This window comes from Xyrauchen texanus, chromosome 37 (genome assembly GCF_025860055.1).
Source record: "Xyrauchen texanus isolate HMW12.3.18 chromosome 37, RBS_HiC_50CHRs, whole genome shotgun sequence".
NCBI lineage: Eukaryota > Metazoa > Chordata > Actinopteri > Cypriniformes > Catostomidae > Xyrauchen > Xyrauchen texanus.
In genome coordinates, this window is record NC_068312.1 from 3,386,655 (window position 1) to 3,458,743 (window position 72,089).

Genomic DNA, 72,089 nt, shown 5'->3' on the forward strand with positions numbered 1-72,089 from the left:
ACTGATGAGACTTGTGGCTTTCAATCCTTTACGTAATTGGATTCCTCCAGGTCTATTTTTATATATTTGTACATGAAATAATAAAACATTTTTTGAAGTTCACATTACTTATGAGGCACTTCAACTTTTATAACTTTTTATTTGTTTGAGCATTATCAACTCTGATTTGTTGTTAGTAGAGTGCCAAGTGTCTTCTTTCCAAAGAGACCTTAATTGTGCCTGTGGTACACTGTTCTCAGGAGCTATATTTATTTTAATTCAGGTATGTCATTTTCAGCTGTGAGCCCCTGAGTGGGGGTGCAGGTTAACAGGTTAAGGCGAGTGGCTATTTTCTTGTAGCCATTGCCTGACTTATGAAGGTCGACACACATCTGCCTTACTTGAATGGTGTGTTCTTTTGTCTTTGCCATGTTGACAAATGGGTAAGAGAATTAGGCCTCTGTGTCACGTCATATTTATACCCCAGGGAAACAGGAAGTCATGAATTACTATTTAAACGTTCCTAGATACCCTGACCAACTTTAGCAACTACAGAAAAATATATTTATATAAAAAAAAATCAATTACATTTTTTCAATTGTTAGGGGTGCCAATAATTGTGGGACACATGATTTCAAGTTTTTTTTTTCTAAATGTGTGATTTTTTTTTTTACCACCAAAGTAATGTACTTAAATAAAAGGTTGGATTTTTCTCTTTTTTTGCATTTGGGTTCTATGTTGTTTAAAAAAAAAAAAAAAGTCCTCGACCACATCTTAAACAGGGGTGCCAATAATTGTGGGGGTCACTGTATGTATGCACAAGTGCTTGAAAGCAGCCTCCAGACAGTGTGGTTACCAGTCTGAATCAGCGTTTGCAAAAAAGAGTTGTGGAATTGTGCTCATCGCTATTCCTACAACTGATCTCCATATAAGGTGTAAAAGTTCACAAATTATCCACTAAAGACCTTCCATTAACAAGACTAACTTGATCTTGTTGTATAATATTGGGTAGCAGGCTCACTAATCTCATTGCAAGTATTTTCCCATCAACATTATTGAGTAAAATGGGTCTATAGTTGCCACAGTGCTGAGGACCTTTCCCTTTTTTATTATACTAGGTCTTATACGGTCTATGAGTCTACCTTTTTCCAGAGCATTCTGAAATACCAATCCCCTTGAGATGTATTTAAAACCTGGTAAAAAAAAAAAAAAAAAACTTATTAATTGCCATTCCCCTTGTGATTAATTAATTTGTGTCATTGAAAATTATCTTAATATCCTAATGAGATGCATGTATGATGATCCCTGATTTTCTCAACAGCTGTTGTATAATAATATTTTTTTTTTTACAAAATATAAAAGGCTTACTTCAACAATTAGAAAAAATTGAAATTACATAAGCTGTATGCTGCCATATGTTTCTGCGATGTGTGTACAGGGCATTTGTAGACAGGCTTAGATCTCAGGCTGAGAGTTAATCAGCTCTTCATCTAAAGATGCTGCTAATAAACAAGCTTTCATTTAATCAGCTAATGCACAGTCTCTTACAAATGCACAGTCTCTCACACCATATATCATTTGTTGGTTGAAAAGCTCAAGAATATTAACTATGATTACAGGGACTTTTAATTTGTTTGGCACATCCCTATAATTAATCAAAGCAATACACAAGCAAATTAAATTAAAGCAGAACATTTTATTCATTAAAACAAACAGACAACAGAACATATTAATCATGTCAAATGCAAATAATTAATAAGAGAATAACAATTCAAGTGAAAACATCAATACTTTTTTTAAAATATTTTTTGCCATTACTTTAAGAGAAAAACTGTGCCATTAAACAACCTTTAGACCCTTGTTAGAAGCTCTTGAGAGTGATATTTTACAGGTCTGAAAAGAGCTTGTGTGGAAGGGCTGTGTATAATTATGAAGGTGACACCATGTTGCTCCTGCTGATAGTTGAGACTGTCGTCTCTTCTGATTCCACTGGCTCAGCAGCCCACGGGTTTCTGCCACAGAGCAGGAACGGCACAGCTCGTTCTCTGAACTGATGTAAACAGTGAGAGAGAGTTAGTTCTGCATAATTTGACTGGATTCCTCCTTTGTGTTGGTCATATTACATTTTTTGTAATAATTATCAGGCTGGGGAGCCCCCAGGATGACGTATACCCCCTCCCCCCTCTTTCCCTGGGGGAGGGCATGCCCTAAGCCCCGTCTGCTGGCAGGTCATCCCCATCCACCTGGATGAGGGAGGGGACAAGGGGAGGGAAACAGAAATAATAAAAATGGGGGGGGGGGTACTTCCTGTAACAGTGTAGTACCCCCCAAAAAAACACTGTAAAATTTAAAGGAGAGGGAAAAGGCCAACGCGGAGCGGCAGTGAGAGGGAGAGAGGAGAGAGAGAGATGAAAAAAAAACACTTTCTCGCCAGTTCTCCGATACGCCGTAGCTTGTACTCTACTATGGCGTATCCCTCCTCCTTCCCGGATTTCGGCACCAGTGTAACGCAGTTCAATGGAAAGGAGGAGGCGATAACCGGCTTGGCAATATAAATAATATTTTAATGACTAACTTAAACAAAAGACAAACACATACACACATGACGGGCATGTCCGTAAACGATCTCTCTCTCCCGCAACACCGTCCGTAATCGGCCTTTATCCCTCTCGGAGGCTTAATTAGCCTGATAAGGGACCAGGTGTGTATAATCACAACCCGGCGCCACCCTCCGCCCTGCCACATATTCATATGTATTTTATTAAATTATTATAAATCATTACTAAACTAATCTTTGGGGAGTAAACAATTAAGGAATAGTTCACCAAAAAAAAAATATGCTATCTTATGCTATCTCAGATGTATATGATTATTTTCTTCTTCTGAACACAAATTAAGATTTTTAGAAGAATATTTCAGCTCTGTAGGTCCTCACAATGCAAGTCAGTAGGGGCCAATAGGGGCTTTGAAGCTCCAAAAAGCACATAAAGGCAGCATAAAAGTTAAATCATTGGTTAAATTCATGTCTTTAGAAGCGATATGATAGGTGTGAGTGAGAAACAGATCAATATTTAACTTTTTACTGTGAATATTGACATCAGTAGTCTTCTTGGCAATCATGATTTCAAACTCGATTATACTTCCCTGCGCCATTTAGCACTCTGCAAAATGCTCTAGTAAGTGTTTTTGAGCTTGAAACCATGATCGTTCCTGTAGACTGCAATTGCAAGATGTAGAGTTACATTTTGGTCAGCTCTCACCCAAAACAGATTAGATAATTTAAGAAGACAGGGATTAAACCACTGGAGTCTTATGGATGACTTTTATGCTGCCTTTGTGTGCTTTTTAGAGCTTCAAAGTTTCAGAACCCAGTCACTTGCATTGTATGGACCTACAGAGCTGAAATATTCTTCTGAAAATCTTCATTTGTGTTCAGCTGAGGAAAGAAAGTCATATACATCTGGGATGGCATAAGAGTAAATGATAACATTTACATTTACGTTTCTGCATTTGGCAGATGCTTTTATCCAAAGCGACTTACAGTGCACTTACAGGGACAATCCCCCCGGAGCAACCTGGAGTTAAGTGCCTTGCTCAAGGACACAATGGTGGTGGCCGTGGGGATCGAACCAGCGACCTTCTGATTAACATTATGTGCTTTAGCCGACTACGCCACCACCACTGATAACAAATCTTTGTGTCAACTATCCCTTTATCTTTTTGAGGTTAAAATTTATGATTTTACTTAGGTATGTGTGGCAGAACTAATTTCATGACCACTGGTGGGAAAAGTAATGGTAAAAAAAAATTAAAGAAATTTGAGGTAAATCCAGTTATGCTTATAAACAAGTAAAATTACTTAATGTTATGATGTGAAAGTGTAGAAGAAAATATAAAAATGTATTTCAAAAATATATATTTTCTAGAGAATAATTTTTCCTCTGTCCAACTTTACCAGAAGGCCCTTAAACACATCTGGGATTTGGTCAAAACATGATCTTCAAAAGTTCTACTTCCCAGTATTAACTATTTCTTAATTTTTGCTTTTGACTAAGTTTAAAGACATTCTAAGCTTTCTTCAAAGGAATAATGTTAGGTTTTGTGTTGTTTGGATCATAATTCAAAGTGTTAAGAAAATAAATTGTCCAAAATTGTCCCACTTTGCCCCTTTTCACCATATTATGTAAAAAACTAAAACTAAATAAATTTGAGATTTCTTCATTTTATTTTAGTTAGTTTTGGTGTTATAAAAGTCAATGTACATTTGTAATGCCCTCACATGGCAAAGCATGTGGGGCCTTATGACCTCATCTGACTCAAGGGAGGAGGAGAGAATGCTTGCAAGGTAAATACCTGTGCTCTGAAGGGAGTGGCCAGCACTTTGGGCACATAACTTTCTCTTGGCAAAAGAATGGCTTTTGACAAGCCCGTCCAAACTCTAAGCAAGAATCGTTGACCGACAAGGAATGAAGGTCCCCAGCACATTCAAATGAAGCCAAAACGAGTAGCAGCATGGTTTCAAAGGACAGTTTGTGTAATCTTACAGCCTCTAGTGGCTCAAACAGGGAACCTCTAAGTGCATTCAACACTAGACTGGGATGGTAGCGGGGCGAGAAGTTCTCTTCATGCATCATGTAGAAACTCACTGTCCACATAGAAAACCCACATAGACAACACACCTAAAGGGTTGTGGCCAGTTGCTATGGCAGCGACATACACTTTAAACGTGGATAGAGAAAGTCCTGCATCCAAATGCTCTTGCAAATATAGGAATACATTCTACACAGGGCAATGCACTGGGTCCTCACCCTGGGAGGAACACCAGTCAGCGAAAATTCAGCACTTTAAGGCATACAGCCACTTTGTTGAGGGGGCAATGGCCTGAAGTATAGTGTCAAGCACTGGCTGCAACAACACATGTGTGTCAGACAAGCCTCGTTTAGGGTCCAAACATGAAGTTTCCATAGCTCCGGCTGGGGAAACCAGATCATGCCTTAAGCTTGGAAGAGCAGATCCCTCCTCAAGGGAATTTCCCACGGGAGAACATCCAACAGCTTTACCAGCTCTGGGAACCAAGGGCAGTTGAGCCTCTCTGGAGCAATCAACAGCACAGTTTCCATGTCTTCTCAAATCTTGCACAACACTTGGTGTAGCAAACGTACAGAGGGAACGCATATTTGCATTTCTCTGGCCATTTATGAGCCAGGGTGTTGTTGCCTAGAGGAGTCTGTTTGTCTAACATGACAACTCTGCATCTGGCCACATGGTGATCTCCAAATTGCGAGCATGGCGTGTCACAAGGAGACTTGAATGACAGCATTGCGGAATAAAACAAGGTTCTCTTGAGTTGCCCATCACTGGAGTGGCTGTGACGAGGGTCTACTTTGTACATGAAGTACACGTCTTTCAGGTCTACATATATAAATCATTCCAATGGACTGAAATTAAAGTCCAGTATGGGCCACAGCCTGCCGTCCTTGCAACGGAAAAATCTGTCTATCACTTTTTTACCTTGTACAGTCTCTACAAGTTATGTCAGTCATGTATTACATAGCAGGCTTCTGGCATTCAACAAATGGCAATACAACATTTGCAAGACTGGAGTTGTCATCTGCTTGCCAGCAATCAATGGCAGGGAAAGCGATGATGCTGTCCAGGGAATGCAAAAGAAACTGCTCCACAAGGTTTATCCAGCATGCAGGCCTCACGCATATGCCATAAGGTGATTATTACCATGCATCAAAATGACCTGGGATACACCACAACTCATTCTTTGCCTGTGACTGTGGAGAGGGCTGACCATAAAATCACAGAGTCATTAACTGGACATTCTTGAGGCTGAAAGAAAGCACTGCATACTCTTAAAATCCCCATGTTGCATATCAGTGTTCTGACACATCACAACAACTGAAATACAGTCACTGAAATTACCTTTTCCTTGTTCGTGACAGCAGAGAAAGCAAGAGCGCTTCATTAGGGATGGAGAGGTTAGTTTTTCTTTCCCCGACCAAACAAACACTGCATATGTCTTAAATAACCTTGTGGAGCAGATTCAACATGGCAGTTTTCTGGCATGTTGCTAACAACAGTAAAAGTAATCAGCATCAAATTATCCTAAAACTCTCCATGCTCTGTATCCCATCCTCACTGGAGAAATGCAGGAGAGGGGACCGACATCAGCTTTCTGAGAAAGCAAGTCGAGAGTGAAGCATTTTGAGTTTCATGCGCTTGCAACAAACACAATAAATTACACAAATGCTGTGTGAGTGAGGGCTCAGCCAAGGCAATAAACAGTGCTTATACTGAATGGGGTGAAGCCGCTTGATATGAAGAAGAGGAGGCACACAAAATCTCCACGCTCTATATCATGCCCGTCGTTCAATCTCTCAGGAGTAGCAGGAGTATAGAGTGCAGAAGTTTTGGCCTTCAGAACGAAAGTGAGCCTAGAGAAAACTTTCTTGAGATTCATGTGCTCAAAGTGAATGCAATCAGTCTCAACGAACACCACATTCATCACCACTTCCATGTGGGCTTGCCCATGCAGGTACATAAGCGCATATGCCAGTCAGACAGAGGGAATCTTAGGTTCCCCTTCTGTCGCTCTCTCCACGTTGTGTCGGAGAAGCGACACTAGGGGTCTCTCTTGAGCACCGAATATACCTCTGATCTATGAAAAAAGGCCAATGAGAAGTTGGCAGTCAGTATTTGCATACCCCGCCCCCAGACATACGGGTATAAAGGCGAGGCAAATACTAGAGTTCATTCAGAAATTTTCTTTGGAGCCGATGGTTGTGCATGCTGTTCGCGTGAGATTACACCAGTTCCAGTATTCCTCTGACGCTCTGCATGCTGTTGGATTGATGGCGCATTACAGCGCAATTGCCCCTGGGCGCTTCGACAGTGCAGAGGACCTCCTCCTCAGTCACTAACGCGATAGAGCCTGTCCCTCCAACCGAAATGAAGAAGATTTTCTACAGCCCTTACTTCATTGTACCCAAGAAAGGCAGCGGCTTATGACCAATCTTGGACCTGCGAGTTTTCAACCGAGTGCTGCTCAAACTCCCATTCAAAATGCTCACGCACAAGGGTATCTTGACATGCGTCCAGCACCTAGATTGGTTCGCAGCGGTAGACCTGAAGGATGCGTACTTCCACGTCTCAATTTTGCCGTGACACCGACCTTTCCTATGGTTCGCGTTCGACGGCCTGGCATTCCAGTACAAAGTCCTCCCCTTCGGCATGTCTCTGTCCCCTCGCGTCTTCACGAAAGTCGCAGAGGCATCTCTTGCCCTGCTCCGAGAAGCCGGCATCCGCATACTCAATTACCTCGACGACTGGCTCATACTGGCCCACTCCCGAGAGTTACTATGCGTTCACAGAGACCAGGTGCTCAGGCACCTCAGCCGCATGGGGCTTCAGGTCAACCGAGAAAATAGCAAGCTCACCCCGGTTCAGAGCATCTCCTTTCTCGGCATGGAGTTAGACTCAGTCTCAATGTCCACACGTTTCACCAACGAGCGTGCGCAGTCGGTGCTGAGATGCCTCGCCAAATTTAGGCCAGGCACAACGGTCCCTCTAAAACTCTTCCAGAGACTCCTGGGGCATATAGCATCCTCCGCCGCAACCACGCCGCTGGGGTTGATGCATATGAGACCGCTTCAGCACTGGCTTCAGACTCGAGTCCCGAGACGAGCATGTCATGACTCGCCCGTTGTCTCCTCCTTTGGAGCCAGCAGGTTGCTGCGTGCCACTCACATTCTCGGCAAGCTCAATGTGATAGCAGAGGCACTGTCACGACAATGCTTACCAAGCGGAGAGTGGAGGCTCCACCCCCAGTCGGTCCAGCTAATTTGGGAACGGTTCGGCTGAGCCCATGTAGACCTGCTTTCCTCCCGAGAGACCTCCCACTGCCCGCTCTGGTACGGCCGAACAGAGGCTCCCCTTGGGGCAGACGCACTGGCACACAACTGGCCCGCGGGTCTACGCAAGTATGCATTGCCCCCAGTGAGCCTTCTTGCACAGGTGCTGTGCAAGGTCAGGGAGGACAAGGAACAAGTTACACTAGTGGCTACCTATTGGCCCAACCGGGCCTGGTTCTCGGACCTCGTGCTCCTCACGACAGCCCCTCCCTGGAAAATTCCCCTGAGGAAGGACCTTCTTTCTCAGGAACAGGGCAAGCTCTGGCATCCGCATCCAGACCTCTGGAAACTTCACATCTGGTCCCTGGATGGGACGCGGAAGATCTAGCTGGTCTACCACCTACCATCGTAGACACGATCAACCAAGCCAGAGCCCCTTCTACCAGGCAGCTCTACGCCCAGAAGTGGCGCTTGTTCGCAGATTGGTGTTCTTCCAGGGCTGAAGACCCACAGAGGTACGCAGTTAGGTCAGTGCTCTTACTCCTGCAAGAGAGGCTTGAGGGGAGGCTGTCCCCTTCCACCCTAAAGGTGTATGTCGCTGCTATCGCGGCTACCACAACGCAGTAGACGGCAAGTCCCTTGGTAAGCACGACTTAATCATCAGATTCCTAAGAGGTGCCCAGAGGCCAAATCTCTCCCGGCCAAGCCTGTTCCCCTCCTGGGATCTCTCTGTAGTCCTCTCTCTGTTTGGAGACAGCGTTCCCTTTCCGCTGTCCACCAAAGCAGACAAAGAGCTGCTGAGAGTGTCTAAAGCTCTGCGTGTGATCCAAATAGGTGCACAAAGCACGCACCGGACACATCAACGCTAATGCTGGGTCTGCCTCCTCCCGGGGCAGGCCTTGCAGGTTCACTACCTGATCCCTGAAAGGGGTCATAGGAACCTTGGGCACGTAGCCCGGTCGGGGTCTCAGGATGACGTGAGAGTCTGCCGGACCGAACTCCAGGCAAGTGTTGCTGACAGAGAACGCTTGCAGGTCCCCAACCCTCTTGATGGAAGTGAGCACAATCAGGAGGGCCATCTTCAAGGAGAGGGCCTTTAGTTCAACTGACTGTAGCGGCTCAATCGGGACTCCCCGAAAGCCCGAGAGGACCACGGAGAGATCCCATGAGGGGAACAGGCATGGCCTAGGAGGGTCAGCTCTCTGAGTCCCCAGCTGCCTTAACTTCTGAGCCCTTAGAGGCCCTAGCTGCCCTGACCTCTGAGCCTTCTGAGTCCCCAGTTGTCATGACCTGGGGTGGGTGGGGTGTAATATTCTGTAGTGTTCTTTGATTTTATTATGGCTTTTATTTTGAATTCTTGTATAGCACTCTTGTTTTTGTTTTGCGTTTACGATGATTGCTCCCTGGTGTGTCTTGTTTACCTCGTTAGAGCTTGTGTATTTATTGCCCTCATGTTCTCTGTGTCTTTGTTGGTTCTTGTCCGTTCACAGCTGTTGTGTTTGTTTTCTAGTGTACTTTTCTTCCCAGTGCTTCTAGTGTTTGTTATTTTATTTTTTTATATAAAAGCCTGCATTTAGATTAATCAGATTACTCTCGTCTCATCACTCTGCAGACATTATTCACAGAAGGTTATTTTAATACAACATCTTAACTCAATGCACAAGCTGAAGTGATGGTAAAGAGCGGTTCATTAATCATTTGAATAATTGTTAAATTAGTCGATTAACAAAATAATAATTTGTTGCAGCACTAATCAGGACATGGACAAGAATGATGGCTGAAAGAAATGACAAATCCCTGTGTTGGTGTCAACATTATGTATTTTTGTTCATGTTTTCATGTCTTTTATTTTGAAGTTTACTTCATTGCGTCCTGTTTTATGTCATGTCATTTTCCTGGTTGTGTTATGTGACTCTCGTGTTTCACCATGGCTGTGTCTCGTTTGGAAGGCTGCATCCTCCGGTGATCGCATTTGACGACCGCATTTGTCGGCCGCATACGTAATCGAAGGCTGTCTCGAGTAGGACACTTCGAATGCAGCCTTCGAATTCGACCTTCTTTCACAGCATTTGCAGGATGCATGAGCCTTTGTGGGCACTCACAACCCACAATTCTTTGCTTCAACTGAAATGTCTAAAAACAATTATGCCAATTTGCCAGTAAATATGATGTTCAAACGCAAGTAATGTTAATTCCCAAGTTGAAGTACCTCAGTAGATGGATGAAGAGTATATAATATGTATAATTAGATTAATATAAAATTAAAATAAAGTATTAGACTAAAAGTACACCTGTAAAATATATTTTCGTTCTCTTTACATCATTATAACTCTCCTAAAATCCTCATACATTCCCTTCCAAAGGGACTTTGTTACCTTTTCACTCAAAGCTCTTGCACAAGTTAAAGAGTGGCGTGCTGTCATAGCAACCATGTTACATTCCGTTTCCATTTGTCCTATGATGGCCATCTCATTTAAACGAGGCTTGTTTAATGGAGGATGCTCGGTATACTGCAGCCTTCAAAAGGACACATCCTACCTTGCACGCAGCCTTCGAAATGAGACACAGCCCATGTTTATTTGTTCTGTCTATTCATTTGTGCTTGTTTCAATGTCTTGGTTATCTTGTTATCAGTTCTTGTTTGTTATTGGTTCCATGGTTTATTAGGGCCCGAGCACTGAAAGTGCGAAGGATTCTTATTATTATTATTACGCTTTTTTTCAAGGTTTTCAGTACTTTTGGGGTACATAACATGCGTGAAAACTCTGGAAAGTTTGCACACACATCAGACTTGCTGGCCATTAGAGCATGGCAGAGTTACAGGTGGAGGGGTGCAGAAGGGGCTCTTTGGCACCACCTAGAACATGGGCATGTTCGGGGGGCTATCTAGCACATCCCTTTTGAGGTACAGTTTGTACACATATAGATCTCAACAAGCCGGACAACTTTCGCATTGACAGTCATAGGCTCTGCCCAAAAGGAAGTTGGCATTTTGGATTGTTTGAAAAATGCATCCTGAGGAATTTGAAATACTCCTCCCAGGGATTTAATGGTACAGGTAACAAATGTGGGCGACATCATGCCAAGACATTGACAATGCTAAATTGCGAAGGGATTTTTGATATATCGAACAGTGTTGCCATGGCAAAGTGACAAAAAAACGTAATTTTTTTTTTTTTATAATTGTGGGTCACGGTCGTAACGCCACCAACTGGCTGAAGGAAGTGCGTCACTTTTAGCAGACATTGAAAAATCCCTATGATGTTTGCCTGAATTGCTTCAAAAATATATGACATCATGCCAAGACATTGACGATGCTAAATTGTGGAGGGTTTTCTGATATATCGAATGGTGTTGCCATGGCGAAGCGACAAATAACATAAAAAAAATTGAAAAAGGAAGTCTCATATCTTCTGCGTGGAGAAAATTAACAACATCAAAATTGAGCCAAATATTGGTCCATTCGGGCTGATCGCTTTGATGTGACTATTGTGGGTCACGGTCGTAGCGCCACCAACTGGCAGAAGGAAGTATGTAAACTTGCGGGTTTAACAGATGTTGAAAAATCCCTATTTTGTTTGCCTGAATTGCTTAAATAAAATACAGATTAATATCAAGGCATTGCACATTTTTAATTCTGAAGGATTTCTTGATGTCATAAATACTGTTGCAATCATTTTGGATTATTTGAAAAAGGCATGCTGAGGAATTTGAAATACTCCTCCCATGGATTTAATGTTACAGGCACCAAATGTGGGCGACATCATTTCAAGACATTGACAACATTAAATTGCGGAGGGTTTTCTGATATATTGAACAGTGTTGCCATGGTGACGCGACAAAATAATGTAAAAAAATGGAATAAGGAAAAGTCTCATATCTTATGCTTGCAGAAAATTAAAAACATCAAAATTGAGCCAAATGTTTCTTCTTGAGGGCTGATCACTTTGATGTGACTATTGTGGGTCACAGTCGTGGCGCTGGATGTGGCGGAATTTAATATTTTATATTCCGAAGGTATTGTTGATATCTTAAATAATGGATGCAATCTTTGTTAAGAACCTTTAACCCTTTTCAGCCGGAGCGTTCAAATTTGTGAACAATTATTCCCATGGTTCCTGTCTCAGTATCTTCGCTGTCCAATCACCGATTTTATTTCTGATATCTGTCAGATACTCATGACAATATAAGCTAAAGGCACATATGATTGCTTAATGGGTTACTGGGCAAGAATAATAAATGTATCATCATCATTGGCATCCTTCATTTGCCTGGGAGGAGACATAGAGAATATCCCTGGAGATTTACTCCAGTGTTGAACTTACTACTTCAAATTGAAAACTGAGGCGATTTTTGTAAGGTAAGAACGTTATTTAAAATGTGTTTTTTCAATATTGTCTACTGAAAGTCAAAACGTTTTAGTTACAAAGCATTTATTTGTAGGAATAATGCTAGTTATTTCTGGAAAAAATTACATGACTGTCTTTGTTCATCGGACAGGCAGCTAGCCTCTATTTTTAAGCAAATTTCTGTGAAACTCGCACCGCAAGGGGTAATATATCTGATATAAATAATCTGTCTCCTCATTAATATAGTTCCTCATAACTGGTTAGACGAGTTTCATATCTAGGAAAAGTCTGAATATGGAATATGCCATATTGTTTACTGTACATGAACTAATAATATAAGCAGTAATTTAGCAATAATTGAATTTATTCCATACCATAAATATCCATAAATTTTTTTATTTTTTTTTGCCTTAGCTTAATAAACATTATTACAATATAAAATACAATATAATGCTTAAAAGAAACTGGAGCCCAGCTCATATCCACCATTGAAATCTGCTACTCCAAAGAACCACACGGTTGCTTTGTGACATCACGGTAATTTCATATTTTAATGGACATGAATAATCGCGATTACAATATCAAAGGCAATAATCGATTTCTCATATGACTGATTCTCACAGTAACACCAACACTGTTACTATTATGTTGGGTATGGCTGGCCATTCTCGCACTGGTCCCAAATCAGCTAGAAAGCTTAAATGCTTCCCTGAATCTGTTTCGTATCCCTCGTACTCTGACATCGACTCACAGGCACCAAAACCTCTCCCATTTAAGCCTTGCCGTCCATTCGGTATTGACCTAGGTAGCGTGCATCAGGCTGTGCGGTCAACCTCCAATATGATTTTGCGAGAAATGTACTTTTTCATGCTGTTTTCACTCAGACTGTAGTTGCTGAGATATGCAGCTTTACAAACCATCAGAGGTGGGAGCTCATCCTAAACTGTAGCGCCACCAACTGGTGAAAGGAAATGTCACTTTAATAATGTTGTCAAGGCAGTAGATTAAATTACACAAAGTTATAGTCAAATTGGAATGGTGGCATATATCTATTACACATTGTATGTTTAGGGTCCAAGTTCACATTAATGTTGAGTTGTTGCTGTGTCCGTCATGCTTTGTTTTCCCAAAGCCACCAAGTGGAAATGGACCCATGGTGCTTGGGACTGTCATCGCTGCTTGCAGCTATATTTAGTCTATGTGGCAGTGGGGGCGTGGTCAAGCGCTCCTCCGGGAGAGAAAGCAGTAAGGGCGCTTGCACCTGAGCTAAATTATGTCTAACACCTGTCTCTAATTTCAGTGAGCATGGGGAGAGCAGCATAAAAGCAGCCACAGAACCTCCAGTGGGGAGAGAGAGTCAGGGACAAAGAAAAGCTGTTCTGAAGCTGGTTATTTACTGTGAAGCTGAAAAGCTATTGTGATTGTGAAGCTGTAAGGGCTAAAAGTTTATTAATTAAAAGTCTTACCTCTGAAGTGGAAGCACTGTTTCCTGTATCGTCCTTCCCTCCGTGGAGAGGTGTGTTACAGTCTTGTTATTGATTCATGTTTCATTGTCCTGTTATCTTGTCATCAGTCTTGTATTTTTATTAGTTTTATTTGTCTTATCTTGTTTCCCTAATGTGTGTATTTAAGCCCTCATGTTTGCCAGTGTCCTTTGTGTATTGTTCATTGTAAGATTAAAGTCACAATGTGTTTTTGTCTAGTCTTATTCAAGTCTGTCATGTCCTGTCTTTTATGTTTGCACTTTGGGTTTATTAATAAAACTGCACTTGGGTTTTCTTAAAATCTTTGTCTGCTCCTGCCCTGACTCTAACATTACAGTTGGACTATATCACATATCGTTTCCTCTTGCTTTTAAGGGATAGTTCACAAAAAATTAAAATTCTCATAGTTTAATCACCCTTATGCCATTTAAAATGTGTTAGACTTTCTTTCTTTTGCAAAACAAAAAGATTTTTAAAAGAACATTTGAGCTCTGTTGGTCCTCGCAATGCAAGTGAATGGTTACCAGAACGTTGAAGATCCTAAAAGCACATTAAGGCAGTATAAAATAATCCATATGACTCCAGTGATTTAATCTATGCCTCTTGAAGTGATATAATAGGTGTGGATATAATAAAATGCAAGTCATTTTTTACTATAATATACACTTTCACTTTCACATTCAGCCACCTCATGTTTAGTTCTGAACAAAGGTGGAACCTTTTGGATCTTCTGAGCTCTGGTATCCATTAAATTTCATTGTGATGACTAACAGAGCTGATGTATTCTTCTAAAAATCTTAATTTGTGTTCTGCAGAAGAAAGGAAGTCCTACACATCTGGGATGGCATGAGGGTGAGTAAACAATGAGAGTTCATCCAAATATGAAAATTATCCTTTTAAGTGCATTAAAAAGTTTGTCAATTAATCTTAAAGGTCTTCAAAGGTCTTGCTTATTTTAAATGTAAAAAAACTAAAACTCTGCAAATGTTCTGTAATAAATGTTAGTCAACTAAAAGGCTATATTTAACAATTAGGCTGCTTTGTTTACCTTTTAAAAATGTGTAAGTATAACCAACATATAAAACCACAAAGTTAAACATAGATATTATTATATGTTTTCTATTACTAAAACCAAGTTACCATATGGATACTACAGTAATGCTGTAATAAAACCATGGTTAATTGTATAAAAACCTTGGTTCCCTTTACAAAAAGCTTCACTAGGATGCTGCGCTTTGGGAACAATCCTACATGTTTGTGCCCAGCTGAAATATGTGTGTAACACGTCAATGAACATTGACCGGAATTTATAGCCTCGGTTGGTGTAATCATTAGATGCACCTGTGACCAGGCTATAAATGGACACACCACCAGCGTGTCGTCAGATCCTTTTCTTCAGAGCATTCTCTGTGTGTGTGTCTCACAAGCCTGTCAGAAACTTTCTTTCCTCTGCTAGGATTTAGAATTTTGTTAGGCAGTGCGCAGTGAACCTTTTCTCCTTTCCCTCTTTCTGATATATATATATATATAAATAAAAAAAGGGGGAAAATGTTGGAGAATCAAAGCAAACGATGCGTGTTTCCCTGTCAACGTTCTATAACTGTCAGGGACACGCATCAGTTTTGTTTTGTTTGTTTGGGGGAAGAGCATGCTGCTCTCGCGTTGGGGCAGGGCGGGTGCACGCATTGCGACCTTCTTTCGGTCAAAATGCTTCGCACTCGCCTTGCTTACTTCCGAGAGCCGGCACCCACACTTCATTCGTGGGGCTCTTGTATGGATCTGGTTGAGGAGCGAGAGACGGGTCCGTCCCTTTCGCTCGCTCTCTCCGTTTGTGGAGGAAACCTTATACCTCTCGCGTTTATGTGCCCTCGACGTCGTTATAATCAACTATCGTGGGCGCTGAGGCACGAGGGTATTCAATGATGCCGCCGGTTGAAGAGACACTTGCGGGTTATCTCTCGCCGGGTTCGGCATCATCACTGAAGAAACCCGCTCTCCCCACTAAGCCATGCAGGACTACCTTCATGCTAGTGGGGAGGGCTTATCAAGCAGCAGGTCAGGCTGGTGCTGCGCTGCACACCATAGCTGTGTTACAGGCTTACCAGGCTGACCTACTGAAAGACCTGAGTGCGGGTGCAATGCTTGACGAAAAAGCCTTTTCTGATCTTCGTCGGGCTACAGATTTATCTCTCCTTGCGACCATGCAGACAGCCCGTGCTATTGTCCGCTTTAGTCAGCATGGAGAGGCATTTATGGCTTAACCTTCCAGGCATCAATGATAAGGACAGAGTTTTCCTACTTGATGCCCCGGTTTCGCCTTCTGGTCTCTTCGGAAACGCCATGAATACGGTTATCTCCAGATTCCAGGAGGTGAAAAGCCACGAGAAAGCCTTCGGGCAGTTTTTTTCCTCGCCGCACTCAGGAGGCGGGGCCATCGGCCACCCACACCCGTCCCGACTCTGCTAGGAGGGAGGCTCAGAAACAGAGCGTGGCGAGTCATGCTCCCCCTCGTAAAGACTGGGGACAGGCTCGTCGCCCTCAGCAGCCCCCCAAGCAGGACCTCAGGGTCGTGATTTCTAAAAGAAAGAAACCCTGACGGTCATGTACCCAGCCTTGTGGGGGTAGTTCCCCTCGGGAAGGGGCGCATGTACCATCCACTTAGGCCCTCCCGATACCCTCAGGAAACCTCTTCACTCCCGCCGCCTTTGGTGTTTCGGGTGACAAGAGGCTTCCAACAAAGAGTTGGGTGTACCGTTGCTTCCTGCCTTAATCCAGGATGCGGAACACTCAACACCCCCTCAACAGGAAGTCTTATGAGCATGGAAACTTCTGCCAGATACTTCTATGTGGGTCCTAAGAACAGTAGCAAAGGGCTACAGAATTCAATTTGCTCGCCTCCCTCCGTGTTTCAACGGCGTGGTCCCCACTACCGTAAATCGGAGCAGGCATTTCTACTATGGAAAGAACTGCGAAATCTCTTGGTCTAGGGCCATAGAACATGTTCCCCTTCCAGAGAAAGAGTCAGTTATTACAGCGAATACTTCCTGGTTCCCAAAAAGGGTGGGGGGTTGTGTCCGACCTTAGATCTTCAAAGCTTGAACTGCCCAGTCAGGGTGCTCAAGTCCAAGATGCTAACTATCAAGACGATCGTGTCACAAGACCAACATCACGTTTGACTGGTCACCATCAATCTCATGGATGTATATCTTCATATAGAAATTCCGCCACAGCACAGGAAGTTCCTGAGGTTCATTTTCGGGGGTGAAGCCTTCCAGTATCGTGTTCTTCCATTCGGCCAACCCTATTAACCCACACATTCATGAAATGAATGGATGCAGCACTGGCTCCTTCGCGACTCCAGGGCAGCCGCATTCTGAATTACATAGACGACTGGCTGATCTTGGCGCAGTTCCACAGGGATATTGTCTTAGTTCATCTGGTTTCTCCGGGCCTGAGACTCAACGTCAAAGAGCGTTCTCTCCCACCCGGGGAATCACCTATCTGGAGGTTATATGGAATTCGATCACAGTTGTCTCCCGCTCGTATCATGTCCATTCAGAACACCCTGAGCAAACTCAGGCTAGGTCAAGATTGCACTGTTCACCAGTATCAACAAATACTAGGGCTCATGGCATCTGTGTCCACGGTGATCCCTTTGGGCCTGCTCCATATGAGACCATTTAACTGTGGCTAAAAGCCAGTCTAAAGGGCCAGTCCCCTAGGGCTAATAAGGGTTACACGCCATGCACTTCGTTCCCTTTCTATGTGATTCAGACCCCGGTTTATTACCTTGTGTCCCACTCTAGGTCCGTCGCAGGCTGCTAACAACAGACACCTCCCTGACAGGCTGGATAGCGGTCTTAAGTGGTCGTCCAGCTCAAGGGGATGGGAGGGTCCTCAGCTCGGTTGTCACAGTAACGGTCTCGAGTTGATGGCTATATTTCTGGCCCTGAAATACTTCCTCCAGAGGCTGCCATGTCTTGGTGCGTGTGGGCAATACAGCAGCAGTCTCTTACATAAACCATCAAGGAGGTCCACATTCACGTCAGCTGAATCTCTGGCACGTCAGATTCTCCTTGGGGCCCAGGGAAAGCTCCTGTCACTCAGGGCAGTTTATATCCCTGGATGCCCGTATGTGGGAGCAGATTTACTGTCCAGACAGAAAATACAGATGGGGGAGTGTAAACTCCACCCCGAGGTAGTGGAACAAATCTGGGTGAGATTTTACAGGGCAGAATAGGACCTCTTCGCCTCTATGAACAGCGCAATATCTCCTCTACTTCTCCTCTACATGGCCCAGAATGCACCTGTATGCGTTTCTCTCTACTAAATGTTCATAATGCAGATCCAGTTAACTGCCAGATTGTTTCAGTTCTGGTCTTTCTGCAGGAAGAACTGTCAGCAGGCCTATGCCCCACTACTCTCAGGGTTTATGTGGCTGCCATTTCGGCTTGCCATGCCTTGATTGACGGGGTGCCAATGGGGAGGCATCCTCTACTCGCTCGCTTCATTCGTGGAGCCATGCAACTGAGGCCTCCTGTTAGGACCAGGACTCCTTGGGACTTAGCAATAGTCCTGGAGGGTCTGGTTGAGACCCCCTTTGAACCTCTAGGGTCAGCAGCTGACAGACTTCTGACTCTCAAGATGGACTTTCTTAGGGCAATCACCTCTCTAAAGAGGATTGGGATCTACAGGCTCTGTCTGTTTTGCCGGCCTGTTTAGAATTTGCCCCAGGTATGGCTAAAGCGATTTTGCACCCTCATCTTGACTACCTTCCTATGGTGCCTTTTTCAACATTACATCTGGTCTCTCTTGAAGCTTTCTGCTCCCCGCCGTTTTTATGCCGGAGCAGGAAAGACTTCACAGACTTTGTCCAGTCTGTGCCCTTCAGACCTAAGTCCACCACACTAGCCAGTGGCATAAGTCAGGGCAAATATTCGTCTGCCATGGGGGCTGCAACAAGGGGGTGGCCGCCACCAAGCAGACTATGTTGCATTGGGTGAGGGATGCTATTACCCTGGCCTACGAGGCGCGCGGTCAAGCTTCGCCAGTAGGTATCAGGGCTCACTCCACCAGAGGGGTCGCCTCCTCTAAAGCCTTGGCTAGAGGGTTCCCTCTGCAGCAAGTTTGTGATGCGGCAGGCTGGTCCTCTCCGCACACATTCATCAGATTTTATAGTATGGATGTTCATGCTACTCCGGGCTCTTATGTCCTTGAGTCGACATCTTACGCTCTTGTCTGAGACCTCTCGTGTTCTTGTGAGCACACTTCACAACCGTAGGGGTCCGACAGCCTCAGTGCGGCGTTGTGGGTATTCTCGTTCCCAAAGCGCTTTTCTCAGCGCAGCATCCTAGTGAAGCTTTTTGTAAAGGGAACGTCTCGTGTTACGTATTGTAACCCTTGTTCCCTGAAAATAGCGGAACGAGCTGCTGCGCTTCTTTGCCACACTGGGATGCCCCAGGACTGCTCTTCAGAAAAAATATCTGACGACACGCTGGTGGCGCGTCCATTTATAGCCCGGTCACAGGTGCATCTAATGATTACACCAACCGAGGCTATAAATTCCGGTCAATGTTCATTGACGTGTTACACACATATTTCAGCTGGTCACAAACATGTAGGATTGTTCCCAAAGCGCTTTTCTCAGCGCAGCATCTCGTTCCACTTTTTTCAGGGAACAAGGGTTACAATACGTAACCCGAGACGTTACTGCAAAAAAAAAAAAAAAGAAAAAAAGAATGGTTACTACATTCGTGGTTATTAGTTATGGTTAATACAATATTACTACAGTAAATCCATGGGTAGTTTTCATAAGGGTGTCATTTATTAACGAGGATTAAAGATCATTATCAATGTTTTAACACCTGAATTTAAATAAACCTGTAAAAATGGTCAAACAAGCCCATTATAATAAATGTCATGTCTAGGTCTGTCATTACTTGGTGTGAATAACTCCAGATGCTGTTTTTCTGTCATTACGTCAGGAAAACACTGCTCCCTCTTTGAACAAGCGCTGTGACTGATGAGGTGAACGCTGTCTGTCTGCTGGTGTATTTTAGCATTTCTGTGCGTCACGATGAGCAGAATAAAAATTGTTCCATTGTCATGCAACAATTTGCTCATATAATTATTCTTTTTCACTTCAAAGCTTATGAGATGCATTAATATTCATGTTATCTAAATAATAAGATCACTAGTTAAAAAAACATTCAGAATCGGTATTTTAATGTGAGGATCGATATTCTTGATACCACATCAGTATCGGAAGTATCGACTTTAGTATCAATCTGCCCATCCCTAACTAGTGGGTTTTCATTCGTAAACGAAGTTGTGTTTTTGAACAAATCTTTTAAGTGAACATTATTCTCACTCAGTGCCATTTGTTTAACTACTGAACGACAGTGTTTTTTTAACAAATCACTTGAGTCAATGATTCAATGACTTGCAACATATAATAATCAAATCTGTCACCACCTGCTAGTGTAAATCTTTCCAAAAGCACTGACGTCACTGGACTTCCTGTTGCTGACGGCACGCTGCATGAGAGTTTGTTTGTAGCCTGCTTAGGCTGCTTAGCATTGCTTATTCTTATTCTCAAACGTACATCATTATATTCATTGTTACATCCTTTGTAATTTTACTGCGTTTTTCCTCTTTTCTACTGTTTCATCTGCGTGTATTTTACCTGTTGCTGCTGACACCTATCTAGAGTCTGTTTTTGTAGCCTGCTAGTGTTTTTTTAACGTTTTTTTTAGCATCGCTTATATATCTGTTTTCAGCCTTTAATCCTTAACATCTGCCATTTTTAAGCGCGCATCGGGCTTTCCCTCGTATTATTCTCATATCGCGATTCAACTGCGTGCATATTTCACCTGCATCCGCGTTCTATTTTTATCACGATTAAACATTTTTTCAGCGCGCACCTGTTTTTTCTCCTCTGCCGTACACAGATTATTGCATCAATCTCAAAGCACCGCTTATCAAGAACAACCAACAACAACAAACAATTTTGTGAGGGATTCACATCAATCTCAAACCCTCACCGCTCAGGAACAACCAACAACAAACAATTTGCGGTAAGTCATGGCATCCGCTCATGTTATTTCTTCCTGCATTGAATGTCACATGTTTACAATAGCCTCCTCCATCAGCAGTGAGGGATTCACATGTGATTAATGTAAGGAATTAGTCAGGCTGATGGAGAAGGTTAATGAGTTAAGAGACTCGCATCCGAACACTAGTGGAGGTCAGTGAGAAAGAGAAGCCGGCAGATACTGTTTCGGATGCGAGTAGTACAGAGAGCAACATACACATTTTGGTTCCGGCTGCAGAGCCCCTGCAGCAGGGCATTTGGGTGACGTTTCAGCGGCATACTTACGCAGCAAAAAGACACCACTCTCCCATTCCTGTTAGGGTTTCCAATCGATTCTCCCCACTCTGTGATACATCCACTGAGAATCATGTTGAAAGAGCCCTTGTTATTGGTGATTATATTGTAAGGAACGTGGAAATAGAGACTCCAGCCACTATTGTTAATTGCATTTCGGGGGCGTCTGACATCAAATCAAATTTACAAGTGCTGGCTAATGCTAAACGTAGATTTTCTAAAATTATTATCCATGTCGGCACTAACGATGTCTGGCTTCGCCAGTCAGAGATCACTAAAGAAAATGTTAAAGAGGTGTGCGAATTTGCAAAAACGATGTCAGACACTGTAATATGCTCTGGTCCCCTCCCTACTCATCGTGCTGACGAGGTTTATAGTAGATTAGTGTCACTGAATGGCTGGATGTCTGAGTGGTGTCTGAAGAATAAAATAGGATTTATAGACAATTGGAAGAGTTTTTGGGGTAGACCTGACCTGCTAAAGAGAGACGGACTCCATCCCTCCAGGGAAGGTGCCGCTCTCCTCTCGAGTAATTTGGCTCATAGACTTAATAATGATAGTATTTGACTAACTGGGGCCCAGGTCAGGAAGCGGACAAACTGGTTAATCCAAACGTCTGCTAGCTGCATTGAGACGCCACAAAGGTCACATAAACAACAACACAGATACTATATCACCTATATATCTCATAGAGACTGTGTCTGTTCACCGAACTACCAAACACAATACCCTCACTAAATAATTTAGAATTTTTTTTATTAAGGTCAAACATGAACAAAACAAACAAATTAAAAATACACATCATATAAATATAGGGCAACTAAACATTAGATCTCTTTCTACCAAAGCACTAATTGTTAATGAAATGATTACAGATCACATTGGATGCGCTCTGTTTGACTGAAACCTGGCTTAAACCGGATGAACATATTAGTTTAAATGAATCTACTCCCCCAGGTTATTGTTATAAACATGAGCCTCATCTGAAGGGTCAAGGAGGAGGTGTTGCTACAATTTACAGTGAAGTTTTTGGTGTTACTCCGAGGACAGGATATAAATGTAAGTCTTTTGAACTAATAGTGCTTAATGTGACACCGTCAGTAATAAATAAAAAATCTCTGTCGTCTTTTGTCCTTGCTACAATGTATAGATCACCCGGGCCTTATTCTGATTTCCTTGGTGAATTTGCCAATTTTTTATCAGATCTTGTAGTTACTGTAGATAGAGCATTAATGGTTGGTGACTTCAACATTCACATAGATAATGATAACCGGACCAACAACAAAATGTAACCAGACCAACTCATCGCCATAATCATACGCTAGATTTAATTCTGTCATATGGAGTTGATGTTGATAATATAGAAATTCTGCAGCAGAGCGATGACATCTCGGATCATTACCTCATCTCTTGTATGCTGCGATCAGCTAATGTTACTCAATATATCGTTCAGGTAGAACTATTCTTTCGACCACTAAAGATATCTTCCAGATCTATCTCATACACTCAATAAACCCCAAAGCCCAGAAGAACTTGATGAAATAACCAAAAATATAAATGCATTCTTCTCTAGCACTCTTGATATTGTCGCCCCACTTCGATTAAAGAAAATTAAAGAAATAAGCCCTGCTCCATTGTACAATGATCACACTCATGCTCTCAAGAGAGCAGCTCGGAAAATGGAGCGCATGTGGAAAAATACAAAATACAAAAAGTATTTTGTGGTGCATGGAAGGATAGTGTCTGTAGATACAGACAGGCACTAAAAGCTGCCTGGTCAGCATATTTTAGTAAACACATAGAAAATAACCAGAACAATCCAAGATGTTTATTCAGTACAGTGGCTAAATTGGTTAGGAATAAAGCCTCAACAGAACCATATATTACGTTGCAGCACAAGAGTAATGACTTCATGAATTTCTTTAGGGATAAAATTGAAATAATCAGAAATAAAATTGCAATAATGCAATCATCTGTCATAGCACCTCAGAAAACAGTGTCTAATCATTTTCCTCACATGCAGCTTCAATCCTTCTCTGTCATAGGTTATGAAGAGCTAACAAAACTTATCAAAACATAAAAATCCACAACATGTTTGTTAGATCCTAAACCAACTAAGCTCTTAAAAGAGGTATCTCCTGTAATTTCAGAACCTCTTCTTAATATTATTAACAAAAATACTAGAAAAGGTAGTATCCTCCCAAATATGTTCATTTCTACAGAGAACTAATATACAAAGAATTTCAGTCAGGATTTAGGCCTCATCACTGTACAGAGACTGCACTTATCAGAGTTACAAATGACTTGCTCTTATCAACTGATCGCAGCTGCATTTCTCTTCTAGTGCTTTTAGATCTTAGTGCTGCATTCGATACAATAGATCACAACATTCTCTTGAATAGGCTAGAGAATTATGTTGGCATTTGTGGAGTTGCATTGGCATGGTTTAGGTCATATTTAGCAGACCGATACCACTTTATCTATATAAATGAGGAATTGTCAAACCAAACAAAAGTAAAATATGAAGTGCCACAGGGATAAGTTTTAGGGCCTCTGCTTTTCTCCATGTATATGCTTCCCCTGGGAGATATTATCAGGAATCGTGGAATAAGTTTCCACTGCTATGCCGACAATACACAACTTTATATTTCTTCAAAACCTGATGAGATTTCACAATTTTCTAAATTAGCAGTGTGTATCAATGAAATAAAAGATTGGATGGCCAGAAATTTCCTTCTACTCAATTCTGACAAAACAGAGGTACTAATTATTGGACCAAAACAACTCTAAAAATAAGCCACTACAATATAATTTGACTCTCGATGGATGTACTGTTACATCACCTTAAACAGCGAAGAACTTAGGTGTTATATTATATACCAATCTGTCCTTTGAAAATCAAATTACCAATGTTTGTATAACAGCATTCTTCCACCTAAGAAATATTGCTAAATTAAGGCACATGCTCTCTGTTGCTGATGCCAAAAAACTAATTCATGTGTTCATAACCTCAAGATTAGATTATTGTAATGCATTACTGGGAGGATGTCCAGCAAGATCAATAAATAAACTTCAATTGGTTCAAAATGCAGCAGCCTAACAAGAGTGCTAAAAAGAACCAAGAAATATGATCATATTAGCCCCATTTTATCATCGTTACATTGGCTGCCTGTTAAATTCTGTATTAATTAAACAATTCTGTTAACTACGTACAAACTTTGAATGGTCTAGCTCCGCAGTACTTAAGTGACCTTCTACCACGCTATATTCCATCACATTCATTACGATCGCAAAATTCTGGCCTGATAATAGTTCCTAGAATAAAAAAAATCCACAAAAGGAGGTAGATCCTTTTCATATTTGGCTCCTAAACTATGGAATAGTCTCCGTAACACTGTTCGAGATGCAGACACACTCCCTCAGTTTAAGTCTAGACTAAAGACTCATCTATTTAGCTAGGCATACACCTAATTTATCCTCCAACCACAATTAGGCTGCTTTAGTTGGGTCTGCCGGAACCAGAAACCAGAAACATTGCTCGTGATTTATAACTCTGCAATAAATTGAATGGCATCTATGCTTATATTTTATTTGTTTCCCTGTCTCAACCTCGGGACTCCTATCCTGAGGTCACCAGATCCGGCTGGATCCAGCACCATTCCTGCTTCTTGTTGGACTCCACAGCTACGAGTCGCTGAATGATGATGACTAAATGCAGCCGGTGCCAGCCAAACATCACTTCAGTCTTTTATGATGGACTTCAGAGGATGAACTGATGCCATCTCCAACCATAAGACATGGGATGCTTCATATGCCATTGTCTGAACCTTGGATTTAGGATGGACCACACCAAACCTCAGCAAAATTACTGGCCAGGTTGAACTGCGTTTCACATCCCTGATCTCTGCCTGCATCTCCTCGGTCTATTGATGGACTACGATCTTGAAATGGAATGCATAGACTAAAAATTGCCAACAAAAGCCTTCATCTGCCAATTAACAAGGACAACTGCATCTATGTGAACTTCTGCATTTAATCCAGGATGGACTTCAAAAGACATTGGTCATTAATCTTACAGTTCAAACAAAATCGATGTTTAAACACTGACCCTTAACACTTACTCAGTTAAATAATTTTAAACTATGACTTTAACTATACTACTATGGTATTTACATTATATTCATGATGTTAGCCAGAGGGGAACTGGCCCCCACAGTGAGTCTGGTTTCTCCCAAGGTTATTTTTCTCCATTAACCCTCTGGGGTCGACGGACGTGCCGACACGTCAGGTATACAGATAAGTGTAAGACATCATTAGAGACTATAAAGGGTATACTTTTATTTGTGTACACTCACAATAACAACTACATCTTGTGCTTTTGTAAAATAAAGAAAATAAAAAGGGTGAGCTTTCAGCAGTCTCTGTGTTCACGAACATATTTCAGAAACACGTCACAAAAATGAACTGAAACTCTGCAAATACTTATCACACAAACATGAAGCATATGTCTAAAGACATATTAATTTCTACTTTTAAATAAAACAATTCAAAACAAATATTCTCCTGCAATGCAATCTGTTTGAAACAAAGCTATGTTCCGTTTTTACTTGGATATCTAATTATCTGTAATGTGATCCCACCCACCAGCAGAGCGCGCCATTCATACGCTAATGTGCTAAGACGATCAATGCAAATGGTACACGTCCCCAACAGTGAGGTTGTAAACACATTTCATTCATTTTTCTGCTCGTTTGCAACGATACACAGGCGAGAAAGCTCCAGGATAGTATGGAAGAGTTAACATTTTCCTCAGAAGAAGAGCGGGACTCCGATGAACGTTTGTATTTTGAAGAGAGACTTGATCCAGTCGAGGATACAATTTCGGACGAGTAATTCATTTAGTTTTCATTAGCTATTTTATATAAACATGTACATATTTTACTAGTGGGACTGTTTCCAGACTTGCCAGTCAGGATTCAGAGTATTGACATTTGAAATATGTCCTAATAAGCAAGATTTAGTTACATTTAAATGCTGTTTTGGCTAAAGCATGTATTTAAATTGTATGCTGTATAATATAAATATGATATGTAATATGATATAAAAATAATATGAATGTTTAGATTATATTTTATCTAGTGTTTATAATGCCTCATTATCATCAACAAAGCTTGTGCTTGCAAATATGTGTTAGGGTTAAATTAGTAAAATGCACTTTAAATATGCCCATATTAGAAAATCAGCATATTATAATGATTTCTGAAGGATCATGTGACACTGAAGACTGCAGTAATGATGCAGATCACAAATTGCGTTTTACAATATATTTAAATAGAAAACTGTTCTTTTAAATTGTAAAAAGAGTTCAGAATATCAATGTTGTTTCTGTATTCTGTACAAATAAATCCAGTCTTGGTGAGCAGAAAATTATTACCATAAATAATAAATAAAAAAATTTTATTACTAAAATAAGGTAATAAAATATTACCTTATTTTAACCATAGTGTTGGTCTAAAATTAAGTAAAGTCTTTATGTAAAGAAAATATATAGTCAGATTACTTATTTTAACTTAAAACTTGATTTGGATCATTAAGTCTCCTCACATTCATTCTCAATCCCTCATTGATAGGCCCAGGGGAGGGGTCTTTGTCTCTCATGTGTGAATTACAATGAATATTCCTCGCATATTACCTTTCAACACTAAACTTGTCTTACAAAATTTAAATTACTATATTGTTTTGTATGAATGAGTGATCAGGATGGTTTTCACATCATTTTGTAGCAAAAGATCCAGTTCTCAAAAGTCTTGTGGACAAATGTTTAGTATGTGTTATATGACCTTATTTCATTGACTAAAAATTTTAGTTTTTTCAAAAACCATGCATAAATGTTATTTTCTCAAAAATACAAATCTTTAAATACATGTTGCTCACATATTATTGTAGCCCAGTTTGTGCTGAATACAGTGTTATCACACTTTAGCCATTAATATGTTTTTAAGCAACTGAAAAAAGCACAAATGTCAAAGCATGTCAAAACTTCTCCAGGGCCCAAAATACCCTCAGACCCCAGAGGGTTAATCAACATCTTATGGAGTTTTGTGTTCCTTGCCACAGTTGCTTTCAGCTTGCTCACTGGGGTTATTAATACAATTATTATTTAATTACTTATTTTTAAACACGATTAACAATCGTATTTTATCTAATTACACAATGATGATTCATCGACATTATAGACATTCAAGTTTTTTTGTCTGTTAATGCCTGATCTTCTGTAAAGTTGCTTTGAAACGATGTGTGTTGTGAAAGGCGCTATACAAATAAAATTGAATTGACTTGACTTGTAAAGATGTAATCTGCAGAAATGGTCACTGAATAAAAAGGAAATAAAATTCAAGAATGAATCAAAACCTCCTACAACTATTTGGAAAGTCGTGAACACAGGCAAAGCAGATACAAATGGAGAAATGTCCCAGTGCTCTCATACTATACTTACTAACTGAACTAAATGCTGTATATGAATGATTTATTGTAGTAAAAATTTATAAAACACTGATAATGAAGGCAGAATTGTTAAGAGAGGATGTTCTTTCTTAAGTTGTCTTTGCCTCACCTGTCTGTTCATGAAAATGTAGATGATAGGGTTGAAAACAGTGCTGCTCTTGGCCAGATACATGGGTACTGTGGCGATGAGTGGGTCAATGTGAAGCACTGGGTTCAGGATCACAGACATTGCAAATGCTGCATATGGCAGCCAGGTGAGCAGGAAGGCCATCACCATGACCACCACCATACAGGCCACTTGCGTCTCTGCTCGGGCAGTACTTCCTCCCTCTGACATTTTCAGTTTGCTCACCTGCGGTCAAAGACACATGCTAACCTCATCATTTGTGTGCATGTGTGTGTATGTGTTTTTGACACTATAAACATCTTTATTTTCACAAGTGTTTCAAGATGAAAAGCAACAACAGCACATTTAAAGTGTTTACACACTACAAACAATATGCTAATAATGAGTGTTTTATCTTGTTTTCCAGTAAAAATATCTAACTATCCTAACCTGACTATTAAGACTTTTTTTTAGAGAATGTATCTTGAATATATGAGTATTTTGTGTTGTGGCATTTGCAGATTTTACTTTTTTTTTTACTTGTTCAAGGTACAACTTTGAAAACAAGTCTTACAATCTTTTGTTGCTTGTAAAGTACATTTATCTTGTTTTAAGATTTTATTTTAAATAACATAAAGCATAGTAGTAATAATATTAATTAATACCCTAATTAGTCTGGAGCAAAATATATTTAAAATGTATAAAATGCTACTCACTAATTCCAAAATGTACCTTTTTTTTTATTTTTTATTTGAAATGGTTATATGAACTGTAGTGTGACATTTAAGATACAATAAGGGATCATTCATCTATATATAACTGGATAGCTCATGACGTCACAACAGTGAAGCTACTGCGCCGCCATCTTGGTATTCCCTAACGTTCTGTATTCCTATGGGTCTCAATGGGAAATCGTCTGTTTTGGTGAGTAATTTTTACCTATCCAGTCACATAAAAAAAAAATGTTTTATGTCTGCATACACTGCATCACAATGCAATCTTCCTAAATATGTAATTCATTATTTATTTTGACTTTCATTTCCCCCCCCCTGCTTATTCTAAATGTGAGCGTGTTATATTACTCTTTATTGCAGCAGCATTACGTTCAGCGGCGCACGTTACCTCAATAGAAACAAGTTTAAGAAACTGAGGTAAGCTATCAGTAGACATTTTCAAACATATTTTTAGCAGGCTTTAAAGTTTTTATTCTGAATACATTCATGTTTTGTTGCTTTTGTTTACGTTGAACGTGCATTGTGGTTATTTTCTTAGGATAAATGAATATTAGCTATGCAGCTAACGTTAACTTAGGAAAATAACAACAATGAATAACAGTATAACTCACCAAGTTAGCTTTTTTGGTCAAGTTGAATATCTAATTGCAGATCAACACCGGTTACACATGATAACTTTAATGTGGGCTTTCATTAATTGTCTGTGTGTGATTTGTACTTTTTGCAGTGCAGGCCTGAATACGGCCCAGCTCACGGGCATCATTTATAAAGTGATCAATTGGAATAGACGAGGAGCAGGGGTGGACTGGTAATCTGGCCTGCCGGACATTTTTCCGGTGGACCGACGCACTTTGGGGCCGATCAGGGTGGACTGGCCATCGGGAGAACCGAGCGGGCCGCAGTGTCGGCCGCGATAAGCTAAACGAGCCGCCATGTTAGCGAATACTCTCCCCCAACAACTTTTGGGCCAGTTATGTCAAATCCCGGGCCGATTTCTCTTTCCAGTCCAGCCCTGACAAGGAGCACATGGATATTGTTGAAGTTAAACAAGGTAAGTTTGCCGTTTGGATTTCAATAAACATCGCACTGAATGTTAGATAAAACTGGAATTGGTTTGCAACAGGAGGAAAAGCTGTATGAGGAGACAGTTGTCAGCCTGGCTTCACTGAAGAGCTGTTTTAACAGAGTAAAAAATATGTTTTATTTGCATTGAAGATACTTGCAACATGCAGTATAAGTCTCATAAAATTACTGTGTTTCAGATAGTATAACATAACATTTTAAGTAATAACATTTAATATTAATAGAAAAGTTGACCCAAATATGTAAATACTGTCATCATATACTCAACCTCATGTCCTTCCAGATCCATGTGACTTTCTTTTGCAGAACCCCCAAAAATGTATTTTGTATTCCATATAAGGAAAGTAAATGGTGAGCAAAATAGCTTGTTTTGGTCACCAATGGCATTCATTATATGGACAAAACGTATCGGTTACCTAACGTAACCTCGGTTCTCTCTAGATGAGGGAACGAGTATTGCGTAAGCTAGCTTACGCTACGGGAAAGATTCATCTTTTCTGAGATATTAAAGCCAAAAAATTATCCTTAATTTTGTATCCATTGTCAACGCAGTGCGGCAGCTGCAGACCTTGAGCGGGCTAGCTAGCGAGCTCATTGGTTGCTCTGCGGCAACTGCTGCAGCCTATAGACGAGCTTGGGTGAACTCGCATCCAATGAGAGGCGTCTGCGCGCTCACTGCATCAAAGCCCGCCAAAAAGGGCGTGACTGGAATGCATATAAGCGTAGTTCGTAGGCTGGAACCCTGGTTTTCATTGACTGAAGCGAAAAGTCGCTCGTGGCGCTAGCACGGCCGGCTACGCAATACTCGTTCCCTCATCTAGAGAGAACCGAGGTTATGTTAGGTAACCGATACGTTCTCTTACGAGAGGTTCTCTCGTATTGCGTAAGCTAGCTTACGCTACGGGAACCCATTGTCAACGCCGTGCGCGCCAAGCATCCACTGTATGAGCCCCAGGGAATTAAGGGGAACCGGGGAGCCCTTATGAGTGGGGAAATAAGATTTGGCCGGCAAGAATGCGGGTCAGTGTTTGTGTAATATATAAGCACATAGTGGGAAGGGAGCGACAGAGCGGCGGTGCCGGTCTGTGTGGAATGTGTCCCATCAGTGCAGCTCACCAGGGGAGCTGTAGCGTATTAAACCGCTAGTAGTTTTGCCTGCAGAGCGGGCACTTCCATATTGTAAAATCTGACAAATGTGGAGGGGGAAGTCCATCCCGCTGCCACACATATGTCGTGAATGGGAATCCCGCTGGACCATGCCCACGAGGATGCCATGCCTCTAGTGGAGTGAGCCCTAATGCCCAACGGGCATGGCAGGTCTTTTGACGCGTATGCAGCAGCAATAGCGTCCACTATCCATCTAGATAGTGTCTGTTTCAAGGCGGCGAGACCTTTGGTGCGCCCTCCGAACGAAACGAAAAGCTGCTCAGAGCGTCTGAAAGCGGCGGAGCGTGCGGTATACAATCTCAGTGCTCTGACTGGGCAAAGGAGATTGGCGTCGCGTTCGCTATCGGATGCTGGTAGCGCCGATAGGGAAATGACCTGTGCTCTGAAAGGAGTACCGATCACCTTGGGAACATAGCCGTGTCTAGGTTTTAAAATGACCTTGGAGTCACTTGGTCCAAACTCAAGACACGCAGCGCTGACAGACAGCGCTTGAAGGTCTCCCACACGTTTGACTGATGACAGGGCAGTCAGAAAAACGGTTTTGAGTGAAAGGTATTTCAAATCCACGGATTGAAGTGGTTCGAAAGGGGGGGGGCTTTCATAGTTTCGAGAACTATAGAAAGATCCCAGATAGGAACCGATGGGGGGTGCGGGGGGTTCATCCTTCTAGCTCCCCTAAGGAAGCGGATGACCAGCTCGTTTTTTCCCCATGACTGGCCGTGCAGGGGTTCAGCGAACGCCGCAACGGCTGCCACATACATTTTGAGCGTGGATGGGGATCTGCCCTTATCCAGCAGCTCTTGTAGAAATACGAGCAGCGACGACACCCCACATGTCCGCGGGTCCAGGTCTCTGTCGGTGCACCATTTTGAGAACACAGACCATTTTGACGCATAGAGTCTTCTTGTGGAAGGGGCTCTAGCGTGTATAATGGTGTTTATTACTCCTTCTGGCAGAGCGACTGGTAGTCGTTGATCACCCACGCATGCAGCGCCCAGCGCTCTGGGTGGGGATGCCAGATTGTGCCGCGAGCTTGAGAGAGGAGATCTGCTCTCACTGGGATGGGCCACGGCGCTGTCAGTGACAGCTGCGTAAGCTCCGGGAACCATGTCTGATTCTCCCAACGCGGGGCTATGAGGAGCACCGAGTCACGCGTTTCCCTGATCCTCTGCATTACCTGTGGCAATAGCGAGATGGGAGGGAAGGCGTAAAGCGGGCGCCTGGGCCAGTCCTGGGCCAGCGCGTCCTCGCTTTTCGAGAAAAATATCGGGCAGTGAGAGTTCTCTTCTGACGCAAAGAGGTATATCCCTGCTCTGCCGAATAGGTGCCATAACGTCTGGACTGTTTGAGCGTGCAGGGACCATTCCCCTGGGGAATATTGTCTCTGGACAATATTCTCAGTGAGCGCAGGTGGCACTGGGACCAACTCAGTATGCGTTCCGTCAGATGGAAAAGGTTCCTGGATCTGACACCGCCCTGACGGTTTAGGTAGGATACCACAGATCTGTTGTCCGAACGGACCAGGACGTGGTGACCCTGAATGACCGGGAGAAAGCGCACGAGTGCGTACTCGACCGCTATCATTTCCAGACAATTTATGTGAAGGAGCTTTTCCTGAACTGACCATAGGCCGAAAACCGGAGAGCCCTCGCAGACCGCGCCCCAACCCGTGTTGGACGCGTCTGTCGAGATGACTTTTCGGCGAGATACAGCTCCCATTGTCACTCCTCGCTGATACCACTCGGCCACTGTCCAAGGCTGCAGAGCTGAAATACAGGTCTGAGTCACCTTGATGGGCTGGCGGCCTGTGGCCCAAGCCCGGCGAGACGCGCGGGTGCTTAGCCAATGCTGAAGCGGGCGCATGTGCAGTAAACCCAGCTGAAGTACTGCTGCGGCTGAGGCCATGTAACCTAGCACTCTCTGGAATTTCTTCAGAGGCGTGAGGCTGTTCATCTGAAAAGATGCGGCTAGTCGCTGAACACGGCGCTGTGTAGATAAGCGAGCCGTCATTACCACGGAGTCTAGTTCTATCCCAAGGAAGGAAATTGTCTGACTGGGCTGTAGTGAGCTCTTAGTCCAATTGACTGCAAGACCCAAACTGTTCAGATGGCTGAGGAGAACTGCTCTGTGAGTCGTCCAAATAGTTCAGAATACGCAAACCCTGACTCCACAGGGGTGCGTGCGCCGCATCCATGCACTTCGTGAAAGTACGGGGTGCTAAGGACAGGCCGAACGGAAGGACGGTGTATTGATAAACCTGGCCGTCGAAGGCGAATCTCAAGAATGGCCTGTGACGGGGATTTATCTGAATCTGAAAGTATGCATTTTCAGATCGAGAGAAATAAGCATTTTGATTGTAAGCATTTTGAACGGTCTTTTTGCAAGCACCTTGTTCAAAACCCTGAGATCTAATATGGGTCTGAGGCCGCCGTCTTACTTGGGAACAAGAAAATAACGGCTGTAAAGCCCTGACTCGCTCAGAGAGGGTGGCCCTTTCTCTATGGCCCTTTTGCACAGAAGGCTTGCTATTTCTGAACGAAGCATGCACGCTGCTTCCGTGTTCACAGTGGTTTCGAGCCACGCTCTGAAGCGAGGAGGGCGGCGATCGAACTGTAGCAAATAGCCCTGTTGTATTGTGCTTAACACCCACTTGGATATCCCTGGAATAGCTTCCCACGCTTTGAAGCGTAACGCTAGAGGGTGAATGGCCAATTCGCTCTGATTGCCGCACACAGAGCTGAACAAAATGTGTGAGCACGTTTAGTGTGTTTATGCATGATTGCTCGCAGACAGCATGAACAGGCTGTTTTGTGAGTGACTTCCGATTGGAATGAATGGGGAAAGAGTCACATCTGTTACGTGATGCGCAAGCATAGTCATGGGCACGGGACTTACACACAGAGGAATGTTTGCTGGCCGTGTAACAGAGCGGGCAGAGAATGGGCGCGTGCACGTATTCGTGGGCGCATTTATTGACTCTAGCGCTCGAGCGGTTCGTAACCGCTTTATGTGAGCGTGCTCTGGTGGGGACACGAGACATGCAGTGCTTGTGTGCAGAAGTGAACACTGGATTGTGGGCACGTTTTCTACACATAGGGCTGGTCGTGTGACAGAGCGGCCAGAGAATGGGCGCGTGCACGCATTTGTGGGCGCCTTCATTGACTCTGGCGCTCGAGCGGTTCGTAACCGCTTTATGAGAGCGTGCTCTGATAGGGGCACGGGATGTGTTATGCTTGTGTGTAGGGGCGAACACAGGGTTGTGGGCACATTTTCTACACATAAGACATGTTTGCTCTTTACAAGATTTATTTGGGTCGCCGTGAAAATGCCGTTTGAGTGCAGGCAAGCGGGCAGTGTCACCGGCTTGTTGGCTGCTAAATTCACCACTGCAGTAGCCTGAGAGAAGGGGACTGACAGGGGGCGAAGCTTTGATGGTGGTCCGGCCGCGGCGGGACTGAGCCGTCGTTTGTTCAACAAAGCTAGGAGGACTTCGGTTGTTCAGGTTTCAGCGCAATCTTAGGCAGCTGTCTGAGCGTGATCTGGGGCGGCCGCCCTGTCGGCGCTGGGAAGTCTGCCTTTGTTGAGCTGGGCGCAGTGAAGATGCTCGTGCAGGAGGCTGGTTACGTGGGCGGCCTGCAGAGGAGCTAGCGCGGCGAGGCAGGAAGAGATTCATGGCTTGGGTGGCTTTCTGGACTTCCGAAAAACGGTCAACAGTGCCACTTACCGCGGAACCGAAGAGACCGGACGGAGAGAGTGGCGCGTTGAGGAACGTGGAACGCTCAGTTTCTCCCATGTCGGCTAGCGTTAGCCACAGGTGTCTCTCGGTTACAGTCAGCAAGGCCATGCACTTCCCTATAGCTTGGGCTGCAGCTTTGGTGGCGCGAAAGGCGAGGTCCGTCGCGCTCCTTAGATCTGTAACAGCCTCTGGGTGCCTGCCTCTCTCATCTCACTCCCGAAGAAGGTCCGCTTGGAGGATCTGCAAGACGCCCATGGAATGCAGAGCAGATGCGGCTTGGCCGGCGGCGGAATAGGCGCGGCCAACACAGGCGGAAGTAGTTCTGCAGGCCTTAGACGGGAGCACTGGTTTAGACCGCCATCTCGCGGAGGGCGGGCAAAGGTGTGCTGCTACCGAATCCTCGACCGGGGGATGGAAGAGTAGCCCTTCTCGGCGGCGCCGTCCACTGAAGCGAGAGCGGTGGAGACGTGGGATCGAGTCCTGGCCGAGAGAGGCGCGTTCCACGATTTAGAGAGCTCGGCGTGGAGTTCCAGCAGGAAGGGAGCGGCCGGACGCTGGCGCCGCGCGGTGACGGCTTTGAAGAAAACAGCCGTCGAGTCTGTTGGGAGCCTGCTCAGGGGGCGGTGACCACTCGAGCCCGAGGCGGTCGACGGCCTGTGTGAGGAGGCGTATCAGTTCCCCTTCGACTCCAGCGCGGGTCCTGCTGGATTCCTGGGCCGTTGAGGAGGCTTGTGACCACTCCTCGCTGTCCGAAGCCATGATGGAACAGCAGCCTTTGTCCTCCGCCTCTCTCTCCGAGGTGGCAGCAGTGCCGCCGCTCGGTGGCAACTGCGCATCCCGGGGGGGCGGGGAGGGTGAACGCGATGCTCGAGGGAGGGGCTCCGGCGAGACAGTCGCTTCTAAAACCGGTTCCGGCAGCCTTTGGGAGTGGCGCTTCTTCCGGCGCGGCGAAACAGAAGGCGGCGCAGCAGCTCCGGTTTTGCATACTTCGATTCGAGCCTGCAGGGTCGACATCGGAAGCTCCTCGCAGAGGTCGCATCCGCCGTCAGCGAGGGCGAGCTCTGCATGCCCCAGTCCCAGGCAGAGAGCGCAGATGATGTGTCGGTCTCCGGCGCTGAGAGGAGCGCGGCATGAGCCGCAGGAAGTGCGAGGCATCTTTAAAAAGACGCTCGATACTCTTTTGTGAAGTTCGCTGAGGAACTTAGCTTGCTCTAAAAAAGGATACGTCGCCGGATGGCGTAGCTCGCAGGATGGCTGAAGGTGGCGAAGACGGCCGGCTTCTTCGAGCGCTGTCCACGCTTGCTAGATGCCCCTCGAATGGCGACGCGGCTTCCAGTTCAGAGATGCGAAGAGCTTCGCTGAAGAGATGAAAATCAGGGTTCCAGCCTACGAACTACGCTTATATGCACTCTAGTCACGCCCTTTTTGGCGGGCTTTGATGTAGTGAGCGCGCGGACGCCTCTCATTGGATGCGAGTTCGCCCAAGCTCGTCTATAGGCTGCAGAAGTTGCCGCAGAGCAACCAATGAGCTCGCTAGCTAGCCCGCTCAAGGTCTGCAGCTGCCGCACTGCGTTGACAATGGATACAAAATTAAGGATAATTTTTTGGCTTCAATATCTCAGAAAAGATGAAACTTTCCCGGAGCGTAAGCTAGCTTACGCAATACGAGAGAACCTCTCGTAAGAGAAACATTTTTTTAAATGTCATCTTTTGTGTTTCACAGAAAACATCATACAGGTTTGGAAGGACATGAGGTTGAGTAAATAGCTGTGAGTAAGGTCTTAAGTTGGGGTATAAAGTTCAAGGCTTCGTAACTACTAGTTAGTTTGCAACTAAGTCGATGCTTAATTTGGTTGCTCCACCTGTTCTTAAGGCAAGTCTTAACTAGTAAGTTGTAAACTCTCCATAAAGTGATGCGTAGTCGCATACTATGACGTTTACCTGCATTGATCCAATAAGCACCTTCATATTTGTACACAGAAGTATTAAAAATCCATGAACTTCAATTAAACAGGTAGTGCACAGAATCATCTTCATAGTTATTTTAACTGTATGCTATGTACCCCACCACAGCCTCTTTGAACATGGACAAGCTGGGAAGACATACAGTGATGTTTTTCTCTGTGTCTTCTGTTTCAGGCTGAACGTCACTGCCTGAAATGCCAGCATATCAGAAGATGTTGCCTCCAGTGTCACTGTGCTATCCGGTGGAGAACTGTTGCCACTAGCTCTGATGGCATGTTTTGCTACCATTCTTTTGAAAGCTGAATAATGTGGGATTGTTGTTAAATCCATTAGCAGATTTGTTCCCACATATCTGCAAATTTTTATTGTATTGTTCAGTTTAAGTCAATTTTTGTATGTACTTGGAAGCTTTTGTATATATATATATATACATGCACACACACACTGTATATGAACATGTATGTGTGTATACTATGAACTTGTATGTCGTTTTTATTAACAACTTTAAAATTTGTTGATGTGCATGCACCCCCCAAATTAGTTCACATTTACTATATAATCTAGTCAAAAATGATTAATAATGTTGGCAAATTATGCAGATGTATAATTTGACAACATTATGAACAAGGAGCATCAACAGATTTAAACTATGAAGGCAGAGAAACATTGCATCCTGTAACAATCTGCAGATGGATAACTTTGCTTTAAAAAGGGGTATTAATACACTTTGGTGTTGTATTTTTACTGTTGATTATTAAAGATTATGATAGTTATGCCCACTCTACATGGGGATAACGACTAATGTGTGTTTAATATGTACATAGTCATAAATTACAACCTGTGGGCACTTTAGCCACATCCTTAAGTGACTGTTGTTTCGCGGTTAAACGCTGCACATGCCGCGATGCCCTCTGTCGGTAGGGAATAGTAAGATGCCTGCCAGAGCACTTCCGGTAGCTTCACCTACTGCTGGCAGTTTAGAATTCTATGAGCAATCCAGTTATATATATAGATCAGTGGGATCATTACAGAAAATCCTATTTGCACCAATATTTAAATACTAAAATATTGTATGGGCATCACTGCAGTGTGTTTATTGTATTTATTTACAGTACTACATTAACCCTAAACCTTACTCTTACATACCTTAGAAAAAATATCCTTGGAATTATTAAAGTAACCATAGTTTCAACATGGTATTTTATTGTAATTGTACCAAATCACTGCGATGAAATCAACATTTAATTCATATTTTCATCTATTATTTTAAGTACTATTAAAGGAAATATTAAGAGATGGAAAAAAAACATGCAATTGAACCATGGTCGCTAGGACAACAGTTCACATTCACACCATATTTACACCCCACAGGCAATGCAGTGACACCATTATTTAGTTTGTTTTACATTCCTGTGGATTCACCAGAGTATTGGGGTGCAAATAGTCACCCTGGCAAAAAAAAAAAAAAAAAAAAGACAGATCTTTTTATTTAGATACTATTTAATTGTAAAAGGTGATAAAATAACTTCCTGCAAATTACTTATTTAAATGAGATATAGACCAAATCAAACATTGCAGATTTTGACCATACATTAAAGTACACATTATTTAAAAGATATAGCCACAGGATATACATATTATACAACTTTACATGATTTTAGTGTGATTAAAATGTTTACTAACCATATCTGTGAACTGTTATATCCAAATTTAAAATTGTGATGCCATAATGACACAACACCAGTAAACAAGTCAGGGGTGCTCATTACGTCGATCGCAAGACAACAACAAGTCAAAATGGAAAGAAACTATAGACAGACCACACTGGCGGAACCCTCTGGGCAGAAGAGGGGTGGGCGCACAGAGGTGGGTGGTGGGGGGCAAACAATAAGACATATTTGGGCAGCGGATGATGAGGGGCACATGATGTGAATACAGCCTCATCACTGATGCCATTAAAACGTTGAGCTCGCTGTTTACAAGCAACGCTAAATCTTTGTAACTGTCAAAAATCTACCTGTGTCGATCATGTGACAATCAAGATTATGCCACAAATGCTCTCACAAATGAGCTGAACTTGTATTAAACCCGGAACTCCTTTAACAGCATAGATTTTGTTTAACAGCAATTAATTTGCTAACATTCCAATAAATATTTTTTACCAAAATTGATGAAAAGACGATTACGTTAAATGTAGAATTATCTATTACATGTCTAGTCCCTTCGCAGAGTGTATTTTCCTACCTGTCGCAGCGTCCATAGGAGGCGTGTATAGGAGACCACAATTACGGAGAAAGGCAGTGCAAAGCACAGTAGAAAGTAGCACGTGATATAGGACATGTTGCCCGCATCTCTGCTGTACCAGTCAGGAGCGCATGACGTCCTTACACCCTCCAGGTCATATCTGCCCCATCCAAACAGTGGTGGAGTGTTCCAGAGAAAAGACCAGACCCACGCAACAACCACTCCTGTTACCGCATGCTTCATTTGAAACGTGATTGAACCCACCGGTCTGCAAACCACCATGCAGCGCTCAACCGCAATGATCGCAACAGAGCAAAGTCCAGCAATACCTGTAGGAGAAAGTGAAAGATCCAGCCCTTTCATGCAACGTATATGTTATATATATATATATATATATATATATATATATATATATATATATATATATATATATATATATATATATATATATATATATATATATATATATATATTAAATAAATTACAAATTATATTATTAGCATAACAAATTCAAGTAAAAGTTTGAAAAATGTATGTGCGTTTCAGGATTTACAAATACCAAAAACTAAGACATTCTGGAATTCATGTAAATCCTTTTAATTGGCCAATATCATTTAGGTTATGGATGTAACCTCCGTTCCCTGATGGAGGGAATGAGACATTGTGTCGAAGAGATGACCCTAATGGTCTCTCTTGAGCGCTTAATGTACCTCTGATCTATGAAAAAAGGCCAATGGGAATTAGGCAGTCAGTATTTGCATACCCCGCCCCGGACATACGGATATAAAAGTGGGCAAATACGTCGAGTTCATTCAGGAATTTTCTGAGGAGCCGGAAACGGTCCGGCCACTACAGCGGCTCGGCTCAGCGACGTGGCCGAGAGGACACAACGTTCCCCGTCTGTCGCTCACTTCGACATTGTGTTGAAGAAGCGACACTAGGGGTCCAATTCAAATAACGCCATGCGCTGAGCCGTGTATGTGTACTTCTGACACAAGAGCGGGCACGTATATTTACATGCAAAGGCGACCAGTTGTGTCAGGCTGCACGTACCCTTCCCCAATGCCCCATAAGAGATGTCGGAGCCCTTTTGGTTACCCTAAGCCAGGGAACAAGGTAACGCTTGTCCATCTGGGAATGGGCCGAGCCTAGCCGGGCCTCTTTTCTCTCTATGTTTCTCGCATAGAGCAAATCGGCTGGGGCCCTTACACGCATCGTGGGAAGGGGGTTTACCCAGTTTCCTATTCTTTCAGGGGGAAAAGACCCTGCGGAGACCACACCTGCCCAGCAACGGGGAGGTAAGTGGCGAGATACATCACATGGGCCCCTCAGGTCGTATGTAGAAAAAATGGCGGGTGGTAGATCCAGCCTCAAGGAGGGGGGAGTTGCTACAGCAAGGCGACCGGAGGGCACCTGGCACTGCGTAATGGAGAAGCGGGTCCACTCGCAAGGGGACTGTACTGCGGAATATACACACAGGAGGAGTCCGCGCAGGAGTCTGGACATGTGGAGCACCTATACCAGGGAAAGGGCGCTAGGTGCAAGCGATCCAGTGAACGTTGGCGGCAGGCGGGGGTGATTGTTACCCGGTGCGTGCCATGGCGCCATGTTCGTCTTTGGACTCGAGTCTGAAGCCAGTGCTGAAGTGGTCTCATATGCATCAACCCCAGCGGTGCGACCGCCGCGGAGGATGCCATATGCCCCAGGAGCCTCTGGAAAAGTTTTAGAGGGGCCGTTGCACCTGGCCTGAAGTTGGCGAGGCAGTCCAGCACTGACTGCGCACGCTCGCTGTTGAGACGTACTAACATCGAGACTGAGTCTAACTTCAAGCCGAAAAAAGAGATACTCTGAACCGAGGTGAGTTTGCTCTTTTCTCGGTGGACCTGAAGCCCCAAGCGGCTGAGGTGCCTGAGCACCTGGTCTCTGTGAGTGCATAGTAACTCTCGGGAGTGGGCCAGTATGAGCCAGTCATCGAGGTAATTGAGTATGCGGATGTCGGCTTTCGTGAAGACGCGAGGGGACAGAGACGTGCCGAAGGGGAGGACTTTGTACTGATACGCCTGGCCGTCGAACGCGACCTGTAGGAAGGGTCGTGTCGAGGCGTGAAAGTATGCGTCCTTCAGGTCTACCGCTGCAAACCAATCTAGATGCCGGACGCAAGTTAGGATGTGTTTTTGCTTGAGCATTTTGAATGGGAGTTTGTACAAGGCCTGGTTGAAAACTTGCAAGTCCAAAATCAGTCGTAAGCCACAGCCTTTCTTGGGTAAGGGTAAGTAAGGTCTGTAGAAACCCTTCTTCATCTCGGTTAGAGGGACAGGCTCTATCGCGTCTTTGACATTTGGCATGTTCGCTGTCTACTGCGGAGAAGCGGACACCCGTGAAGGGGGCGGGGGCCTGGCAAACTGAATTGCATAACCGAGTCTGATGGTCCTGGCCAGCCAGCGTGACGGGTTGGGAAGTGAGAGCCATGCATCCAAGCTCCGTGCTGGGGGCGCTGTAATGCGCCGTCGAATCCAACAGGCAAGCGTCAGAGGAAAACAGGAACAGGTTTGTAACTCGCAGCTGACTGCAACACGACCTTTGGCTCCGAAGATGATTTCTGAATGAACTTGACGTATTTGCCTGCTTTTATACCCGTATGTCCGGGGCGGGGTATGCAAATACTGTCTGCTTAATTCCCATTGGCCTTTTTTCATAGATCAGAGGCATATTCAGCGCTCAACAGAGACCCCTAGTGTTGCTTCTTCGACACAACGTCGAAGTGAGCGACAGACAGAGAAATACATTGGCATACAGTTCAGCTTTGCATCATAAACATAAAAGTTGTAGGTCACTGTGTCAAGTTAAATATAGTTTAATACTTAGAACACATCTTTAGATCCCTTAGTTCGAATTTGCACTCCATCGGGTGTTTTGAACGCAAAAACATAACGCATGTGTTGCCCATACAGCTGGATTTCACTTACTGTCCTCTGGAGTAAACAGATGGTATTTCAAGCTTGCATTTCTCAGGAATCTTCCTTATTACAGTCTAGGGGCATTGCGATTAATTGTGTTAATTTTGATTAAGCGTGATTTTTTTATCAAATTAATCGCACTGAATTAACATGTTAAATCGACAGCCCTAATATATAAATAAAGAAATTCATGATAGTCTAGATCAGTGGTTTTCAACTGGTGGGTCATGGGTCCCTGATGTTCTGATAGTGTTGAGGAAAACATGAAAAAAAAACAACAACAAAAAACAATGATAAATGGAAATAATAAAATAAAACAACCATATCCTACATCATAGGGATAGCAAAATAAATACTTTTGTTAAAAACAAATCAAGGCTGTGTGTCAGATTAAACAATTATGATGCAAATTAATATGCCATATGGTCAAAGTCAGACAATTTAGGTAGAAGCCAACATAGACAGGTTGTGTCACATCATGCTTTCATACTGACGAACCATGAAATAAACGAAACTATGCAAAGTAAAAGAAAATACGAACTAGGTTAGACAATACATGTTACAGGTTTGGTAATGTGCTGCATTGCCATTTGACCTCAAATCTGAGTCCTGAAACAAAACCAGTTGAGTCAAAATAAATACTTTTGAAATGCTTTCATTGGTAGACATACCTTTAAAGGACTACAAATTAAAAGTTACAACTACTCATTCTTAATTAGTATTATTGTTAATTAGGGAATTATGTGATTTAAATTATTATTAAATTATTATAATTAATAAATTATTATTAAATTATTATAATTATTAAATTATTTTCCCCTTTACTGTCCATACCAACTTAGCGATTTCAATGTTTTTATTTTACTTTTTTATTTTAAATTAATAACATTTTAACTTAGAGAAAAATACAGAAGTAGAAATAAATTATACTTTTATAAAAATTTTATCAAAAGATTTTTCCTTTTCTTTTTCATATATCAAGTTTTTCTAAAGTTCTGACTGGTAGTGTGTCATGTTATGATTTAATCAGACATGTGCTAGTAAAATTTGAGTTTCAAAACATTCTCACCAAAGAATGCCACAGCGAAACCCTCCAGCACGCATCCCAGTCTGCCCAGGCTGAAGTAACCCATGGCATTCGTCACCATGGTTGGCAGCCCCCCAAATGTTGCACAGCCAAGATCAGCCACAGCAAGGTTGACCAGAGCAAAGTTCAGTGGTTGTCGGAGCTGCCGATGCTGTAACGTCACAATGATCACAGTCACATTCAATATGACGCCAAAAAAGGAGAAGAAACCAATGATGACTGCCAAAATGGTATAGCCCATTCTTGGCATGATGTCATCATTGACTAAATCACTGGGCAAAGCACCTGCTGGTGCAATAGTGCCCAATGCTGTTGTCTTCATTTTCTGAAACTGATCCTCATACAAGTAGAGCCGAAGGTTGAGATAAAAGGTATACAACCTGTTTCTTTAACTTAGAGACATGAAGAACTGCTGTCTAAGGAGGATTGCAGAGTCTCTTCCTGCCCCTTTTATGTCTGAATATGGCTGTGTGGCTTACAGGGGAAATCCTCAGATCCGGATTGTGACTGGAATTATTCTGTCAGATTATTCTTCAGGAGATCTATGATGGCACTCTTCCTGATTGAAGCATCAAACCACCTTCCTGCCTCTTGGGCTAAAAAGGTCACAGTTAAAGACATTTCACAGTAGTTTATTTCAGACTAATAAGAACACAGTGCTCCAGAGGGGGGAAAAAAACCCTAAATGGCTAATTATCAAATTTTAATCAAATCTTAATTCATGATTTATAGCAAAATGCTTCATCATTATTATAATTTTTTTTTTTAAATACAATATGGCCAAATAGACTGCTGTTTTTTTTTATTTATTTAAACAGCCATCAGAATAAAACCACAAAAATATATTTCGTATTATGTGGTAATTATTTTCAATCCACCGGCTACAATTTTTTTAATAAAATAAATATTAAATTACATTTACAGTCACTATTCTCTTCCAACAGGCATAACAATGAGCTTAATTTGCACCACAGGAGATCAATTTTAACTTCTGTCTCTTTGAAGGGAGAACAATAATGATAGCAATGCTGTGATCACTCCTATCAGTAGTTCAGTAAAATACTTAATGAGTGAGTTCTAAATTACCATTAAGATATAATATATATATATATATATATATATATATATATATATATATATATATATATATATATATTAGTATAGTAACGTTCCCAATTGAGGAAACGTTGTAAAATTTACCTTTAGATAGCAAGATGTGTAATGATAAAGTCGGGGTGTGTACAACGGAGGTTGGTTTAATGGTCAGATCAGCAGTAGCCAATAAAATAGCTTCATACCCCGATCAACGTTGTGCTGTCATGTGTTGTGTGGTAATGTTGTGCATGATTGCTTCTACCTGGTGAGAAGTGTGCACAACTAATGGATGTGAGAGTACAATGAGTTCTGCATATTGTACCATCAACGTCGCAGCAGTCACTGCTCACAAACATGAAGGGAGGCCTTTGATGACTGCATCTAAAATTTTTGACAAGTACGCCACTGGTCTAAATGTTCCGCCATGAGACTGAGAGAGGATCACTGCTGCCTCGTGCACGTACGATGAAATGGTTCACCATAATTCGGTAGCCATGTCCATTTCAACAGTCCACTTGATAGGTTCTTCAGCACTTGGGGGTGTTGCTTCTCTCAGGATTTTGTCATATAAAGATTTTGTCATCCATATCCTGTTTCCGGTGGTCGATTCCCTGCCGCAGCCAGTAGTAATGATCACGGTTAGCGAGCCAGTGCCCATGCCTACTACGGTTAGCAACCCAGTGCCCATGCCTGCCACGGTTGGCGAGCCAGTGTCCATGCCTGCCACGGTTGGCGGGCCAGTGCCCATGCCTGCCACGGTTGGCGAGCCAGTGCCCATGCTGCCACGGTTAGCGAGCCAGTGCCCAAAGCCTCGACTGTCCCAGAGCCAGTGCCCGTAGCCTCGACCGTACCCATAACCACGCTCCCTGCTCACCGGAGTAGTAAGAGAAGGAAGAGGAAACATTCTCCCCAGTCTTTACCCAAGCTTACGACCATGGAGGTCATTCCCCAGTCTCAGCCTGTACTCTCTTCCACGTCTCTCAGCCCCGAGAATACCATGGCTCCTCCTTCCACGCTCCGCCCCTCAAGCCTCTCAAGCTTTCTCCTTCCAAGGCTCCACCCCTCGAGCCTCTTGTAGCTCTGCCTTCCATTGCTCTGTCCCCAGAGTATTCCACGTCTCTGCCTTCACCTCCTCACCTTAAGTCTCCCTTGGCTCCACCTCCCTCGGCTCCGCCATCTGACTCTTCCTCGGCTCCGCCCTCTGTGACTACTGTGGCTCCGCCTACTTCCCCAGGTTCTCCTCCTCTAGAGGTTCCACCTCCTGACCTAGTCCTTGTTCTGTGGCTGCCTCCCAAGCCTCTAGCCCCAGTTCCTGCCCTGAGGTTGCACCCTAGGCCCCCAGATCATCCTCCTGGTGGAGAAGTGACTAATGTTGTGGACCGTTCAGACTAAATTTTACCCCTGCTTGATAGACAAAAAGAGGTGTTTACCACTATTATGGTTCAGCCTGTGCCAATTGTATTCTCTTTTACAACAGGATTCACTTTTGTTTGTTAACAATTGCTGATTTTCAGAGCACTAAACTGAGAGGTAGTCACCTGAAACATATAAACGTAATATTAAAGGGTAACTAAACACCTGCTCAGAGTCTGACTCCACCCACTAGAAATATTTGAAAATGCAGGAAAAGTGGGCAGACCCCGGCGGGGATAGAGGGAACGAAACGAGTGCGGGGCTAAGCGGGGGGGCACCTGAGACTCGTAGTGACGGATTAATTGACAGCTGCTGTCAGACTCTATGTTATTATTATTCCTCACACGGTCGCAAGACGACATGTACATGAATCTGGCGTGGTGAGCTGGAACCTGCTTACGTCAGCTGTCACCGCTTAGGTCACGAAGTACCGCAACAGCCAATAGGAAAATTCAACTGCAGTAGCCACCGTTCAACCTGAAGAGGGCAGCACTCAGATGTTTTTACACCATATATTGTAGAATTAAAACACTTTATACACAAATGTCAAAACAATTACTTGAATCAATGACCAGTACTAATAAAGCCCCATGCTTACAGATCATTAACTAAAAATGTTGGTTTAGGGTTTAGTTACCCTTTAAATGTATGTGTGACCTGTTTACCTCTGCAGCACATATGCTGATTCCAACATATTGTATCATTAACTTGGCAGAATTAAGGCTTATTCACACCAAATCAGAAACAAATTTGCGAGATGAACTTCCAACGAAAGGTTTATTTACTCAGAGATCAAAATTAATATAATAAAAATACATTTCACCCCTGTACAGCAGACGGCGCTGTTCTACAAACATATTAATTCTGGTTTAAAGGAAAACCTAATTAGTTTAAAGAGCATTCAATTCCTAAGCTGGTCTAAGATGGTTTATACCGGCTAGTTGTAGTTTGGTACTAGTTCAGGCTTGGTGTGAATAGGCCTTCATACAAGTTTGTGCAGGCTCTGCATCTCCAAGTAGAGATGCTGTTGAATAAAATGGTTTTGTTTTGTGCTACGCATAATACATTAATGTTGTTTTTCATAGATACTGTTTTGTGTGCGGCTAGCACCATGATCCATGCACACTCTTCTGTTCTGACAGCAGAGCCCCCGCAGCAGGGAGATTGGGTGACGACTCGGCGGCATAGCCACTGGGAAAAGCGACAACACTCTCCTGTTCCTGTTAGGGTTTCCAACAGGTTCTCCTCACTTTGTGATGCACACACTGAGAAGCCTGTTGAAACACCCCTGGTTATAGGGGATTCTATTTTACAGAACATAAAAATCGAGACACCAGCAACCATTGTTGATTGTGTTCCGGGGACCATACATCAGAGCAAATTTAAAAGTGCAGGCTAATGCCAAACCTATAGTTTCTATAGTTTGTTATGTCAAATCTGCACTAATGATGTCTGGCTTTGCCGGTTAGAGATTACTAAAGAAACAGTACCGTTACACCAAATCTAGAGTTCATGGAAACTAGCTGCAAAAATGCCAAAATTTACACTTTTTTGACATGCATATGAGCTTGTGATTCACTGCAAATGTTTGCCAGAATTTTGCAGCTCTTCACGCTCTGAACCTGCAGTAAACCTTTAGCAACAAGAATAATTTGCAGCAAAGCTCATTTGCATGTGAAAACGATCAGTTGCAAATTTACGGCATGTTTGCTGCAAATTTGTCATTAATTCATTATTTTTGTGAGGGCAAAGAGGTGTGTGAACATTCAAAAATGAACAAAGTTCAGCCATGCAACTATGTGGTGCAAGCTGATTTCAATCCCCCGGCTACAAAAAATACAAATAAAATAAATATTCTTTGACTTGTTATTTGACTTGTATTTTTGACTGTTAGACAATCGGCTCGCTCACATGTGGCATGTTAAGCCAATCAAATATTTCATAAGCTGATTGGTCCTCTGACTTGTTACTGGTAGCCAGTCAACTTGCATCTCTCTCTTGTCTAATATTTAAATGGCTCAGTTTTGCAGTTGAACTGGTTTTACTGCAGTGTGCTGAGCAATATTTTTTATGTTATGTCTGTTTGACACAACGTCGTTGCTGCACAATGTAGTGACACTAGGGTTCGCTCTTGAGAGCCCCAAACACCTCAGATCTTTGAGAAAAGTCCAATGAGAATTCGCGAGTGGAATTTGCATGCCACTTCCCCAGACATAGTATAGGTATAAAAGGAGCTGGCTCACAACCATTCATTCAGATTTTTTCTTCAGAGCCGAGCCGTTGATTCAGCAGACAGTCGTACTTCTCTCCCGGTCCATTCAGCTCGAAAGAAGCAAATTGCTGTTGGATGTACAGCGCATTTCAGCAGCTTTCTCTCCATCTGCATGCTGCAGAGCATGCCCCTGGGTGCTTAGACAGCTTATTCCTGCTTAAAGAATATATTTCCTCTAATTGAGCAAACACATTGATGTGAACTTCTTTCTGAAGATACGACTTTTTAAAGATGCCTTTCCGTCTTTGTGTAGTTTCTGGGTGCGGTCGTTATCTCTCCATCTCTGATGGCCATGATAGCTGTTCGTGGCTTGCGAGAACATGACCATGGCAACATTGCGGTCGTGGCTTTCTTTTGGAGGAAAGTCACTTCAGCCTTCCCCCACGCCGGACCTTCTACCTATGGGCATGAACCCATCACAGTTGATTCTGGAGACGATTTGGGGGCTCCAATGGGTTCAGTTTTGCCGGGTAATCCCCCGTGGACCGCTCATTTCCCAAAATGCTTGTTTGTTCCAGTCCAGTTCTGGGATGAGACAGGCAGCTCGCCTCAGTGCTAGCCTAATGTCTCTTTTGGAGCTCGCGAGATGGATGAGCTTTCAATTTATGCATTGGAGAGTGCCTTTGTGATGTTGGATGCGGAACACTCGATTGGGCTAGCGCCCTCTGGTGTACCCGCCCAGTCTGAGGCCGACGCGTAGCTGACCGTCATGCTTGCCCGGGCCGGCGTGAGTGGCTCGCTACCCTCGACGACGGAGTGGCCGTGGGATGTTGTGATTCCTCAGGTGGATAAGGCGGTTGCGGTGCACTTGTGCCGTTTCCTGCTCCCCCCCTGCCACGACGCCCCACCCCCAGGCATGCCAGATGGCTGGACCCAGTACGTGTGCTAATATGCCCTGTACTGGGTTATGTGCTCCAAAGGTGCCGGCAACTCTGGTAACCCCCTGTGATCTATTTTCCATAGTACATTCTCCATGTTGGCAGACGCACGTCTCCTTTGGTCCCTGGAAGGGAAACGGAAGACTTAAGTGGTTTACCGCCCGCAGTGGTAAACACAATCAATCAGGCCAGGGCTCCTTCCACAAGGCAGCTGTATGCCCTGTAGTGGAATGTGTTCACGAGTTGGTGTTCTTCCCGAGAGAACACACGATACGCCCCCGGTTGCTGTGTTTGTAGAGCTCCTCCCATTCGAGGCAGGACCTAACACCGCACCTCTTCCATGTGCGGCTGGTGAGCCCACGTGACTTATTGCCACATGTTACCTCCCCTTCAGGCAGAATGTGGTTTCCGCAGGGTCTTTTCCCCCTGAAAGAATAGGAATGGAAAAGAACACCTTCCCCGGCGCATATATTGAGCGTTTAATGGCCCCAGCCGAATAACTAAATACCTTGTTGAGAGAAAAGGCTGTGGCTGGCGGGACCTGCTCCCATACTAGATATGTTCCCAGTAGATATGTTCAGCACAAAACCTGAATGAATGGTTGCAAGCCAGCTCCTTTAATATCCGTATGTCCAGTGGTATGTCAGTCCACTCGCCAATTCTCATTGGCCTTTTCTCAAAGATCTGAGGAGTTTGGGGCTCCCAAGAGTGACCCCTAGTGTCACTACATCAACACAACGTCTTGTTCCCTCCATCAGAGCATGGAGGTTACGACAGAAAACAAGACTATTTTGATTCATCCCAGTGACATTAAAGATTTTGATCAGAAGGTGGAGATAAAAGACTTTTATGTGGTATGACCAAGTTGCATTGACATCGAGTCTGTGCTATAATTCTTGGAGTTTTATTGATATCATCAGCTTGTCTCTCACTTCATGATACATGAATTACTGCTTAACTACAGCTGAGAAAGAGTTAAATTAACATTTTCAGCAATACTACCAAAAACAGTTGAGAGTTGTGACAGACAGAGTATTCACACATGCTTAGAGTGCCTTCCTGCCACCCTTCTGAGTTGAGAGAAGACAGGCACTTTAAACATGGTGGAGGAAAGTATGGTTTATGTGTCAAAAATATGGTTTCAAAAATAAGAGTTCCCCAAGAAATGTACAAGAATGACACTGTCGTCCTCCCATGTTTTCTCTCAAACAATAAAACATTTGAACCGAAGTGAAATTCTTGTAGGATATTCCCAATAGGCATTATCACTCCACAATCAGTGGATTACTTCTACACTATAACTAAGGAATTGAGTTAAACTAATAGCTTCAGTATTTAAGGACAAGCATTTTGGTCTCTCAAGGAATGTCTTGATGGGTGAGCAAAAATCAAACGTTTTGTTTGCGAATAGTCAACTGGGGCACAAAAATTTTTATGGAGAAGAAAAGGTGCAAATTAACTGCAAAAGACATGAGAATAATTAAACGTGAATCTACCAGGAATCCATTATCCTCCAATGCTACCATATTCCAGAACTGCAACCTACCTGGAGTTTCCAGAAGTACAAGGTCCCAAGTGATCAGAGACATGGCCATGGTCAAGAAGGCTGAAAAAGACCACCACTGAATATACTCACAAGTTCAAGCATCAAGATTGGGCAAAGAAATAAATAAAGACAGATTTTTCAAAGGTTTATGGACAGATGAAATGAGAGTCACTCTTGATGGACCAGATGGATGGGCCCGTGGCTGGATCACTAATGGACATAGGGCACCAGTTCGAGTCAGGTGCCAGCAAGGTGGAGGAGGGGTACTGGTATGGGCTGCTATCAATATGGATGAGGTAGTTGGACCTTTTCAAGTTGAAGATGGACTGAAACTCAACTTTCAAACCTACTGCCAGTTTCCGGAAAGTACTTTCTTCAAGCTGAGGTACAGGAAGAAGTCCTCAGCATTCAAGAAGGCCATGATATTTATGCAGGACAATGCTCTGTAGTCAATAATGACTTGGCCTCCTTCCTCACCTGACTTAAAATCCTACTAAGAACTTGTGGGCCCTTCTCAAACATGAGATTTACAATGAGGAAAGACAATACACCTCTTTGAACAGCATTTGGGAGGCTGTATGTCACGTATAGAGATGGACCGGTATGAACATTTCATATCATGATTAACGTGACCAAAACTATCATGGTTATCAGTATTATCACGGTATTGTTAAAATGTGCTGAAAATGTACAAAAAGTACTGATACACACACTGAAATAATTTCAAAGGTTTTATTTTTGAAAATCAACAAACAACAAATAAAATTAGTAAACAAGGGAATAGCAAATTACGTAAGTATAATGATTATAATTATTAGTAGTAGTATTAGTGTGGTTACATTATTATTATTAACTTAAACATTTTAAATGATCAAAATATGTTGGTTGGGTGACTAAACTACATAACATGTTATTACATAACTCTCTGAAATTCTTGATTCTGGTCGTTCATCCTGAATCTCTGGCTTCTTTCATGTCTCATGCTCTCTCGTTTCATACAAACACAACTGGTGCCATCGTGCGTCTCTGTTATAGTTATCGATTGTATTGAAAATGAAATCGGAGGACTTCAGAATTTGAATTGGGCGATTGTTTTGTAGAATGCAGCGGATTATAAAATAATTAAAGAACAGGTAAAATTTTAAAACATTCATCTCAAATCACTATTTCATGTCCCTGTAATTATTTGAAAAGCTGTTTATTAGTCGTATAAATGTACATCTCTTAAATGTTGCATGTATTTGTTATTTGTTACTGTCTTGTTTTCTTGTTCATTTGTCTTGGCTCAAAGCGATGCATTGCTAGGAACTTTTTCTTAGCGAAAGCATGCGCTTTTTACAAGTGAGATAAGAAATTATTTCAAACCAATTAAATATTGTGTCAAACTATTTGCTTTTCCTCATGCCCAACTCATGCACTGAGCTAAAAGTGAACTTACCTTGCATGCACTATAAAGTTATGGATGGTTGTCAAGAAGTTGGCTCGCCAGATTGGACGCGTTGCCCCATCTTCTACTAATTTTCACTCAGCATTCTTTGAAAGTCATTTTTGAAAGGCCAAAATTTTTATTTAATTGTCATTTTGTTACTTATTTGTTGCACCTACTATAAAAATTGAGAACAAACAATTGAGTTCGGAGAAATGTCTTTTTGTAATTTAGTTGCCTAATAAATGTGCACACTAATAGTTGACTAGTAATTGTGCACTCTTATATATTCCCCTGAGAAATAAAAAAATCACTTTTATTTTGTTGGCCATTCAGGTTTGAAGTTCAGTAACATTTTAGATTGACTGAGAGTATTGTGTTTGTTCAACAATAAAATAAATCCTTAGGAATACAATTAACCTAATAATTAGGCACGCAGTGTATGACCCGGTAGCTGAAAAACTAAAGGCACCGGTGGAGGTGCAGCAGGCAGCAATGTGCAGCAGGTTTAGATATTTACCTGTGCATCTCAATAATATTCTGGGAGACAAGTTACTACTGTGAATAGGGCAGTTGGAGTCCAGGAAAGACTGGAAGACTGTCAGGAAAGACTGACTGACTGACTGCAGGAAAGTCTGCACAGGGGTGAGCAGGATAGTTACTTTACAAACAGGCCCTCATACATTGGACACACCAACTAACTATGAGCCCTAAACAAGAAACACAGCCTGGTGGTCCAGTGAGAGGTTTGAATGGAATATAGACCAATTAGGATGGACTCTATAGACACTAGAGATACATAGACCCAAGCTGCTATAAGGCAGGCATACCAGATTTTCCTGGATGTGTGGAGTATGCATCAGTAATATGGGAGCAGATCCAGTCTGCCAAGAGAGACAAGAGAGACCTCCATGTAGTTTGACTGGACCTGGCAAATTCCTATGGATCTGTTCCACACCAGCCCATCAGCCATGTACCAAGTGTATTAATAGCTTGGTAGAAAGTTACTATGGGGGACATGAAAATATGTCATGCAACACATGAGTGCATAATTGGATGTCAGCAACTGGAAAAAGGGATTGCAATGGGATATTCAATTCTCCCATCCTGTTCATAGCTACATTCGAGATCATCCTAATTGGTGCCAGAAACATGGCCCGAGGAATCTGTGCACAATCTTGGGTGAGAGTGCCTCACTGCGCAGCTATATGGATGACGTCTCAAGCATTCTCCAGATTTCTGCATGCACAAACAGACACAAACAGGGATTTTGGCATAGGCCAGGATGAAGATAGAGCCAGTGAAGTTACACAGCCTTTCTATTCGGGAGGTTAGGCTTTTAATTAATTAACTTCAATGCTTTACAGCTTCACAATAATACATAAGCTTTTCAGCTTCACAACAACTTCACAACAGGACTCTTTGTCCCTGACTCTCTCTGTCTTTTGCCATTGGCATGGTCACTTTTATACCGCTCTCCTCAAGCTCACTGCAATTGGAAACTAATCGGTGTTAATTGATATCTGACTCAGGTGTATGCACCCTTACTGCTTTCTCTCTCTCCGGATGAACTTTTAACCTCGCCCCCACTGCCACACATGCCACTACTGGGGACGAGGAAGGACAGATGAGACTGGCTGCCGGACTGTTCTCTGGAACAAAGAGTGAAAAGAGTCAAGATTATGGCAAAGAAGTACCAGGGAGTAATTGAATGGCACAATTGTGAATGCCACAATTGGGCGATGAGAAGGGACTTGCTGAACACTGCCTCACACTCTGCTTCCTGTCATTAAAAGGCAATGCTCACCAATGGTAAAATGGGTTACTGGTGATCATGATCAATATATTGCAGATATGCTCACTGAATATAAACCCAACAGATCACTCAGATCATTAGGATCACATCAGCTAGATATACCAAGGGTTCACACTAAGCAAGGAGAGTCTGCTTTTAACTATTATGCCAGCCGCAGCTGGAACCAGCTTCCAGAAGAGATCAGATGTGCTCCTACATTAGTCACATTCAAATCCAGACTCAAAACACATCTGTTTAGCTGTGCATTTACTGAATGAGCACTGTGCCACTGTGTGTCCGACTGTTTGTACTGTATTTTATTTTATTTTATTCTAAACTGTTTCAATTATTCTTATTTTTTATTCTTATTTGAATCTCTTCTATGTAAAACACTTTGAATTACCATTGTGTATGAAATGTGCTATATAAATAAACTTGCCTTGCCTTGCCTTGATGAGGTGAGACTTGCTGAAAACTGCTCTTAAGGAACCCTAGTTAAGTCCACCCATCAATCCTACAAAACATAACCAGAGAAGACAGGAGACAGATCAGAATCAAAAAGGACTCCAAGTCAAAACAGAGTTCTTACCCCAGAAAATATCCAGCCATGTGAGTCCCAGGACCAATGGTGCACAGGGCGACTTGATGAGAAGAAATAATATTTGCTGGGTGAGATAGGATCGAGACTGATGGTAGGTAATGCTCAGTGATCTTGACTCCTAAGAAGGTTCCATCAGCTCCCAAATCCCCTAAATCTGAGCACTGATGAGAGATGGTGCCTCACTGCAGCCTAGCTGGCAGGAAGGAGCAAGATCCAGGGGATTTATCCAGTGGAGTCACGCTCACCAGTAACCCCTTTACTTCTGGTGAGCATTGCCTTTTAATGACAGGAAGCAACATGTGAGGCAGTGTTACTTGTTCATCCATAATACAAGCACAGACACAGAAGAAGGCAATGACACTTCTCTTCCACTGTTAGCAGAGTTCTCTCAAACGTTATGGGCTCGCCTTCCACAGTAGACTCTGGAAGAGTAACACGGGGCACTGGTGGTGGATAGATAGGTGATTCAGTGATCCACGGAACTGGACAATGACTACAACCAGATGACTAGAATGTGAGAGTGCACTGACACTGGAATGATCGGCATGTCTTGGGCTCACCAGAATATGAAGATGGTGGGTTCAATCGCCAGGAATAGGCCGCGACCGATGGGTAGAAGAAACGGCTTTGGTGCTGGGACCGGAATCGGGAGTCTGATGGAGTTGTTGAACCATGGAGGATAACTCGGCAATCTGATGTTCCACTAGGAGCCCCTGCTTCGAGCGCCCCGCAGGAAGCGCACCCCCCCCCATCTCAGAGACCCCCTCGAGGACCCTGAAGGCTCCCGGCGCTCCTGAGATGATCGACCCAGAGACCAAGACGTTCGCTCCGGAGCTGGTAAGCAGACCACTCGGTCCCCCGGTGGAGGGCCGGGAGGAGAATTCTTGTTTGAATTTATTTAATTTACACATGTTCTCAATAAAAGAGCTATTTCCTTTGTCTCTGGGTCACCTGGCCGCAAATACCGTTCTCATGGCACTCTGCCGCCACACCTCAACAGTCCCGGCATGCTGGACGCGGACCCCCCGCCTGTGCGGAGTAAGGTAAGTGCTTTGAGTCTTTTCTCAGCACCAGAGCCTCAGGACGCACCTTTGCCTCCCGATGTGGTACTATCTGCTTCGCCCCGCAGCTCTGCCCCACCGGGTAGGTCAAAAATAATCGCCCCGTTTTGCCCCTAGCACAGAGCTTGGATGCGTGGCTTTCTTTTCCCAACCCATCGCTGACTGGCATGAGTTAGAGTCAGTCTCAATGTCAGCGCGCCTCACCATCAAGCGCATGCAGTCAGTGCTGGAATGCCTCGCTGCCTTCAGGCCAGGCACTGCGGTCCCTTTAAAACTTTTCCAGAGGCTCCTAGGGGATATGGCGTACTCCGCGGTGGTCGCGCCGCTGGGGTTGATGCATATGAGACCGCTTCAGCACTAGCTCCAGACTCGAGTCCCGAGACGAGCATAGCTACATCAACTGCCTAGAGTTGTTGACTGTATTCTTTGCCCTGCGGAGGTTTCTCCTGCTGGTTCCGGGCAAACACATCTTAATCAGATCAGACAGCACCACCGCGGTAGCGTTCATAAATAACCAAGGCGGCGTACGCTCCCGCCACGTCACAACTCGCCTGTCGTCTCCTCCTTTTGGAGCCAGCAGCGACTCAAGTTGCTGCGCGCCACTCACATCCCCAGCAACCTCAATGTGGTGGCGGATGCGCTATCACGACAGTGCTTTCCCAGTGGAGAGTGGAGACTTAACCCCCAGTCGGTCCAGCTAATTTGGGAAGGGTTCGGCAAGGCTCAGGTAGACCTGTTCACCTCCCAAGAGACCTCCCACTGCCCGCTCTGGTATGCCCGAACAGAGGCTCCCCTCGGGGAAGATGCACTGGCACACAGCTGGCCCACAGGGCAGCACAAGTATGCATTTCCCCCAGTGAGCCTTCTTGCACAGGTGCTGTGGAAGGTCAGAGAGGACGAGGAACATGTCACTCTAGTGGCTCCCTATTGGCCCACCTGGGTTTGGTTCTCGGACCTCGTACTCCTCGCGACAGCGCCTCCTTGGCAAATTCCCCTGAGGAAAGACCTTCTTTCTTAGGGACGGGGCACGCTCTTGCATCTGGACCCAGAACTCTGGAACCTCCATGTCTGGCCCCTGGACAGGACGTGGAAGATCTAGCTGATCCTACCACCTGCCATCGTAGACACAATCAACCAAGCCAGAGCCCCTTCTACCAGGCAACTTTACGGCAATAAAAAAATGAAGATTTCATACACTACAGTCACTACAGTCTTAAAAGACAAAGGACAACTGGCTCGAACAAGGACAGAAAGAGATATGTAAGTCCAGATGTAGAGTACAACTAAACAAGAGGATAAGTACAGAGCCTCTAGATTGAGAAATAGACTATCCTCAGCTGACAGCTTCATTGAATTCTAACTGCTCAACACCAGTTTCCCGTACAACAGTACAGAGAAGACTCAGGGATACTGGCCTTATGGGAAGAATTGCAAAGAAAAAGCCACAATTGAAACAGAAAAACCAAAAGAAAAGGTTAGAGTGGGCAAAGAAACAAAGACATTGGACAACAGATAATTGGAAAAGAGTATTATGGATCTTAACCTCACTGATCTTTTGTGGGATCAGCTAGGCTGTAAGGTGCATGAGAAGTGCCCGACAGGACAGGCACATCTATATAGTAAGTGCTACAGGAAGCATGGAGTGAAATGTCACCTGAGTATCTGGACAAACTGACAGCTGGAATGCCAAGGATATGCAAAGCTGTCATTGCTGCATGTGGAGGATTTTTTGCTGAGAAATCTTTTAAATAGTTTAAATTTCAAATTGTAATATATATATTTTCCCGTTATTAATTTCCAGACTATATATTGTGATCAGTTGAATGCCACTTTGGTGAATAAAAGTAAAAATTTCTTTCCATAAAAGCAAACTCTGTACATTATTCCAAACTTTTGGCCACCAGTGTGTGTGTGTGTGTGTGTATATATATATATATATATATATATATATATATATATATATATATATATATATATATATATATATTAGGGCTGTCAATCGTTTAACATTTTTAATCAAATAAAATACACGATGTCCCGATTAATTAATCGTATATACAAATATTTTCTGAGAAAGCCTCTCATATAACAATAATTCAATATACAGTATAATGATGAAATAATTATACATAGGTATCTTTAAATATTAAAAAATTATAAATATATATAGATATATAGATATTCAGATAATTAAAATGCATTACATTCTTATGGCAGAAGAGTTAATCATTGATAAAACAATACAAAAAACGCCTTTAGAATACAATGTATTGTTTACTACCATATTATTGATCATAAGCCAATCATTGGCATACAGTTCACAGCAAACAATTTCGCAAGTGAATTTGTCAATCAGTTCGAGATTTATTTCAAGGGCTTGTTTAAGGACCCGTCAATTTCAACAAGCATCAGATATGCTTGTGTAGCGTCTCTGGTGTGTTGCATCATAAACATAAAATGTTTAGGTCACTGTGTCAAGTTAAATATAGTTTAATACTTAGAACACATCTTGACATCCCTTAGTTCGTATTTGTGCTCCATCAAGTGTTTTGAACTCAAGAATGTAACGAATGTCTGTTTTGTGCTGTCAGGTTGTTTTCTTCACTGTATAAACTGTGCATTGCCACATAATTCAATTACTGCCCTCTGGAGTAAACAGGTGGTACTACAACCTTGCATTTCTCAGGAATTTTCCTTATTACAATCCGGGAGCATTGCGATTAATTGCGTTAATTATTTTAACACGTTATTTTTTATCAAATTAATCGCACTGAATTAACGCATATATATATATATATATATATATATATATATATATATATATATATATATGTGTATACAGTTGAAGTCAGAATATTACATACACTTAGTTGGAGTTCATTATAACACATTTTTTAACCACTCCACAGATTTAATATTAGCAAACTATAATTTTGGCAAGTCGTTTAGGACATCTACTTTGAGCATGACACAAGTAATTTTTCCATAAATTGTTTACAGACAGATTTTTTCACTTTTAATTGAATATATCACAATTCCAGTGGGTCAGAAGTTTACATACACAAAGTTAACTGTGCCAAAAATTATTTTCAAGACAAGTTTTTTTGTCTTGTTATCCTGTAAAATTATCTAAATATTCTTAAAACGTGTTTTACTTGTCAAGCAAAATGGGATAAGATATTAAGTCTTGTTTTAAGATAAATCTGACAAAATTTTGAGAACTTTAAACTAAAAACAAGAAACAAAATCTGCCATTGGGGTAAGCAAAATAAACTTGTTTTCTCTTTAAATTTAGTTTGTTTTTCTTACACCATTGGCAAACAGTTTTTTCTTGTTTTAAGCATAAATCTCACTAAATTTGATTTATTTAAAAACTACACTTAAAAAAACACGCCAGTTTGCTCGTCAAGTAAATATATCCTGTTTTAAGAATGTTTAGATGTTTTTACTTGAAAACAAGACAAAAATACTTAACTTGAAAATATTTTTTTGCAGTGTAAGCAGCATGGACAATTCCAGAAAAGGATGCTGAGACTTTAGACAATAAGCTTCTGATAGGAGGTGTACTGAATTGGAGGTGTACCTGTGGATGTATTTTAAGGCCTACCTTCAAACTCAGTGCCTCTATGCTTGACATCATGGGAAAATCAAAATAAATCAGCCAAGACCTCAGAAAAAAATTCTGGACCTACACAAGTCTGGTTCATCCTTGGGAACAATTTCTGAATGCCTTAAGGTACCACATTAATTTGTACAATCAATTGTATGCAAGTATAAACACCATGGGACCATGCAGCGATCATACTGCTCAGGAAGGAGATGCATTCTGTCTCCTAGAGATGAACTTAGTTTGGTGCAAAAAGTGCAAATCAATACCAAAACAACTGCAAATGACCTTGTGAAGATGCAGGAGTAAACAGGTAGACAAGTATCTATATCCACAGTAAAACAAGCCCTATATCGACATACCCTGAAAGGCTGATCAGCAAGGAAGGAGCTACTGCCCCAAAACCACCATAAAAAAACAGATTACAGTTTGTAAGTGCACATGGGGACAAAAATCTATGTCCTCTGGTCTGATGAAATAAAAATGTAACTGTTTGGCCAAAATTACCATCATTATGTTTAGAGGAAAAAGGGTGAGGCTTGCAAGCTGAAGAACGCCATCCCAACCGTGAAGCATAGCGGTGACAGCATCATGTTATGGGGGTGCTTTGCTGCAGGAGGGACTGGCACACTTCACAAAATAGATGGCATCACGAGGAAGGAAATTTATGTGGATATATTGAAGCAACATCTCAAAACATCAGCCAGGAAGTTAAAGCTTGGTCACAAATGGGTCTTTCAAATGGATAATGACCATAAGCATACCTCCAAAGTTGTGGTAAAATTGCTTAACGACAACAAAGTCAAGGTATTGGAGTGGCCATCACAAAGCCCTGATCTCAGTCCGCTAGACAATTTGTAGGCAGAACTGAAAATTGTGTGCGAGCAAGGAGGCCTACAAACCTGACTCAGTTACACCAGTTCTGTCTGGAGGAATGGGCCAAAATGTCACCATCTTATTGTGAGAATCTTATAGGATGATACCCAAAATGTGTGACCTTAAGTTAAACAATATAAAGGCAATGCTACCAAATATTAAAAAGTGTATGTAAACATCTGACCCACTGGGAATGTTATGAAGGAAACAAAAGCTGAAATAAATAATTCTATCTACTATTATTTTGACATCTCACATTCTTAAAATAAAGTCAAAAGGATAAATTTCACCCCAAGCAGGTAGTACATCAGTTTGTCAATAGCCCACTTCACAGCTAGGCATTATTTTTCTAATGTGGCATAACTCCTTTTACGAGGCAGCAACTTACATCTAATATAGTTGACTGGATTTTTAACTCAGTCTTGCGTCAGTTTGTTACAGGAAAGCTTTGTTGAAGTTAGGAGCTTGTAAAATCAGCTTATTGCAGAGGGCTCGTTGCAAAGCACCAAAGGCCTGTTCAGCTTCCTTTGTCCACTTTAACTGGTTGGGAAGGGTTTTCCAAGTCAGATAATGTAGTGGTGCTGCTAGAAAGGCAAAGTTAGGGATACAATGCTGGTAATAACCTACAAGCCCCAGGAAGGTTCTCACCTTCTTCCTAGTTTCTGGCTGGGGCCATGTTGAGAATGCATCAATCTCCATGAGTTGGTGCTTCACATTCCCCCTTCCAACTGCTTATCCTAGGTAGTTCGCTTCCTCTTGGGCCAGTGAGCACCAGTAAGATTCAACATAAGGCCAGCTCCCCATAGGGCAGAATTGCTTCTAGATGGCCCAGAGGATCTTCCCAGCACCTGCTGTGTATCACAATATTGTCAAGATATCCAGCAGCATACTCACTGTTAGATCGCAATACTTGGTCCATGAGTCTCTGGAAGGTGGCTGGAGCTCAGTTGACACTGATAGGTAAGGCCCGGTACTGGAATGCTCCCTCTGGAATGGAGAAGTCTGTTTTTTACCTTTGCTTGTTGGGTTAAGGGCACATGGCAATATCCCTTTGTCAGGTCGAGTGTTGATATGAATCTGGCTGGACTAGCTGCTCAATTAAGTAATCTACCCTGGGCACGGGGTAAGTATCAAACAGGGAGACTTCGTTTAATTTTCTATAGTCATTGCATAATCTGATACTTCTCTCCGGCTTTGGAACTATGTCAATTGGACTGGACCAAGTGCTGTGAGACTCCTATCTTCCAAATTTTCTGAACCTCTTGCCTGATGGCCTCTCATCAAGCCTCTGGGATCCTGTAGGGTCGGAGCCTTATGACCTGCCCTGGCTCTGTCACAATCAAGGTTATTATAGTTAAATTAAACTAAAACAAACTGAAATTAAATTCCAAAAAAGAACCTAAAAAACAAATTAAAACAAAATTTTTCCAAAAAGCTAAAACTAAACTGAAACTATCATGCTTTACTTCAAAACTAACAAAAACAAAATAGAAATTTCATACATTTTTTTTTTATTTGTTTATTTAATTTGTTTATTTTAAAGTCTCCACGTACTGCATCGCAAACATGCCATCTACTGATGAATTTCAAACGAGAAACTTCATGGCCAGAAGAAGATGTACCAGTGGGGGTTGGTGGGTACAAATAATGCTGAAGTCCCTCTGTAAAAGGTTTGCCTTTGTACTGAACTCAGTCTTCTGGGTTTGATTCAACACAATCACATGCATGTCTGATGGATCCAACCATCTCTGTTATCTTTCTGTCCAAGAAAATGGAGCCACTAAAGAATGCAGTCATTTGTGATCCAGTTGGCAAACAATATAACCAGGCATTGGCTTCACCTGAGATGGGTGGCAGGGAGGACAACAGCACTCTAGATGGTGTTCAGGCCTCACACACTCTTCTCCAGCATTACAGGTTTCTTGCATTCCATCTGAAGACTGACTTGACTGCTGGACAATAACACACCAGAGACAAAAGTATACACTCTCAACTGAAAAATAAAATACCTGGAAGAGGTAACAATGTGAGTGCAAGTAGAATCGCCAATCCAGTTCTGGCGAGCAAGTAAGGCTATGTATCCCAAGTTACTTCCTGTGTTACCCCTGCTTCCCAAGCCTTTGTTGAATGGATTTTTTTCAGTTTGTGGACAGTTATCATTAGGGGTGAGGAACAAGGCTACTTCATCACTGGAACAAATAGTGTTCCTCAAAATCAACAGTCTGATATTTAGATCTACACACTACATACTGCTATATACACACACACATTGATCTAATGACAGTCTGAATTAACATAAACTGCTTCAGTGTTATTAGTCATTCAATTTTTTTCTATTGATTACAAATACTATGAATGTGTGGCATGCCCTGAATTGTTAATTTTTTTTAAAGGGTTAAAGTTTTGTCAGCATACATAAATGGTCAAAATCCATTGCTGTTCAAAAATAAAAGGGATACATATCTCTTTGTCCTTGGTAGTTTTTTTTACAATGTTGTACAGTATGTCAACCTAGCTATACACTATGTAGAATATGAAGACTGTGTAATCTGGACTGAATAAGAAATAGGTTAATTTAAAAACATAACAAAAAGTTGTCCCCTGCCAAGTCATTTATTAATATTTTAACTGAAATAGAAATAAAAATAAAAACTCAAATACTGTATATTTATATACTAAAATAAAAATGAAAACTAAAATTATTTGGAAAACTAAATCTAAACTAAAACTAACAAACACAGTTGGTAAAATAACCAAAACTAAATTTTAAATCCAAAACTATTATAACCTTGGCCACAATATAAAAAGCTGAAGTTCCTTCAGCCTTTGGATCTGTTGGGAGGAGAGATAGATGACTATCCATTTTCACATCTGGGGTGATTGGAGAGAAGAGCTCAGCTGTTGCAGTTGGGCTTGTTGCATGTTTTCTTGCACCACTGGCCAGACCTTCCTGTCATCCTATCATGCATCTGCTCCAATCTGGGGTGATTGGAGAGAAGAGCTCAGCCGTTGCAGTTGGGCTTGTTGCATGTTTTCTTGCACCACTGGCCAGACCTTCCTGTCATCCTATCATGCATCTGCTCCACAAGCTCAATGATGATGCATTGTCTGGATGGTTGTTGTTCTCAACCATTCTTGGCCAGGTCAAGCATTCCCCTGGGTCTCCTGCCATAAGGAGTTGAAAGTGGGAGAAACCAGTGGAACCCTGATGAACATCACTGTCGGATAGAGCTATCCAGCTGGCAGAGGACTACATGGCAGCGTTCCCAGGAGGCGGCGAGGTAGTATCTTCTCTCTCTCTCTCTCTCTCTCTCTCCACCCCCTGTGTCTTGTTCCCTCCCCTCCCCCCGTTCCCCTCACTCCCGCCCAATTCCGGCTCCTCGGAGGTGAGGAGGCCCGCCCAGACCTCGGTCCAGAGGACCCTTTCCCTTGTCTGCCCATTCAAATCCCCCTGTCTCTCTCCGCTATCCCCCCCAGGTTGGCGAGCCCACCCCCACAAGTGCGGATTGAAGACCTGGGCTGGTCTGCTGGAGCTGCGGGGAAACCGGATACAGCCAGGAGCGGTGCCCAGTGATGGAGGTGGGGACACTGGTTCGGATCCCCGACGCTCCACAGGCCGCCCACGATCGGGCAGGAATGTATTGTATAACGGTAAGGGTGAAGGGGGGCACATCAAGCTTTGGTGGATACAGGTCGTTCTCAAACCTCGATCCACCAACGCTTGGTGCAACAAAAAAAACCAAAATAACTTTGCAACTGTATCATCAATTAAGTTTAAAATTGGTATGCTTCTTGTAGGGGCCAAAGGCTAACATATCGTACAATATCAGTTGGACAAATAAAAAAACATGGCTGCCAGCAGCCAATCAAATTTCAGCAGCTAATAACATAAAATCTGAAAGGCCGACTGCTACAAAACTTGAGATATTTGTAGACAGTGTTAGAATGAGGCTATGTACCCAGTTTTATGAAAATCAGACACAAGGTGGCGCTATAACAAGGACATTTACGTTTTCACCAATAATTCTGCAACCGAGTTGAATTATCTCAAAATTAATTTTTTCCTCTAATTCCTTGCACCAAGACCTATAAAATGTAAATCTTTATATAGGAATTTTATTAAATTTTACCACAATTCTAGATTTTTAAAAAATAAACTTTTTTTGAACTCCTCCTAGGCCTTATATCTGATTCTCATAAAAATCGGTGCGTGTCTATTATGAACACTCCTGACAAAAAGTTATCAAAGGAATTTTTATTCACCCAAGCGTTGCGAAGATATATGCCAACGAATTGTTTAGACGTCATCCATTTTATGCATATTGACCAATATTTACCAAACGAAAAGGCCAAATGTTACGAAAATAGATACACGTGTACAACAGCACATTTTGAGTCTGCATACAAAAACATAAAAAATATTGAAAATGTATATAGAAAATGTAGCGCACCTATAGGGTGCGCTACAACAACAAAAAAGCTCTAAACTCTGCAACTGTATTATCAATTAAGTTGAAAATTAGTATGCTTCTTGTAGGGCCCAAATGCTTACATATTCTACAATATGGCTCAGACAAATAAAAAAACATGGCCACCAGCAGTGAATCATATTTCAGAATAGTTTAATGTTATGTGAATTATTGTATATTATCCAGTGATACCTGTTATTGTGAACTACATCTAGGACTCCCTAGGTCAATAATTATCTAAGAAAAGTTTACCTTTATTTATTTATTTAGGGGTTGCATTTACCATGTGGGTTTAACCAAGTGTATCCAAAAGCCTATAATTCCTAAAATAAATATTCAAACTTCTAAAACCTTTTTGGATATTGAGTGCTTTGTGGCTTTATAACAGTTAAAATGTAAAACAAAATGACCACCATAACATTTATCCTGTTTCAGGATCGTTGAACACAAGACATAGTTCATATTTAACACCAGTTTGTATATTCAGCAACTTACAAAGCACATATACATATACAAATACATACATTTTTTGCATACTTTGAAAGTTCTTTAAAGGCTTGAAACCTATTAACAGCTATATTTAATATTGTTTTTATTATTATTATTATTATTTATTATGATTGTGCAGACCAAACTGTAAGTCATAGAGAGCTGAAACTTTGAGGGAAGGTAGTCCCCCTGAGTACTACAGCGATCAAAATTTCGGCCCGATCGACCTCAAGGTGGCACTATAGTGATCATGTTTACATTTTGTCCCAGAACTCCTAAACTGTTTGTCGCACACTCAAGTCCCTTACATATGTGGATTCATTGGCTCAAGATGAACAAAACGTATATCTCTGAATCAAAATTCAGCAAATAATAACATCAAATATTAATGGCCAATCATTACGAAACTTGAGATATTTGTAGACAGTTGTAGGGTATTACATATATAATTTATATATGCGTATTTTGCACGCAATTTACCATCATTATGTGTAGGGTAATTTGTATGCATGCTAAATTTAGGAGGGAATTTAGGATCTTGAAATATGTGAGCTATGAACTACATTAAACTGTCCTTATTAGGTAATGAAATGTATAACGGAATTAGTCGCATTTGACAACCATTATAAATTAGATAAATGACAAATAACTAGATTATTTGTCTTTAATAGATTCTCCACCATTGAAATCATAATAAAACATCTAGTTGTATCAGCTCACAATTTCTACTGTAAGGAATTAGGTTTAATAAGTGAATTATGATTAATTCACCTATTGAAGTGATATTATTCTCATGGCTTATTGAAAATAATATCACATGTATTTAGGTACAGCTTTGAAGCAAAATCTTTCAGAAACAGGGATGAGATTATTTATCAAAATATACCACAGTCAAATCCTCTTTGAATACAGACAAACTTTATTACTATTCTGAACATAAATCTAACTTAACACATATATACATGAGACAGGTTGGTGAAAAATGACAGAATGTGAAATAACTGATCAGTACAGTGAAGATGAACTATATGGAGTCTATCGACAATGCCTTAAGAACCATATATCCTTCTTTGAGTTTACATCGATTTGCTATCAGATTACCCAAATTAATTGATTAATACACCAGCACTTTGAGCACAATATTGGAGATGTACTTGCGTTCTTTGTGGTGTTTCTTTGGTTCTTGGCGCTTGGTCGAAAGTTCATTCCGTCGATGTTTTGACTTCTGTATGGTCGAAGTTTATTGTCTGTATGAATTAGGTTAATTGTGAAGAAAGAATTTCTCACTCCTTCTCGGGACATCGAGTCCCGAGTTCTCTTGGATCTCACATGGGAGGACCTGGCCTTCAGCGGAGCAACCAGACGAAGCACGTGCAGGCCGAAGGAGAGCAAGAGGACATGAGAGACCAGAGTTCTTCCTGTTCGGAACGATATGAACTGAGATTGGCCGCATCCCCCAAAGGTGTCCTGCGCCAATCAGAAGTGACTTTTCAGAGTCACATGGTCAACTGGTCTGTCTTTTCTGACAGTTGAGTTATGGTCCTTTGTTTCAGACTCTTAAAAATGTCCCACTAAAAAATAGTGCATATTTAATCATGATCTTTTCTATCTTGAGAATGGTACAAGATACATGATATACATTGTCATACATTTTTCTTCATACACAAACAAATGTTTACATACTAAATATGACATGTTTTTATGGATGTTATACATGTAAATAATAAAACATGAAAATCTCTGGTTACAAAACAATATTGGTTTTACACATCATTGCATTTTATCAAGTTAAACCATATAGTAACCATTCTTAGTAGAATGAGATACATCATACAAAATTAAATATATTTATCAATTATAGGTGATTGCACATCGCTACACACATTTTAAAGAGTTCCATCAGTCTATAACCCTTCATTTATAATAAAGTCTATAATCCTTAATTTGTCAGGTACAAACATTACAAAGGCTAGATTAAGATGAAACATCTTAGAGTTGTGCAAATCTGATGGTAACCTTGCACAGAAGAAAAGAGAAGTCTGGTGGGGGGGGGGGTTACATTTTACATTTACATTTACATTTATTAATTTGGCAGACGCTTTTATCCAAAGCGACTTACAAAAGAGGAAGAACATCAGCGAATCATCTTAGGGAGACAGTGGTACAAAAAGTGCCATATTACAAAGTTTCACTATCATCATAATAGTATACAAAACAGATTTAAGTGCAACAAGAAATGTAAATATATATATATTTATTTATTTTTTTTATTTTTTTTATTTTTTATTGACCGGTTAAGTGCTTTTGGAAAAGATGTGTTTTTAGCCGTTTTTTGAAGATAGAGAGTGAGTTAGCTTCCCGGATCGAGTTGGGAAGGTCATTCCACCACCGTGGTATGATGAAACTGAAAGTCCGGGAAAGTGTTTTGGTGCCTCTTTGTTTTGGTACGACAAGGCGACGTTCCTTAGCCGACCGCAGGCTTCTGGTGGGAACGTAGCTCTGCATAAATGTTTTTAGGTATGCTGGAGCAGACCCAGTGACTGTTTTATATGCCAGCATCAGGGCCTTGAATTTAAAACGTGCATGAACCGGCAGCCAGTGGAGAGAGACAAAGAGTGGTGTAACATGTGCTCTCTTAGGTTCATTAAAGACCAGACGTGCTGCTGCATTCTGGATCATTTGGAGAGGTCTAATAGTACATGCAGGAAGGCCTGCAATGAGAGCGTTACAGTAGTCCAGTCTAGTTATGACAAGGGACTGAACGAGCAGTTGTGTGGCATGTACAGAGAGGAAGGGACTTATCTTCCTGATATTGTAGAGTGTAAATCTACAAGATCTTGCAGTTTTTGAAATGTGGTCTGTGAAATTTAGCTCATCATCAATGGTTACCCCTAGATTTCTGACCTTTTTGGAAGGCGAAACTGTAGTTGGACCCAGCTGCACGGTGATGTTGTGTTCAACAGCCGGGTTGGCTGGAAAGACAAGGAGTTCGGTCTTGGCAGGGTTGAGTTGAAGGTGGTGTTCCTTCATCCAGGCCGAGATGTCTGCCAGACAGGCAGCGATTCGAACGGTCACTGTGGTGTCGTTGGGCTGGAAAGACAAGTAGAGTTGCGTGTCATCAGCGTAGCAGTGGTAACAGAAACCATGTGACTGGATGATGGGTCCCAGTGATGTTGTGTATATGGAGAAGTGAAGTGGCCCAAGCACTGATCCCTGAGGTACCCCAGTAAGCAACTTGTGTGGCTTGGATACTTCCCCTCTCCATGCTACCTCAAAGGACCTTTCTGAGAGATAAGAGTTGAACCAGTCAAGCACAGTTTCAGTGATACCCAGTTTAGAGAGGGTGGAGAGTAGGATCTGATGGTTGACTGTGTCAAAGGCAGCAGAAAGGTCCAGCAAAATCAGAACGGATGATCTCGATTCAGCTCGCGCCTGTCTCAGCGACTCGATGACAGACAGCAGGGCAGTCTCAGTGGAGTGTCCACTTTTGAAGTCATCCATTTTGTGTGTATTGACCAATATTTACCAAACAAAAAGGTCAAATGTTACAAAACTTGATACACATGTACAACAGCAGATTTTGAGTCTGCATACAAAATTGTCCACTTTTTGAAGGTTTCTTGTGAAAGCCAGTGATTTACGATGTTGAAACATTCCAAACTGAAAGGCTGTTTTTTTTCCTAGATCCAGATATATGTTGTTTCAATTCTTCTGCATATATAATCTTACACAGTGTTAGATTGAGGCTGTGTACCAAGTTTTATGAAAATTGGCCCTATAACAAGGACATTTACATTTTCACCAATAACTCCACAACCAAGTTGAATAATCTGAAACTTTTATTTTCTAATTCCTTGCACCAAGACCTACAAAATTTATATCTTCGTTTTATGGCGTTTTATAAAATGTTTCCGCTATTCTAATTGTCTAAAAAAGCTACTTTTTCGAACTCCTCCAAGGCTATATAACCCATTCTCACAAAAATTTGTGTGTGTCTACTATGAACCCTCCTGACAAAGGAATTTTTATTTGTCAAAGCATTGCGAAGATATAAGCCAACGAATTGGTCAGGTGTCATCCATTTTGTGTGTATTGACCAATATTTACCAAACAAAAAGGTCAAATGTTACAAAACTTGATACACATGTACAACAGCAGATTTTGAGTCTGCATACAAAATTGTGAAATAAATTTTTCTATAGGGGCCACTATAACTACAAAATGTTCATATCTCTGCAACTGTATTATCAATGAAGTTGAGAATTTGTATGCTTCTTGAAGGGGCCAAATGTTAACATATTCTACAATATGATTCATGTTTTTGAATATCGCCAAAAACATGGCCACCTGCAGCCAATCATATTTCAGCAAAATGGCTGTATAAATGTTGTGTAAATTATTGTGTATTATCCAATGTTACCTGCTCTTGTGAACTTTATTTAGGTGTTGCATTTATCATGTGGGTTTGACCAAGTGTATCCAAAAGTCTATAATTCCTAAAATAATATTCAAACTTCTAAAACCTTTTGGAGTTTGGGTGCTTTAGTTAAAAGTAAAAAAAAATGACCACCATAACAATTATCCTGTTTCAGGATCGTTGCACACAAGACATCAATGATATTTAACACCAGATTGCAAATTCAGCAACTTACAATGCATATATACAAATACATCAATTTTTTGCATACTTTGAAAGTTCTTAAAAGGCTTGAACCCCTTTAATTGCTGCTAGCAGCTATATTTATTATTATTATTAATATTATTATTCTGCCCTAAAACTGATTGTCCAGACCAAACCGTAAGTTTTAGTGAGCTTTAACTTTGAAGGAAAGTAGTCCCCCAGAGTACTACAGTGTACCTAGTTTAGGCCTGATCGGCCTCAAGGTGGAGCTAGAGTGATTATTTAAATTTTTGGTGGTGTAGTGGTCTAAGAACATAACTGGTAATCTGGTAATCAGAAGAACACTGGTTTGAACCCCAAAGCCACAACCATTGTGTCCTTGAGCAAGGCACTTAACTCCAGGTTGCTCCAGGGGGATTGTCCCTGTAATAAGGGCTCTGTAAGTCGCTTTGGATAAAAGCGTCTGCCAAATGCGTAAATGTAAATGTAAATGTAACTCCTAAATCATTTGTTGCACACTCAAGTTTCTTACATCGTTGGATTCCTTGACTCAAGACCAACAAAATGTATATCTCCAATTTAATTTCCGTCATGACAATCTTCACGCTAATTTGCATAATTCAAAAAACTACTTTTTTTTTACTTTTCCAAGGCCAAATGTCCAATTCACACGAAAATCTGTATTTGTCTACTGTGGACCCTCCTGACAAACATTTATCAAAATAATTTTGATTTGTCAAATCGTTACGAATATAAAAGCCAACGAATTGGTCAGGGGTCATCTATTTTGTACGTATTGACCAATATCAACCAAACAAAAAGGCCAATGTTACAAAACTTGATTTACATAGACAACTGTGCATTCTGAGGATTCTACAACAAAATAAATGCTTATAACTCTGCAACCGTATTATCAATGAAGTACCAAAGGCAAACTTATCCTACAATATCTGTCGGACAAATTAAAAACATGACCACCAGCAGCCAATAAAATTTCAGTAGCTTATAAAATCAAACGTGAATGGCCGACCATTACGAAACTTGAGATATTAATACACAGTTTCAAAATGAGGCTGTTTACCAAGTTTTATGAAATTCGTCCACAAAGTGGCATTTAAACAAGGACATTTAATTTTTTGCCAATAACTTCACAACCGAGTTCACTAAACTTAACATTATTTTTTAATCTAATTCCTTGCACTGAGACCTTAAAAATGTATATTTTCGTTTTATTGGTTTTTATCAAATGTTTCCGCTATTCTAATTTTCTACAAAGCTACTTTTTTTTTTTAAAAGTTCATCTGATCTTCACCAAATTTTGCACACATCAACTTTAGACCATGCTGACAAAAAGTTATAAAAATAATTTTGATGCTTGAAAGAGCTTAGCAATGAATTGGTCAGGCGTCGGCCATTTTGACTAATTTGAACTACTGTATATTACTGAATGCAAAGTGCAAACTAAGCAAAACTTCCTAGACATAAACAACAGGACATTATAAGCGAGTATGCCCAATTGCATAAAATTACATCCATATGTGCCTGGATCCCGACAATTCTCTTATTGTGAAAATAAAATATGAAAATGGCTGTATAAATGGTGTAAATGATTGTATATGATCCGGTGTTACCTGCTATTGTGAACTACATCTAGGTTTTTTGATCAGTCTCAAGAAAATTAGTGTAGTATAAATGTCTGGACTTCCTAGGTCAATAATTATCAAAGAAAAGTAGAAGTTTAGTTATTTTCAGGGCTATCATTTCTCAAATAAATATCAGAACTTCTAAAACTTTTATGTAGATTCGGTGCTTTGTGGCTTTATAACAGTTATAAAGTAAAAAAAAAAAGACCAATATAACAAATAAATTGGTATTGTTAAAATACAAATCATTTTTGGGGAATACAAACTTGAGATAAAAAGAACACAGCAATGAAGGGGTTCAACTCTAAAACATAAAGACTGTAAAATATACACACTCACACAAAAGCACTTAGGCACACACATATGATCAATAAGTCAGTCACAATGCAGGAACAAAGCACATATCAATGAAGGTGTTAAACTAAAATATCAGGAGTGTATATTAGACACAGACAATGAGAAATTGTTTGAGACTAAAGGCTGGAAGACTCAACTAATAGGTTGAGATTAGGTAGATCAACCTCTGATGAAGGATTGTTGTTCATATTTGTAATTTGTTTTTTAATGCATTGTCATATCAACATAAAACTTGATGTTTCATCACTATGACACCCTGAATGCCCTTAACAAGTTTAGGTCATTACATATTTTCAGAGCTTATAACATTTAATACCTCACACACCATTATGTTTCTTTGGCTGCTCATTCCGCCAATGATGGGCTTCACCCTGATAAATTTGCTTAATGCAAAATAATATATATCGTTTAGTTTATAAAAGGCTTGATAATTCAAGACCCTGATAATTGCTGCTTACAGCTATATTGCTCATTGTATTTAATGACTTTTTTGCCATTGACATGCAGGTGCCAGTTTTACAGTTCATATACAGAGGTTACTCTACAAATATTTGTTCGCTTTGTTCAGGTCCAAAAAAGTGGACGGATTGTCATCCTAGATTGTTGCATAATAATTCATGCCATAAATAATATCTTTTACCAATCATTTTATTTATTTTACATAAAAATAATAGTTAATTAAATGATAAGAAATGGAGAAATCAAATATTTCTGCATGATAGTAATTATTATAATAATATATTCTGTATATTTATACAGTATATATTATAATAATAATTCACTCACTGCTCCCAATAACACACAGATGATAAGTTAAATAAACATATTTAGAACAGAAAAAAAAAATCCCTCAAAAAGCAATAATAACTTTTTGAATTATTTTATTTAAAATAGTAAAGGTAAAAGTATATAAAAAAAAAAAAAAGGTAAAGTTGTGTGATCTATTTAGAACAAAGTGTCTGAAACATTCTTTGTTACATAGAAGAATTTACCTGCCCCTGTACGTTGTGTAAAGGTAAACAAACTGTGGTTTCTCACTTTACATAACCATTTACATAATTTCTTAACCAAGTGAGCTGTAATAAGCTTTCAGTAGATGGAGGTACTTTACTATTTTTGTCTGTGATATGCTATTACAAAAGAAGATGATGATGCTGTCTGCTTCTGATCAGCAGACAGAAATATGCTGCTAGATCGTCTGAAGTTTAGCCGGTCAAAGTTTGGATTCTACACAATATGGAAGGCTATTAGTTATAATCTGACCAACATGATGTAGCGTTTGGTCACGCTACACCACTA

The 72,089-nt window shown here is 41.8% G+C and overlaps 2 protein-coding genes across 2 annotated transcripts; both read right to left on the minus strand.

Moving 5' to 3' along the window:
• Positions 1-1,796: 1,796 nt before the first annotated feature.
• parapinopsina (parapinopsin a) lies at positions 1,797-42,963 on the minus strand. The gene is made up of 4 exons (XM_052109319.1): positions 42,624-42,963; positions 38,598-38,926; positions 27,672-27,914; positions 1,797-2,029 (listed from the first exon to the last, which is right to left on the minus strand). Exons 1-4 carry the CDS (start codon positions 42,961-42,963, stop codon positions 1,907-1,909), a joined length of 1,035 nt encoding a protein of 344 aa, XP_051965279.1. The 3' UTR covers positions 1,797-1,906.
• A 23,507-nt stretch (positions 42,964-66,470) lies between these two features.
• LOC127630684 (uncharacterized) lies at positions 66,471-67,556 on the minus strand (the record flags this gene model as incomplete). The annotated part of the gene is made up of 2 exons (XM_052108337.1): positions 66,471-67,239; positions 67,435-67,556. Coding segments are annotated over 2 exons (891 nt in total), but the record flags the coding sequence as incomplete, so codon positions are not given.
• Positions 67,557-72,089: the final 4,533 nt, after the last annotated feature.

Coding starts and splice junctions, on each gene's coding strand:
- parapinopsina (XM_052109319.1), bottom strand. CDS start 42,963: ATGAAGACAACAGCATTGGGCACTATTGCACCAGCAGGTGCTTTGCCC. Junction 38,927..42,623: donor TTTCGCTGTGGCATTCTTTG/GTGAGAATGTTT, acceptor TTTCTCCTACAG/GTATTGCTGGACTTTGCTCT. Junction 27,915..38,597: donor TCCTATGGACGCTGCGACAG/GTAGGAAAATAC, acceptor CTTTGACCGCAG/GTGAGCAAACTGAAAATGTC.